This window comes from Antechinus flavipes, chromosome 3 (assembly GCF_016432865.1).
Source record: "Antechinus flavipes isolate AdamAnt ecotype Samford, QLD, Australia chromosome 3, AdamAnt_v2, whole genome shotgun sequence".
In the NCBI taxonomy this organism is placed as follows: Eukaryota; Metazoa; Chordata; class Mammalia; order Dasyuromorphia; family Dasyuridae; genus Antechinus; species Antechinus flavipes.
The window spans coordinates 517,502,690-517,574,778 of record NC_067400.1 but is presented as its reverse complement, the minus strand read 5'-3'; the positions used below and the strand labels follow the sequence as shown (position 1 = coordinate 517,574,778).

The 72,089-nt window shown below is 36.3% G+C and overlaps 1 protein-coding gene across 1 annotated transcript; it reads right to left on the bottom strand.

Annotated features, from left to right (window-relative positions):
* Nucleotides 1-18,975: 18,975 nt before the first annotated feature.
* Nucleotides 18,976-38,968, bottom strand: THAP12 (THAP domain containing 12). Its single transcript, XM_051987074.1, has 5 exons — nucleotides 38,573-38,968; nucleotides 25,278-25,398; nucleotides 23,133-23,240; nucleotides 22,460-22,496; nucleotides 18,976-21,856 (listed from the first exon to the last, which is right to left on the bottom strand). Exons 1-5 carry the CDS (start codon nucleotides 38,659-38,661, stop codon nucleotides 19,908-19,910), a joined length of 2,304 nt encoding a protein of 767 aa, XP_051843034.1. The 5' UTR covers nucleotides 38,662-38,968; the 3' UTR covers nucleotides 18,976-19,907.
* Between the last annotated feature and the right edge of the window lie 33,121 nt (nucleotides 38,969-72,089).

The following is a 72,089-nucleotide window of genomic DNA, read 5'->3' as shown; positions in this document are numbered from 1 at the left end:
TTGCATCTATCTTCTATGTTCTAAAGTCCTTTCCAGATGGCTACTTTCAATGTTCTCAAGTCCTTTTTAACTCTAATATTCTATTTTACGTCAATCTTATATTCTATGTTCTAAGTGCTCTTGCAGATCTGACATTCTGTATTCTAAGGTCCTTTCCAGATTGACTGTGCTACATTCAATATTCTCAAGTCTCTTTCAGCTCTAACATTCTGTGTTATAATCATTTTAGGTTCTTTGTTCTAAGTGCTCTTGCAGATCTGACATTCAGTGTTCCAAGGTCCCTTCCGGACTGATCTGCTGCATTCCATTTTCTAGGTTCCTTTTAGCCCTAATATTCTACATTATGACATTTTATGCTCTGGGGTCTCAGATCCCTCCCACCTCTGACATTCCATGGTACTGCGAATTTAGATTTGATGCAAAGACAATGCTGTCCAGGCCAGACGCTGACCACCAGTAATCCCCTGGACCGTTTTCCACGTTGTAGATTTTCACAAACCCAGCCAGCCTCTGGTCTGACACCCTCTCCCCACTTCTGGATTTCTTTCCAGCATCCCTGGCTCTGGCAGAGAAATCAGTCTGCCCGGCGCCTCCACAGCCTTCCATGCCATTCATCTTGCTGGGCCCTGAAAGGGCTGGGCCCTCGGTCAATTTTCCTCTGCTGCCCTTTCCAGAGGAAATAGCTTCCTGTCTTTTCCCTTCCCCCACCCTAGAACCAATCGCCACTGACTTTAAGGAGTGGGGGGTCAGCTCTCTAGTTAGGGAAGATGATTCCCAGCTTTGTCCTTGCACCCATCACAGTACTGAGCATGAAGGAATGATGTCCTTCATCACAACAGATACCTGTAATTATATCATATTGTAATGCTCAAGACCTTAACATAGTAGGTGATTTAAAAATATATTTATTCCTGAGTGGCAAAATAGTGCTGATGTGCTTTATAAAATACACTTCTTTATTTACAAGCGAATATTAAGCACCTACTATAAGCAGAGCATGTGCTGGACTCTGGGGGAGTTAGAATTTTGAAAAGAGAGATTCTGCCCTGAAGTAAGGTAGTCTAATACGAAATTAAACAACAGTATAGAGAATTATATGGTAAGTGTGATATCAAGGAGCAAAGTGCTATGGGATGTTGAATCCATGATTTCCAAGGCTCCTTCTGTCTCTAGCGTTCTGCGATCTAAGGTCCTTTCTGCTCTGGCCCTCCGTTTTCAAGCATTTTCCAGCTCTGACTTTCCATGTTCTAAGTTCTAATATTGGCTTGAGAATGGACTGATATACTGAGATTTATAGTTCAGAGGGATTGGGACTATGATGATCTTTTACCCATAAGGCAGTCTTCATTTCTTCTTTTTCTCAGTGTCTCTCACATGTATCCCCTTAAGAATTTCAGGCACAATTCAATCTGCCTTCATGTTCCAAGATCTAATAGTTCCAAATCACTCTCATGGGGGTGGGGTTGGTAGTTTTTATCTTTTATTCTCAGAGGACCAAAATGACATCATTCTGTTAGAGTCAAATTAGTGTGTTCAACTGTGGTTGATGGATGGGAGGGCAATGCTTGTCGCTCTGAACCCCAAATCCCATACTGCTGATTAGTTCTCAAGTCACTACTACCTTTGTATCATCTTCTTCATTTTTTATTCTAAGTTTGCTTTTCATTCTGAAATTCTGTGATTCTATGAATATTTTATGTCCCATCTAAACCCTCTCTAAATCTAATATTTAACATTCTATTTTCCAAATACAAAGGTGGAACTTCACCCTTATAAAATTACTTACTTTTGTTAAGTAGAAATACTTCTTGAGTGAACAACCAACCAGAACCAAATATGAATAGGACTCATATACCTCCCTGAATTAATCAGTCTATGAGTAATTTGATCATGCTATAAGGAATCTATATTTCAAGACCAGAGAGATGTTCTGAGGAGCTGGTTTTGGGTTTGTTATTGTTGTTAAGTTGTATCCGACTCTTCATAACCCAATTTGGGGTTTTCTTGACAAACCACTGGAGGATATTTCCTGTTCAGCTTATTTTACAGATGAGAAAACTGAGGCAAATAGGGTTAAGTGACTTGTCCAGAGTCACAGTGTTAATAAGTGTCTGATACTGGATTTGAATTCAGGACTTTCTGCCTCCGGGCCCAGGGATCTATCTGTTTCACCCCTACCTGCCCTTTCTGGATTGAGAGATTGTAATAAACATGGAATTATAAAATGCACTAAGGAGCAGAAGTAAAACTGAACAGTGACAAAGAATCTATCAATCAATATTTATTAAGTATCTACTATATATCAAGGAAGATGAGTAAAAGAGGCATATCGTCTATAGGCATCTAAGAAAAAAGTCTTTAAAAAAGGTTGGCTCGTTCCCCAACTTGCCTTCCCAGTGACTGTCTATCCACAGATATAATCTGCTATTTAGTTACCCAAACATTTCCAGTAAACTGAATTTTGTCCCAACCACAAAGAGGCCAAGGATAAACTAGAGATAGATATAAATGTAAAGTTAGGCAGAAAGCCCAACCTCTTCCTAAATGGTAGGAATTTTACTAACTGAGGGCTCAGAGCAATTGTGAGTGAACTCATCATTTTTTTGTCTAAAATCAACTCTCTAAAGCTGAAGGAAGCATGAACCACATGGACCTTCGGAGTATTATATTGCACCCTAGGCTTAAAGTGAGCAAATTATTATAATAGAGTATTTCATAAGGTTCCTTCCATCCCTTACAGTTTGCATTCTAAGGTCCATTCTATTTCTAATATTCTGTTTTTTGCTTTAATCGTGTATGCTGTAAGGAAGGGGTTCTCAATCTATGAACCATGTGGTTTTTACAGGAGGTCCATAAATTCATATTGACACCATGGATTGTTATCTGATTACAGTAGGAGTCACCTCACAGTTGGACAAACTGTTTTTCTCTTCTCTTTTCTTTGTTTCTTTTCTTTTTCCCCTCTGCCCACATAGGGTATTAAACCCTACCTGCTGGCATTCTGCCCAAAGGAATATGAAATTTTGATTCCTGAAACTTCCCAAGACATGTTGGGGTTTATGAACTAGATTTCTTTCTTAATGACTATGCTTTAAACCCAAATCATTCTGGCTCTCAGTGATTGACCAATAATAGATCCCAGACCAAACCTCACTTGGTCATTATTTGGGGCTGGATTGGCTCAGAGTGAATGAAAAAGCAAGAGGTTCCATTTTGGCCAGAAATCTTGAGGCTCTTCCCTTCTCAGGTGTGTGTGTGTGTGTGTGTGTGTGTGTGTGTGTGTGTGTGTGTGTGTGTGTATTTACTAGGTAAAAAAGGCCATTTTCTGCCTCATTTCTTAATTACCAATTAAGCCAAATTGAGGTCTGTTAAAGACTTTAGCTTAGAAAGAATAAGGTCTCTCACTGCCTATAGAGCCATCTCTAGTCATCCTGATCTATAGCTTGCTCTGAACCCAGAAGACTCTGGAAGAGAAAGTGAGGTTCATGACTTTACACCATCTTAAATCCAATTCACTTGTATGTCATAGCATCATCTCCCTGATGTTACAGTTTTCTTATAGAATGAAGGACAAATAAGTATAGTTGCAACAGATGATGCAACATGAAAATAGGTCTTTCACACACTTATGTCAGTCAATCATTGAATGAGCATATGATGTGATTAGTAAATCCTTACAGTGTATCTTACTAGGGATACTAGTACAAGGCATGAAACAATCCCTACTGGAAATGAGCTTGCCTTCTAATTGGGGAAGACAAGAAATACAGGTTACATAAAAATATAGATATACACACAGATATATTCATACATATACAGTGGCTTTGATTCATTCAAAAAGATATGTATACAGGTCCTGTTCACATAAAGTTAATAATACAAATGTCTTCAAAGTAGCTGAAAATGAAAGGAACCGGGAAAAGCTTCATAAGAACTGCATCTTAAAGGAGTGAGGAGAGAGGTCATTCCACTAAAGCATGGTTTATAGGTATGTTGATGCTAGCATGATGAATGAAATACAAAAAGGTATCAATTACAATTTTTAAATCACTGATCAATCATAGTAGCTTTTTAATTACTGAGTGTTTTCTCCATCAATGGATACAACTCCATCAATTTGTACAACTACTATCATGTTGGGGTAAGTGAATTTTTTAAGGTTTAATTGCTTATGGAACCATGCCCAAAGGCATTCTGTACACACCCTCTGATCCAGCAGTGTTTCTACTGGGCTTATATCCCAAAGAGATCTTAAAGAAGGGAAAGGGACCCATATATGCAAAAATGTTTGTAGTGTCCAAAAACTGGAAAATGAATGGATGCCCATCAATTGGAGAATAGTTGAATAAGTTATGGCATATGAATATTATAGAATATTATTGTTCTGTAAGAAATGATCAGCAGGATGAATACAGAGAGGCTTGGAAAGACTGGCATGAACTGATGCTAAGTGAAATGAGCAGAACCAGGAGATCATAATACACAGCAACAAAAAAATTATATGATGATCAATTCTGATGGACGTGGTTCTTTCCAACAGCAAGATGATTCAGGTCGGTTCCAATGATCTTGTGATGAAGAGAGCCATCTGCACTCACAGAAAGTCCCATAGGGATTGAGTATGGATCACAACATAGCATTTTTACTCTTTTGTTGTTATTTGCTAGCTTTTTGTTTTCTTTCTCATTTTTTATCATTTTTGATCTGATTTTTCTTGTGCAGCATGATAAATGTGAAAATATGTAAAGAATTGCACATATTTAACATATATTAGACTACTTGCTATCTAGGGAAGGAGAGGAGGGGAAGGGATAGAGAAAAAAATTAGAACACAAGGTTTTGCAAGGATGAATACTGAAAACTATGCATTTGTTTTGAAAATTAAAAGTTTTAATAAAAAAAGTTTAATTGCTGCTTTTTGCTTTTATGTGACAATTATTTCTAGTTATATTTCTTTTTCAGTTTCCTACTTCTTACAATGAATTTTCCCCTATAACAAAAAAATTAATTACATCTGATGGTTTTACTGCATTCCATATCCATAATTCCTGCAAAGAAGTTTTCAGTTGTGTGCACCTCTTTGGGACCCCATTTGGGGTTTTCTTGGCAAAGATACTGGAGCGGTTTGCCATTTCCTTCTCCAACTCATTTTCCAGATGAGAAAACTGAGGTAAATAAGATTAAGTGCCTTTCTCAGGGTCACAGAACTAATTAAGTAAATAAGGTCAAATTTGAACTCAGGGAAATGAGTCTTCCTGACTAAAATCTAGCACTTCATCCACTGAACAATCTAACTACCTCCCTTCAATGAAAGGAGGAGATATATTTCAATCCAAGTCAACAATTAAATGGTTCCTATGTGCCAGACATTGTGCTAAGTGCTGGGGATTCAAAGTAAGCAAAAAACCTCTACTCTCAAGAAGCTCACAATCTAATGGGAGAGACAACATATAAACAAATTATGGACAAGATAAATTTGGGGCGATCTCAAAGAGAAGGCACTAAGATTAGGAAGGCTTAGGAAAGGTTTTTTTTTTTTTTTTGGTGTGTGTGTGTGTAAAATGATATTTTATCTGAGACTTAAAAGTAGCCAGAGAAGCCAAGGGGGAGAGATAAGAAGAAAGAGAATTCCAGTCATGAGGAATGAGGAGCAGGCAATAAAAATTCACAGTCAGAAAATGAGTGTCTTTTAGGAAGAGCAGCAAGGAAATGCTAGACTGCAGAGTACAAGAAGGAGAGTGAGATGTGAGAGGACTGGAAAGATAAGCAAGGACCATGCTATGAAGGGCTTTGGATGCCCAACAGGATTCTCTATTTGATCCTGGAGAGGATAGGGAGCCACCCATGTTTGTCGAATGGGAGAAGCAACAAGATCAAACCTGCATTTTAGGAAGATGTGTTTCATAGCCAAAGAGGACAAATACCAACCAAAAATCTATTATGGTCGTCTAGGTATGAAGTGATGAGAGTCTGACAGGGTGGTTTCAGTGCCTCTATAATTCTCCCTCAGGGGCCAATATACATGTCATTATAATTTAGGTCAGTGAAATTTTAAGAGGTCCTTCTACTCAAACATAACAAGGAACTACTGTTCTAAGGTCTCTTGTAATTCTGTCTGACATTTTGTATTCAGTGAGGATGTTCCTCATTTTACAGGTAGAAAGGATCACCTTGAGAACTAAGGAAAATGGAAATAAATTGTAAGCACCTATCTGTGACCAAAGCCCCAATGTTCTTCTCTGAGGCAACACCATAATATATAGTCACCTATGAGAGATAATATTTGGCTTCATCAGCTCATTTAGAGCAGATTAAAGAGTGGAAAGGTAGAAAAATCTATATGATTATAAGAAAAGTAGAGGCAGCCTGGTAAGTGAAGAAGTTATTCATATCTTTTTTTGTCATAAACCCTTTGGAAGTTTGGTAAAGCCTAAGGACCTCTTCTCAAAATCATCTTTAAGCATAATTTAAATGCATATAAAAGAGGAGTGGAGAGAGAAATGAGAAGGAAGTGAGGGGAGGGGAGGGAAGCGGAGGGGAGAAAAGGAAAGGGGAGGGAACAACCATCACCTATCAATACATGAAGTTCAATGGCACCCAACAGATCACATACCAATGGTTCTAGTGCAGGAAAAAAAAAAAAAAAAAAGGCCATAATTCTAGTTCCAGTTCTGATACTTTTGTAGGACAAAATATTTCTATAGACTCCTGTTTACTCACCTCTAAAATAGCAATAATGCTACAGTTTTTATAAACTCTGAGGATCATCAAAACTCACATTCACCTGGATAAATCAGGTTCCTTAGAACAAGGACAATCTCAAAATTCCAGGACATTCCCTTGAGGAGCTAGACTGATTTTTCTTTAATCCCATTGGCTCAAGTTTCCATTGTAGTCTGTTCCCTCAATATTAATTGCCAGTTACAATTAGTTTCTCTCATATCATTCATATAAGTGATTCTATCCAATGATTAGGTGCTCCAGTTTCATTTAGCCAATTATAATCAATTAACTCACAAAAGGATTTTTCTGAAGATAGATCAAAAACAGAAGCTATTAAAAATTTCCCATCTATTACTTCAAACCCTAAGAATAGAACCATTGGGCTGGATCACGATGGTTCTTCAGGGTCTCTGCTTCCTCCTCACCTAGCTCAGCCTCCAATAAATCACAACATGGCCTCTAGCTCCTAGACTTTTGGTTCTTACTATTCTAATTTTGTGACTGTCACAAGGTCACAGCCTAATCAAATATTCTTTCACCCAGGAATCAGAAGGAACCAATGCAAAGGGGCAAGAAGCAGAGGCCCATATACATGGAGCTACTTGATGACCGTGGTGGAGGAAAAGGTAGATTGCAGAGGAGGCCATTAAGGATATCGTCATTTCCTCTCTCAGCATCTGCGAGACCATGTCTTTTAATGTTTTCAGGGAGGCTTTGAGAAAGGACAACTGTAGCTCATTTTCCTTACTCACTGCCAGAGAGGAGAAAAGGGGTCATAGCCTCAATTCCTGACTTTGTTTAACATTCCCAGCTCTGGCTTAAAACAAAAGGCTCCTCTACTTCTCACGGTCACCAGACTGGAAGCAAGTTGCCAAGTCCATGTGGGGATTGCATCAGAAGAGCATGCTGTCCACAATTATAAGGGCTGAACCTTGCCAATCCCCTTTACAATAATATCCGTTAAGAATATTTATATGGTGGTTCGAAGTTTAAAAATGAGAATAATAATACCTGCCTCCTTTCCGTGTCTGTTCACCAGATTTAAAACTGAAAGACATGTTACAGATCATTTGGTTTGATCCCCATTACAGAAGAAACAAGTTCTAAAAAAAGTTGAATGACTTTCGGAAAATCATCTGTCTGGTAAATGGCAGGGCTGATACCTGAGGCCAATAGTTCTCAAACCTTTTGATTTAAAAAAGATTCTCTACCATGATGACCAATATGTTAAATGCTTAAGCTGGCCTTTTACTTAAATAGTCCTTTTACTATTTGTTGGAATCATTGGGCACTGGCACTAACTTATCTGTTCCATAGAATATGGAAATGGGCAACCTATGAAAGGTGTCTAGCAAGGGGAGGTTCAGTGTATCTTTGATGATGATAGTGGTCTCTTCCTCTATAAAATGGGAATAATAATTCTACTCATAGAGTTTTTGTTAGTTTGGATAACCACTTGTAAGTCTTACTGTAAGGGAGATTACTAGGCAGGTACCTGTTGGACTTGCAGATTCTTTCCAACTCTAAACTATAAAAAGATCCTAAATCCCAGTAGGTCAGAGTGTGAAGGAAGCAACAATATGCCCTAAATGTCCCCAAGTCAAAGAATTCAAGTTTTGACTAAGAATCCAAAAGGATGGATTCCAGACTTACCAGCTATTTGTCTTATAAGTCACTCCTCAGTTGTAAATGCAAGAAAAAGCTCTCGGGATAGCATTCTTGACAACGCCCATTACAAAATGCCACTTACCTTCAAGAATAGGGTTGGTGATCACATGTACAAATTCATGTACCCTTAGGATTGATTTTAGGGGAAAAATTTGAGTTCAGATAATTTTCCTCACCCTCAAGTGCTAATTGGTGCTGCACCTATAGCCTTAAGAAAAAGAAAGGGGTTTGAAGAGACAAAAGGGAAGTAAAAATTTTAAAAAGTAATTACATTTTTATTTAATTACTAGTGCCTTACATTCACAAAACACTTTGTTTATAACAATCCTATGAATGCAAATGACATTTCCATTATAGGAAGAATAAAAGATATAAAGGGGGCTAATGATAGGGAGGGCAGATTAAGAGAGACATCAGTCAAAAGCAAAACAATCTTCTGAGAAGGAAGAGGATTAAAAAATAGAGGAAAAAAGAATAAACAGAAAAAACAGAATGGAGGGAAATACACAATTAGTAATCATAACTATGAATGTGAATGGGATGAGCTCACCCATAAAACAAAATTAGATAGCAAAATGAATTAGAAACCAGAATCCAAAAATACATTGTTTACTAGAGACATATTGGAAACAGAAACACACACATAGAATTTAAATAAAGGGTTGAAACAGAATTTATTATGCTTCAACTGCAGTTTAAAAAAAAAAAAGGTAGAGGTGGCAGTGACGATCTCAGACAAAGCAAATGCAAAAAAAAAAAAAAAAGGCTAATTAAAAGAAATAATTAGGGAAATTACATTTTGCTAAAATGTACCAGACAATGAAGCAATATTAAAAAATAATTTACAGGAAGTTTCACTGATAAAGACCTCATTTCTAAATATATAGGGAACTAAGTCAAATTTGTAAAAATAAATGCCATACCCCAGCTGATAAATGGTCAAAGGATGTGAATAGGCAATTTTCCAAAGAAACTAAAGCCATGTATATATAAATCAAAGTCATAAAAAAATTGCTCTAAATCATTATTGATTAGAGAAATGCAAATTAAAATAATTCCAAGGTACCATCTCACACCTATTAGAAACAACAAATGGTAGAAGGGATGTGGGAAAATAGGTACACTGATAAATTACTGGTGGAGTTGTGAACTGGTACAGCCATTCTGGAGAACAATTTGGAACTATGCCCAAAGGGACATACCCTACATAAGTATACATACCCTTTGACACAGCATTACCACCACTAGATGCTCAAAGAGTTATAAAAGTGCCAGGAGTTGACCTAGCAATGCTACTATTAAATCTATTTCCCAAGATGCTCAGGGAAAAAGGAAAAGATCCTACATGTTCTAAAATATTTATAGCAACTCTCTGTGGCAAAGAAGTGAAAATTGAGAGGATGTTCATCAACTGGGAAATGGCCAAACAAGTTGTGGTATATGAATGTAATGGAATACTACTGTGCTATAAGAAATGATGAGCTGGTTGATTTTAGAAAAATGTGGAAAGATTTGCATTAAAAAGAGAAAAGTGAAGTGAGCAGAAACAAGAGAACATTGTATGTAATAATATACAGCAACTGTAATATAATTCTATGAATAATTGTGAACAAGTTATTTTCAGTATACTCAAATCAACTGTCAAGGGCCTATGAAGGAATATACTATCCACTTCTAGAGAAAGAATTGAAAATAGAAGTATTCTTAGTATAACTTTTATATTTATATATATGTGTAAATGATGGTCTTCTCTAGTGCAGAATGGGAAGGGAGGGAACAGTTCAGAGCTTAAAATATAATAAAAATAAATAAATAAAATTAAAGAAAGATTTGCATTAAGCAGAAAAAAGTGAAGTGAGCAGAACCATTGTATGTAATAATATACAGCAATAGTAATATAACTGATATATGTAATATAAGAGATACAAAGAGAAATTCCATTTAAAATAACTGTCGATAGTATATAATACTTGGGACTCTATCTGCAAAGGCAAAGGAAGGAAAACACTTTCCACACAAATAAAGTCAGATCTGATCAAATGGGAAAATATCAAGTGCCTCATGGATAGGCTGAGCAAATATAATAAAAATGACAATAAATTAATCTACTTATTTAGTGTCATACCAATCAAACTCCCAAGAAACTATTTTACAGATCTAGAAAAAATAATAACAAAGTTCATCTGGAAGAACATAAGAACAAAAATTTCATGGGAATTAATGAAAAAAAAAAAAAGCCAGTGAATGTGGCCTAGCTGTACTTGATTTAAAACTCTATATTACAAAGCAAGGGTCATCAAAACCATTGGTACTGGCTAAAAAATAGAGCAGTTGATTAATGGAATAGGTTAGGTTCACATAACAAAATAGTCAATGACTATGGTAATCTAATGTTTGACAAATCCAAAGACCCCAGCTTTTGGGATAAGAACTCACTATTTGACAAAAACTACTGGGAAAATTGGAAACTAATATGACAGAAACTAGGCATTGATCCACATCTAACACCCATATACCAAGATAAGGTCAAAATGGGTTCATGACTTAGACATAAAGAGCTATATTATAAGCAAATTAGAAGAACATAGGATCGTTTACCTCTCAGATCTTTGGAGAAGGCAGGAATTTGTGACCAAAGAACTGGAGCTCATTACTGAACAAAAATAGATAATTTTGATTATATTAAGTTAAAAAGTTTTTGTACAAACAAAGCTAATGCAGACAAGATTAGAAGGGAATAAATTGGGAAAACATTTTTACATTCATGGGTTCTGATAAAGGCCTCATTTCTAAAATATATAGAAAATTGACTCAAATTTATAAGAATTCAAGCCATTCTCCAGTTGATAAATGGTCAAAGGATATGAACAGACAATTTTCAGATACAGAAATTGAAACCATCTCTATTCATATGAAAAGGCACTCTAAATCACTATTGATAAGGAAATACAAATTAAAACAACTCTGAGATACCACTCCATGTCTCTTAGATTGGCTAAGATGTCAGGAAAATATAATGATGAATGTTGGAGGAGATGTGGGAAAATTGGGACACTGATACATTGTTGGTAATGTATGAATCCATGGTCAATGGATTCAGCCATTCTGGAGAGCAAATTGGAACTATGCTCAAAAAGTTATCAAACTGTGCATACCTTTTGATCCAGCAGTGTTTCTACTGGGCTTATATCCTAAAGAGATCTTAAAGAAGGAAAAGGGGCCCCACACGTGCAAAAATGTTTGTGGCAGCCCTGTTTGTAGTTACTAGAAACTAGAAACTGAATGGATGCCCATCAATTGGAGAATGGCTGAATAAATAATAATATATGAATGTTATGGAATATTATTGTTCTGTAAGAAATGACCAGCAGGATGATTTCAGAGAGACCTGGAGAGACTTACATGAACTGATGCTAAGTGAAATGAGCTGAACCAGGAGATCACTATATACCGCAACAACAAAATTATACAATGATCAATTCTGATAGACGTGACTCTTTTCAACAATGAGATGATCCAAGTTCCAATGATCTTGTGATGGTGAGAGCTATCTACAACCAGAGAGAGGATTACGGAAACAGAGTATGTTTCACAACAGAGCATTTTCACTTCTTTTGTTGTTGTTTGCTTGAATTTTATTTTCTTTTTCATTTTTCTTTCTTTTTGATCAGTTTTTTCTTGTGAAGTAAGATAATTGTATAAACACATATGCCTTAAAAAAAAAAAGAGTTCAAGGGTAAGGAAATTAAAGAGGAAGTTCAGAAGCAAGCAAAAAATGCATGGGTCAGACCCCAGGAATAGAGTTGTATCTCAGTGTCAGCTTTTAGTTTATTCTGATGCCTTCAGAGGAATAACCAGGGCAGGAATCTGAAATATTTAAACATCATTAAAAGACTTCAAAAAATAAAAGAGAATGTAATATCCTATAGTAATAAGTGGCCTAAAAATAGAGGAGAAAAATATAAGAATCACTGGACTATCAGAAAGCCATGACCCCTTCCCTTGCCAAAAGAGCCTAGAAAACATATTTCAAGATATCATGAAAGAAAACTGCTAAGATCTCTTAGAACCAGGGGCAAAATGGAAATAAAAGAAATCCACCAGTCACCTCTTAAAAGAAATCCAAAAATGAGAATTCCTGGGAACAAAATCTAGAGTTTCTATGTCAAAGAAAAATTGCTGCAAGCAGCCAAATAGAAAGAATTCAAATGTCAAGGAGTCATAGTTAGGATCATATGTGATTTAATAAACACCAGTATTAAGGAGTAGAGAGTTTGGAGTACAATATTCCTGAATGCAGAGGATATGGGCTTACAGCCAAGAATAACTTACCCACAAAACTGAATATAATCCCACAGGGGAAACCGGATATTTAATGATATAGAGGACTTCTAAGCATTCTTGATGGTTAGAGACCAGAACTATATGGAAATAACCAAAGGGATTAGGAGAAATATAAAAATGAACAATCATAAGGGATTAAATATAGATAAACTAATTATGTTCTAATTTGGGGAAATGATACATGTGTTCTCTCTGACCCTTACCATCATCGGGTCATAGTAGAAACTTAATTAGACAGATAGCCTAAAAATAATTGTTATATCTTGAAAAATATTTTTTAAAAAAAGAATGGAAAAAGAAGAGAAGAAGAATGCATTGTCAGCTAAAGAGTAAGAAAGGTTAAAGAAAAATTATCTCATAATCAGGACATGTCAGTCAACTTCTTATACAAACAAGAGGAGGGAATGAATAATGGGGTGAACAGCTGACATTTACACTTTATTTCCACCTGAACTAGTTGAAGGAGGGAAACACACACACACGAGTGGAATAAGAAATTCACTTCACTCAATAGTTAAATAGGAGGGAAAGGGGAAAAGGGGCATTTAGAGTATTTGGAAATTAAGGAATGAATTAGTTCTAAGCAAAACAACTTAAGGATGTACAAAAATAGCTGCTGCTCTTTTTGAGGGAGTGCCCACCAATTGGAGAATAGTTGAAAAGGGGATGGTTTCAAAGAAATCTGGGAAAGCTTGTATGAACCAACGCTGAAGGATGTGAACATGACCAGGAGAATATTTTATATGACAACAACATTGCAAAGATAAACAACTCTAAAAGACTTAGGAACGCTGGTCCGCATAATGATCAACTGTGATTTGAGAGGAATTCTGATGAAACATGTTACCTAGCTTGAAAGGAAGGTAAAGGACTCAGAGTGAAACACACATATAATGTACATGTAGCGGGGTTAGCCTTGACCATGAGAAAAATCTCCTTTCTTAGAGAGAGAAAAAAAAATGTCAAGGAATTTGGGATGAAGAAAAAATAAGAAGGAATTCACATCAAATGATCTGAATTTTCTCAATAACTAGGCAAGATTCTCTACTGAAAAAGAAATAGCAGAGGATAGTGAAAGAGGCTTAAGGAAGGAAAAATATTTGGAATAGCTTTTTGGGGGAGGGAGATAAGAAATCAATTAGGAAGGAATAAAAACAACTGTCTCATTTCAGTGAGGGTCAGTTGAAGCTGTATAGCATGAATTTAAAATGTTCCAAGTCAACCCAATTATGAGAGGACTTCAATTCCATTCTGCTATAGCAGAAGAGGCAAGTGGAGAACATAATTCAGGTTGATGTTTGGCAAGAGATGAATAATGATAGGACATGAGGCAGGGCTTCTAGAGCAATAAATATCATTGAGGTGAAATGACTATCAATGGGATCAAGATTGAAAAGCAAGATTGAACATTGGGAATTTCATTAGTTAGACCAGACTTGAGACTGATACTATGGGATGGAGAGATTGGAGGTATTTACAAGAGGAAACAATAGGTGTAAGAGGATAAGATATAGAGAACTAGAATGACAGGAGGTTTTACTCAATGAAATGTCATAACTTCTAATTAAAGGAGTAGAACACTAGATTGTGAGAGCCTTAGAAGCTAGGATTTTCTTTGCATTCTCAGTGTTTATCACAACCCCTGCCACATAGGAGGCACTTAATAAATGTTTATTGGCTGAATAATTGTCAATAATGGTGAAATATATTGCACAACCATCATTATATGTGGTTAAGTTGGAGTGAAGGAGTAGATTATAGGATTGAAGGCGATTGAGGAATTGGAGAGTCAGAACCTTAGAGGAAGTATTAATTTCTCTAAAATAAATCACAAGATTATATTAATAGGTGCAAAAAGACTTTTGAGACTGAATTTTTAAAAAAAGACTAAAAAGCTCTGGTATCTCCAGCAATTTGTTCAGTTCTACACTTTCCCTTTTTACTTTCTGATAGATTAGTCCACATCTGAAAGGGAATTAAGGGCTCCTATTACTACTCTGATATATTATATATATATATATATATATATATATATATATATATATATACACACACATATATATATATATATTCATAATTCAATGGGCCTTTTCCTTTTTTTTTTAATCTCCGTGGGGCATTGACCAAATAAATGCTGGGTCAAAAAGGTATACACAGCCTTATACTCTTGGAACATGGTTCCAAATTGTTCTCCAGAACAGTTGAACCAGTTTAGAGCTGTATTAGTATACCTATTTCCCTTCATCTTCTTTAGCATGTTATTTTCCTTTTATGTCATCTTAGTCTAATGGGTATGAGATGGAATATCAGATTTGTTTTAATTTTCATTTCTCTAATTATTAGTGATTTAGAGCATTTTAATATGAGTATGGTAGTTCTGATTTTTTCCTCTGAAAATTTCCTATTCATAGTGGTGGGACTTAGAGGCAGCCACAACAGCAACAGAAGCAACTTTGGGAACTCTCAGTTCAGAGATGGTAAAAGAATTGAACAATTGGTTATAAAGAGATTATGAGGGATTCTGCTAGCATTGGATGCAGCTGATGATAATGATTGTCAACTCTATTGTCCATATATAGCTCTGAGTCATAGTTCCTGGGGAATGAGAAGCTATGATTGGTCACAAGAGAGCAGGGATGCTGGTCACAATTCCTAGGCAAGGAGGAGAACTAGTGTTTACCATTCAAGAGAGCAGGGGACCTGGTCATAGTTCCAAGGCCTCTAAGGATGCTATCACTTGTAGCTGCAGAGGAGTAGGGGCTCTTCCTGGATAAAGATCAGAGAGCAGACCAAGAGATCAGGACATTTCTCCCACTTTTGAGATACACCTTTTTGGTGTATCTCACCACTTTGGAAACATCAAAAGTTTGTAGAATTCCAAGATTAGACCTTAAAATAGCAGTATGAAAAAGCTTGAAGCTTAACACAGTCCTGCCACAACACCCACAAGAGCAGAACCCAACTTTAACACAGTTAAAAATTGAGAAATAGGTTGGAAAAAATGGCCAAACAATGATAAAAAAAGAATTTCAATAATGTGAAAATTAGCCAAAAAGCCTCAAAGAAAAATGCTAATTGGACCCAAGCTCAACAAGAACTTCTGGAAGAGTTAAAGAGACAAATGGTAGAAATTCAATAACAAAGATTTTTTTTCCTTATTCTACCACTTTGCTTCTTAATTTTTAGATGCATTAATTTTGCATATAAAAAAACCTTTTCAACTTCACATCAAAATTACCTATTATATCTTATGGAATTTCCTCTATTCCTTGTTTGATTAAGGATATATTTCCTTTCTCAGTTACAAGAAAGGAATGTGAGTTGTTAAAGATTATAAGATTTAGTATTCTGACGAAAAGTTGGGGAAAAATAAGAATGGTGCTAGCAATTTATGAAAAGAGAATTACAGCTTGGTTTTAAAAAGGCACAAGAAATACTGAAAGAAATTACACCTTAAAAACAGAATTGGCCAAATGGAAAAGGGGGTGCTTTTGCATTCACTAAATGACTTCTTTAAAAGCAAAATTGGCCAAATAGAAAAAGTACTAAAACTCAGAAAAAAAAATAATTTCTGAAAAATTTGAATTGAGTAAGTGAAAGCTAATGATTCCATGACATATCAAAAAAAAAAAAAAAAATATATATATATATATATATATAATATATATATATATATATATATATATATATAACAAAGGCAAAAGAGTGAAAAAATAGGAAGGAAACTGAAATAACTCATTAGAAAAAACAACTGACCTGGAAAATAGATTAAGGAAAGATAGTTTAACAATTATTAGACTATCTACGAGCCAGGATCAAAGAAAAAGCCTAGACATCACATTCCAAGAAGCTATGAAAGAAAACTACCCAGGTATCTTAGAACCAGAGGGTAAGGAATAAACTGAAAAAAAGTCACTGATTACTTATTGAAAGAGATCCTGAAATGAAAATTTCAAGCAACATTATAGTCAAATTCCAAGCTCCCAGGTCAAGGAAAAAATATATCAAGTAGCCAGGAAAAAAATTCAAATATCATGGAGCTATAATTAGAATTACACAAGACTTCCACAGTTTAAAAAAAAAAAAAAAAAAAGAGGGGAGGGAAGGGAAGGGAGGGAGGGAAGAAGGAGGGAAGGAGAGAAGAGGGAAGGAGCAAAGGAAGGGAAGAAGGAGGGAGGGAAGGAGGGAGGAAGTAAGAAGGGAGAGAGGGTTTCTCACTGAAGGTACTTTGCTTGACTTCAGAGCCCAAAGGAAGAAAACTTTTACTTTTCCCCATACTAAGCAGACACTTGAGAAGGCCTAATTGGCCCAAGAGAGAATTGACCTCTCTGTAAATTTTAGAGATGACTGGAACACAAGGCTGTCTATGTTACCTGCTGCTTGGGAGATGGGAATTCCTCTGACCATAAGGAGCCCAGAGCAGGGAATAGTGGAGGGGATATTCTATATTCTAGGGGTGCAGACTCAGTTCAAAGCCACTTCTTCTACAGATCCTAACTGCTAATGTCTTTCCTTTTCAGAAGGCCTTCATCTATCCTCTCTCTCACATCTATACCTTATTATTTACATGCTGCCATCTTCAAGTATTTTCAATTTAAATGCAAGGTTTAAATGTAAGGTTACGTTCAGATTTTTTTTTTTTTTTTGGCTCTTGCATTGTATCCCCAGAGCTTATACATGGTTAGTGCTTGATAAATACTTGCTGATTGAGAATGGAAAATTTCAGGTTTTTCAAGAGATACAACCTATCAGAGACTGAATTATCAATAAGAACAGCTGGAAAAAAGGATAGGCTAAAAGCGGTTATACTGAGAAAGCAAAATCCATGAAACAGCCTATGATGAGTCTAAGTAAATATGTATTTTATAAATTTAATTTACAAAAAATTCAATTATATAAAACTTCCCTTAGGGGCAAATCTATTGTACAGCAAGACCACAAAATCTAAGAGATGTTAAGGTCCTCATACATATATGAGATAAAGGACGATTCCTTCCTGAGTCTCCTCAGGAAGATATATTATCAGAGACTTACCCATTAGTAATCCAATCATATATGCTTCTGGAAAAGGTATTGATATTTTAAGCATACTTTTACTTGCATAGAATAAACTTTATCTCTATTGAAATAATTTCAAGGATCAGAGGACAAGTGAAAGGGTTTTTGTTGTTGTTGTTGTTGGGGTTTTTGGCCAGAGGAAGTGAGAAGTAAAGGTCAGGGACTCCCTTTGTACCACCAAAACAAGAGTAGATTGAGGTAGTGCAATATAAGGTGAAAAAATATTCCCCTCCTGTTAAGAATTCCTCTGGAAATTAGACCTTAAAAAGAGTCATTAATGTTGAAATCAGATTATTTGAAAATCTTTCACAGAAAGAGAACAGAAACTATTTTCAAAACAAAATTTTAAAATAGTTATTGTCATGTACATTCTGATTGTCAGGCAAGGAAAATCCCTCTTCAAGGCAGACTAGCTCTCTCTATGCAGCTCATTCTTATATAACTATGAGGTTCCACCTCATACCCAATAGATTGGCCAAGATCAATCAACTGATTGATCCACATTTATTAAGGACCTATTATGTATCAGGAACTAATAAAAAAAGAAAATGGCAAATGTTGGAGGAGCTACAAGAAGACAAGTTACATTAACACATTATTGGTTCTGGGAATTGGCTTAGCCATTTGGAACTATGGCCCAAAAGGGATTAAATTGTATACACCATTTGATCCAACAATGCTGCTATCAGGCAAAGGAAAAAGAAATGGATCCATACGTACAAAAATATTTACATAGTTCTTTTTGTAGTGGCAATTTGATCCTAATGAGGCATCCATCAAGTGAGGAAAGCATAATTTCTAAGAAAACTGGGAAGACTTGAATGATCAGAATGAGGAATAAATTTTTGGACATGGAAAATATGGGAATTTGTTCTGCCTCGTATTTATTAAAAAGGGTTCTATTTTACTTATTTTATTTTCATTGAGATGCTACTAAAGTTCAATTGGAGTAGAAAGAAACTAAGTACCTGTTAACTGAAAAATGAAATATTTTTATAACTTGGAGAGTTGCTTGGGCTTTGAGAACTTCAGTGATTTGCCCACGATAACACAGCCATGATATGCAAGACATGAGATCTGAACCCAGGTGATCCTCGCTCCAAAGCAAACTTTCTATTCACTATGCCATACTTCCTCTCATAGTGTCTCATTAGACTAAAAATAATGAAAATTACTTGATAATTAAAGAAAATTCACATTTTATTTAGAATGAATAAACTATACAAAAATTGTTTGTTTTTTTTTTTTCACCAAAAATAACAGTAATATTTTCCTCATTATTCCTAGATAAACCACAAAATCCTAATTTGCAAGTTCTCCAGGTTAGGTTTACAAGTCAAGATGAGGCATGGAAAAAAGGCAGAATAAACACAAACAAAATCAGTTTTTTATGTTTGTGAGACTGGCTTCAAGATCATAGAACAGAATGTTTGATGTATAACTGTGAAAAGTTCATGAAACAGTTAGTGTGGAGCCCCAACAGAGGAATGTAAACCACAACAATCACTCATTTATGAGGAACAACATTGGCTCTATCACTTAAATTTTAAGTGAACTCATTCATTTACATTCACTTGATGAAGTCAGAGTCAACATGGAAATGTCTATATGGTTTGGAATAGACTCTTCTCCAATATTTCTTTTCTTTTCTTTTTTTTTTTTTTTACTGTCAATGGTACAACATTAAAAAAAAAAAAAAAAACAACTAACAAACAAACATAGGAGTCAGTGGTCAGTAGTGAGCTTCATTTTAACTTATTTTTTTCTCCCACTTCTCCTCCCAATACTTATTTTTTCACAATAACTAAGAAACCCAAAACCTGATAGTTGGATTCCTGGCAATCACAAATTATATGTCCAGAATGAAGTTAACTAAAATATCTCCAGAGCATTAATTAGCTACCAGCAGAAATCACCAAGAAATGAAATCAATTTTCAAAGACTTTCAATTCATTGAATAGCAGTTTAACATACAGATTATCAGTGGCTAACATATCCAAATGGAGATCTAAAGGCAAACTTATCTTCAATGATTGATTATGTGACCTCTCAGGGCTTCTCTCCCAATTCCCAATGTGTAAATTCGGGGAAAAAACCTATTTTGGTCAATTTCCTTATGTATTTTCAGTTATTTCTGAATTAGTTGTGGGAAGAACTTCTTCTTGGAGGTCCAATTTACTCGTGTAGAGTTTAATGTAAGTGTCCACCATTAAATCTAAGTCATGTTTTATGTCAAAGTTTATGTTAAGTAAAGCCAAGTTACTTGACCTATGAGCTGTCAAAGTATCCCTCAAGTATGCCTTAAGACGTTTTCGACCATTTTCATATCTCTCATTCTCAACCTTCATCACTGGGAGTATGCAGAGGACTTTAAGCAATGCATAAACATTAGGAAAAAATTTGATATCTGGTAGATGCAGGGCTTCATAAATGGTTGCTGGGAGCTCAATATCTTTTCCTCTGTGTTTCCATTTGATTCTCCAACAGTGAAGTTCTGCAGAAAGAGTGTCTGGATTAGGAAGGTCACTTTTGTACATATCAGCATGGTGTTCTTCAGATGTATTAAATTTCAGCTGTCCCATAACAGAGGGCACTAAAGACAGACATTTCAGTGCTTTGAGGTGCTGTTCAGAGAAGATGTCCTTCAGCTCCTGGATGATGTGCTCCACAGTGGGGACACTAAGTACCTCTTTGTAGTAGCTTTCAGATGTCACCTCAGGTTCTAGGTTAGCTTGCTGAGACCTGCGAAATTTTCCAGGGAGCTTAATTTCTATATCTAGCTTAGTGGCCAAATTTGTGGCTTCCTCAAACCAAAATTCATGATAAACTTCAATATTTTCCATCACTTCATTTAAAGAATGTAACACTGCAGTCAAACTGCTGGCTGCAAAGAAGACATCAGAGGTCTGACCCTGAAGATTCTTCCCAAAAGCTCTTGTAAAAGAGAGTATGTTTTTCAGAACCACAACAGTGACAATGAAATCAAAATCTACTAATGCACTCCCAAGAATAAAGGCTTGGCCAGCAATAAAGTTATCCCATCTAACAGTTGTATCGCTGTTGATATTATCTAAACATAAAACAAGTGCTTGTAGAAGGTCCACTAAAATCTCAAAGGCATCATGTCTGCCTGTCCATTGAGAACGGCAGATCTCCTTTAACTCGTTACCCTTCTCTTCGCTATTCTGAAAGAGAACAGAGATAACACTATCAAGTTCCACCAGCAACTGTGGGGACCGATGGAAAAAAGAACAAATTTCTTCAATGATCCCCAAAGCAACAGATACTCCCACTACAGGAATGGATTTTGCCAGCCACGTGTTTAAGGCACAGGAGGAGCAGAGGGTGTAGACAGCTTGGGGATATTTCTCCAAAAGTCTCATGGCCACAACTTTCATCTTTGAAGAAAACCCACTGGAGACAATGTAGGCCTGGCCCCGACAGTACTCCATGTTCAGGCCCCACTTTTCAGTAATAGTAGTATGAAACTTAACAGCCAAAATTTCAGCATCAGCTTCATAAGGAAGAAAACCTATAAATTCTTCTCTCAAGTTATGAGAGTCATCCACAAATCTAACTAACACTGGTAAGTGCTCCTCTCCGGCTATGTCCACTACATCATCAGTTACAATGGAGAAGAAGTGAGAGTCCCGTACTTCCCTGAGTGTTTCTTCTCGGATGCAGCTCTCACAGATCTCCAGCATTTGTTTTTGCTGAGTTTTAGAACAGAACAACATGTTGACTGCTGTTGTCTCAAAACGTTTCCGCAAAACCTCATCACCAGCATTAATTCTACACTCAAGTAGAGCTTGGAAGTTATCTGGCATAAATATGCCTTCTGGAATTTCATCCGTTTCATGGCCATCTAAGGGTATATTTTGTTTACCCATAAGGATCAAAATTTCAAACAAAGATTTAAGGTAATCTTTGTTTTCCTTCTCTTCTAGTGTTAAAGGTAAAACTTCTTCATCCTGTTCTCCTCCCCCTTCTGCAACTGCATTTTGAGTACTATTACTGTTATTTGTTTCCTGATTGGTTTGTTCCTGTTCAGAGGTTTCATCAACTAGAAGACAAAACATAAAGATTAATTTTATAAAGAGATCCAAAACTTAAAAACACATATTTTCTACACTATCCTTACTGACTAAACTCGGAAGAGAAAAAGAAATCAGTACAGACAGCTAGCCCAAAGCATTAAATGTTAAGGACAGTGCTTTTGAGTTCATCCAGGAAAATTCCCTCACTTTACAGATAAGAGAACTGAAGTAGAGTTTATACACTTTGCCTGAGCTCACACAACATATGTTAAGATCTATGCTTTACACATAGAAAAGTCCTTAAGATGTATTTTTAATAAATGTTTTCCAAATTTGCAATTAGTAGCATTAGGATTGAACCCAAAGTTCTGAAATCTTGATGAGAGACCTTTCCATTATACTAAGGAGCAACAACTTTTTAGTCATCAACATTTTGATAAAAATTGACATGGGTGATTCAGGATGGGAGAACAGTGTAGAGGTATGTCATCTATACTCCTCCAAAAAAAAATGAATATAGCTGAACTTTAATCACATAAAATACATAAATATTTACATAAAATAATCACACTGTCAGGGTTAGACTATTCCATCTTATATTATTAACATAAAACATTTTAACTACTTACTTTTTCGTTCTTTCAGTGACTTGATTTCATCTTCACTCTAAAGACAAGGGAAAACCTTTTTTAGTAAATAATTCCAAGTATATTATCTCAGAGTAACCTATTTTTTGCTTACCTACTAATTCTCTCAAGATTATAAATACACACATGAAATATAAGCTCAAACAGTACAATAACTCAAATAAAATAAATCTAAATTAATTTGATAAAAATGAATTAATGAAATATTATTACAGGAATCCTAGAGGGGAGAGACAGTACCAGAAGATCACTTTATATTGCTCTGGTATAGCACAAGTCTTTCTGAAAGCCTGCCCATAGTTAATTAGGAATGAATATATTATATACATCTCTTTACAATTTTCTTATTGCTAGATAAACAAAACATATAACACATGGCATATCTCCTTCCTCCTTATGCCACAAAGCTGCAAGAATGGATTAATATTGTCCTTGATTAATAATACCAAAAAGGTTTAATTAAACCACTAAATTTAATTAAGGAAAAAACAATTGCCCCAGGGTAAAAATCTTAAAAAACAAAAAAGGAAAAACACCCCATGTGTAGGTCTCTACAATCCAAAATTTCAATTCCTTCCTTGTAACTCTGCCTTTGAAACTACAAGTACCCAACTGATACAATCTTGTAGTACAGATGAGCAGAATTTAAACATACCAACTCCTTTATTCGTTTTCTATGCCTACTATGTGGATTGTTCAGGTGACTTGTAAGATCAAATATTGTTGGTACAGCATTATCTCGGAGAACTGTTCTATAAGGGCTCTGAAAAAAAACAAAAAAGATATACGCCATGAGAATAAGACAATTAAATAAAATACAACCTTTTAAGCCATTCCTTAGCATTCTTTTGACTATTTAAAGGTTTTGGAATAATCTAATAGTGTCAATTTGGTCAACTACAATTCCTATCCCAATCTTCATTAAATTGTATTTGCTGTCTCAGAAATTTAAGAATTAAAAAGAAGCCCCCTAAGATACTGTCTGAATGTGTCAGACACAGGACCTGAATCCAGTTCCTCCTGATTCCACTTGAACTCAGGTCATCTTCCTGATTGTGAAGTTAGCTCTTTCTGCATAGCATAGTGAAGCCTCTCTATAAAGAATTTCTTCTAAAAGGCAATATGAGTCTTTGGAATCCTTAATATACATACTGATGACTCCTCTAACATCTTGACTACATAATTTTTCCACCTCTTCAACATCTAGGAATTCTTTCTCCTGCTTGTTTAAATCACCTATCATCTATCAAACCTCTGTCTCAAGGAACTACATTGCTTCCAAAGCCCCTCTAAGACCTACATTTTAAAATCCAATTCCATCTTTACACTTTCACACACATCAAATCTATAAATTTCTGGTCGCTAAACCCTAATTTGGGATCTCAGGGAAATTTTCTTCTTAACCCTACTACCTGCCACTTTGATGACTTGTCAACAATTATTTCCATTTCACTTGCACTTTTTTTGGTGGAGGATGGGTGTGGGTGGGAGAATTGAATAAGGAGAAGTTCCTACAGGGAAATTATTATTTCCAAATTAACATCTTCTCTGCAATTTATAGTATCAGAGAATTGCTTGAGGACAATGAGAAATTATTTTATTTTTATTTTTCTCTAGGAAAAGCGAAGTTGAGTCTTTACTTAAGACTGATTGCAAAGTCTACTCTAAATATTCATCTTTTTCTTTACTTCATCTTGCATTCTAATCATGTCACTAGTAATTAGGAATTTCAGAGGGATGCACAGAGAAAAGGAAAGCAGATTAATCCAAACAGATCAATTTGCTATTACTTAATAACTAAAAGGGATATAAGAATTTTACTGCTGGCTAAAGTACTTTTAGATTACTTATTTTAAGTTACTGATGTTATTTTCTAAGTTTCTATTATAGTATTAATATAACTCAACAGGGATCTGTGATCTCATCAACATGGATTTATCAACTGTATTCTTCAAATGATGCAAATTATAATAAATCTATATTCTCTCAGTATAAGTCTTATCCATTTCCTCCTAATCACCTTTACTGGGGATCTATCTCCTTGACTTTTTATGGATGCAATGACACTTGTAGGTTGTTTACTCATTATTTGTTGCTTTCACTAAATAACCATTAAATATGAGAGAAAAAAATTATAACCAAATCATACAAACACATTAAATTCCAAGATTTAGTTTATAATAGATAAATTAAAGCTAATAAACTTTCTTTTTTTTTTTTGATTAGTAAATCTAAGAAATAGTTTCAAAAAAAGCAAGATTTTTAAGGATAATATCTATGATAAAAATTTCACGTGGACCACTCCCACTAAAACCCTCTCCCCTATACACATCCATATTCTCTTATAATTAAAAAAAACTTAATTTCAAAAAAAGAAATATACATGATAACTTTATTATATATTTAAAAGGAATAGCAAATTGTATATAATTGTATATATGCAATTTCATGTGTAATCATCTTTTTCATCAAACTATGTTATGAAAATTAAAAATTAAATATCAATTAAAATTAATCAAAAATTAAAAATAAAATAAATGTGAAAAGAAAATGATTATATTTCAAGTTTTGCAACTTACACTTTTTTTTTACTTTTAGATGAATTTTATTTTATTATTCTTTTTTTATTTTTTTATTTTTTTATTTTTTTTTAATTTTTATTTTTTATTTAATGATTACTTTATATTGACAACATTATTCCTTGCACTCGTTTCTTTTCTGATTTTTTTTCCCCCTCCCTCCCTCCACCCCCTCCCCTAGATGGCAAGCAGTCCTTTATATGTTGGATATTGCAACTTACACTTTTACAAATCATAGATGTCTCAAAATGTTTGGCACAAAGCCGATAATGCTTATTAAGTTGATCAGGTGTTTTGTCTTCTAAGTCAGCTCTTCTACAATTCTCCACCCACTTTTGGCATCTAAAAATAAATTCAACAAATATTAACAAGGAGCTTATTGCACAGAAAGAGCTAAACTGATATTAGAGATAGCAAAGACAAAATAAGCAAGTCTCTGCCAAGAGGCATACATAAATTCAAATTATGCTCAGTTCCCAGATGAGGCCAGAACCCAGGACAGTGCTCTTCAACTTAAAAAAAAGTTTCAAAAATCTTTAAATAAATAAGCATTAAACCCTCAAAACAAGGGCCTATCACTGATGAAATGTTTTGTTTGTTGAAAAATATTGAAAACTAATTGTATTCAACCTGAGGGCTGGGTGTAAGAAGGGGTCAAAATGGTTAGAGATAAGATACAATTTGACTGAATAATTATATAATCTAAATTCTATAAAGGAGTATTAGTTTATCTGCTATTTTAAACACATGTAATTTTATTAGATATTAGGATTCTATGCTTAGCTATACAATCATAAGAGAAAGTAAAATATCCAAATATGCAAAGAAAAGACAGTATTTCTCCATGAAAATGACATAATGCCTTTCCCCCAAACAGAATGATTAATGAGCTAGAACCTCCAAGGACAGATTTTCACCATATCATTTACTCACCAGCTAATCACACACGTGTTATAAACAGTAAATGAAAGACACGACTGGTTTTCTGAGCACTAATAAAATACAAGTTTCAATTTTTCTTTCCCCCCTTCTTCTTTCATAAAGCATTAAAGTCAAGTTTTAATTTGCTCCTCTGTATGTTATCCTACTTTTAGAAGGGAAGAAAAAAAAAAAACTTTACAGAATTTCAATTTTATGAGATACGTTACAATGATAACAATTCCAGAAAGTTTAAAAAAAAACAAAAAAAAAACCCTTGTATCAAACCAAATGCCTCAACTTTTAAAATCAAAAGTACCTCAATCTTTGTTTAGCATTTAGCAATTATAAATGTGAAACAAAGAAAAAAAAAAGGCAAATGAATAATTAATACATTGCACTTATTACTAATATCTACATTAGGCAAATTTATAACCCATCTGTGGGATAATCATAAAAAAGTAAGCTCATACATAAGAATTCTTGCTCCCTCAGGACATAGGATGGAATAAGTAACTACTCTAAATCCTATGATTCAAGCAACTAAAAAAAAAAAAAAAAAAGGATAAACTCAATTTGGAGCTAGATTGCTAGGTCACACAAGTCAGAGCCACAAGGCAAGTCATTTTGTGGCTGAGGACTGTAACTCAATTCAATAAACATGAAGGCACTCCTCCATCAGGCACCTGTGAGATGCGAATTTTTTCCTTTCCTTAGGCTTTCTCTCTCCACAATGTAAGGATTCCTATCCCAATGCAGATCAGTACCCTCTCTGAGATCTAAAAAGTTATCTGCGAGGACTTGTCACAATCAGCATCCATCAGGGGATCAGAATCCAGATTTTTCTAAGTAAAGTCACTATCTATATATCCCTGACAAGTCTTCTCAGAATTTTAGAACTTAAACAGACAACGAGCAACCAAAAAAAAAGTTTCTGCCTTCAAGGGTTTTATATTCCACTAGTGGAATAACATGCACAGAGAAAAACAAATACAAGTAATATGGTAGGACAGTTTCAACAAACTCCACATCGGAAATGACACATGAGCTGTGTTCTGAAGGCAGCGAGGGATGCTAGCAGGTAGCAGTGAGGAAGAGTTCCAGACCTGGGAAACCACCAGGACAAGGCAGAAAGCTGGCAAGCAGAAACAGCCCATGTGATGAAAATGACTGTCTGAAGGGGATAACAAGAGGGGAAGGGGGCAGATTTTAAATGCTAAGTAACTATTTTCTAATTGATCCTATGAGGAAAGGGAAGCCAATGAAGATCTGTGCCTAAAGAAGTAGCATGATCATCTGGGTTTTACTAATATCAATTTGACAGCTGTGTGGAGATAGGATAGAGAAGAAAGGGGAGAGACTGGAAGTAGAGACCAATTATGAGGCTACTGGAATAAATCCCACCAAGAACTGGGTGCCTAAAGTAGGCAAGAAGGCCATATTGAGGGAGTAGAGAAAGAAGACAGATGTTATGGACACTGAGCAGGCAAAATTGACAGTTGGTTACTAAATGAATAAGGGAGTTAAGGGAGAGGAAAGGATCATGAATGACTCCAAGATTTTATAAACCTGAGTGACTGGAAGGAGGGTGATGCTCTCAACAAAAACAGGCAAGTTCTGAAGAGGTTTAGGATTGAGGTGGGAAAGGAGAAACTTAAGTTTGGTTGTGGGGACACCTGCGAACTATTCTCTCTTTACACTCTTATCAACATGATGCCAGCCAGCTCTCCCAAGATTTTGTTTGTTCTATGAATATGATTCCCAGATCACTATCTTCTAGATCATCCCCTGAGCTTCAGTCCTACACAACACCAAATGTCTATTAGACATTTTAAACTGGATGACCTCAAAAATTTCAAACTTAACATGACCAACACAAAACTTAATTCCCCTCAAAACCCACCCCTTTCTTATTTCTGTTAGGGTTTCTATCATCCTTCTAGTCACTCTGGTTTGCAACCTCAGAGAGTCATTTTTAACTCTGCATTCTCCTCACTCCATATAAAATCAGCAGCTAATTTTTAATGTTTCTAATTCCATAGCATTTCTTGTATTTTTTCAAATTCTCTCTAGTGACACAGCTAACACCCTAATTCCAGTCCTTACCATCTCTCTCATCGGGGCCTCCTAATTGGGCCTCTTAACTAGACTGTTATTTAGTTTCCCTGCCTCCAGTGTATCCCCTCTGAAAATATAAAACAAAAATTCCAATAAAAAGGAAAAAATAGGATTCATCAAAAGAGACTAATGTAGATGGACAGCAAACTCTTAGGTTAAGCAATCAGGATTAAAAAAAAAATACAGAAGATGAAAACAAATCTAGATAAAAGAAAAGGAACACATAACCATGGCAGAGTACTACAAAAATTAGAGACAAAAGTACAAAACCTCACAGGAGCTGAGGCTGACAAGGGAAACTAAGGACAATACAAAAAGATTTTTGTTCTTAAGTTGTGGTGAAAAAGGAAGATTTTTTAAAAAGATTCTTTGCATAGGGTGCATACGATCTTGAAAACTGATGATAGAGAAGGCACAGCTTCTCAATTTTTATTTTTCTTCTGTCTTCTCTGCTAAAGGGAATGGCTCTTTGTGCTAGAAGGGACAACAAAAAATGGCTGATGAATTGATACATAAAATAAAGAAATAGTATGAAAAAACATAGTGGTCTTTGATTCATTTCATTCCCTAAGCCCAATGAATGATATCCTTTGGGTGCTAAAACAAATATCAGCTGTCATTACTGGGCCACTCAGCACTATCTGAAAGATAGACCATAGGTACCACAAGATTGGAAAAGAGCAAATGTCATATTAATATTCAAGAAAGAGAAGATAACACAATTTGCAGATTGCAGAGTTGGGAGTTTAACTTGAATTCCTTGGAAATTCTCAGAATAAAGACAAAGTGAAAAAATACCTCAAAAGGGAAACATGATTTCATTAATAAGTTACACCACAATAAACTTATTTCCTTTTTTGACAGGATTATTAAACTGGGAGATGAGGAGGAATGCTATAAAATACAGTTTACCTATGCTTTTAAAAAACTTATGATCAAGCATTTCATGCCATTTTTTGATGATGGAACTATGTGTACTTGATACAATTAGATAGGTTCAGAACTAGTTGGATGACAGATTCAGATTCAAAGAGGTGTCCAATGAAGTGATTAGAGAAATGTAAATTAAAACAACTCACAGGTACCACCTCACACTTATCAGATTGGTTAAGATGACAGGCAAAGATAATAATTGATGTTGGAGGGGATGTGGGAAAACTGGGGCATTAATGCATTATTGGTGTAGTTGTGAATTCTGGAAAGCAATTTGGAACTATGCCCAAAGGGCTATAAAGCATATTCTTTAATTCAGTGGTGTCATTACTAGGTCTATATCCCAAAGAAATCATTAAAGAGGGGAAACGATTCCAAAAATATTTGTAGCAATTGTTTTTGAGTTGGCAAGGAACTGGAAATTGAATGCACGCCCATCAATTGGGGAATGGCAGGAACAAAGAGATAATGGTCCCACCATATTCTGCTCTCAGCAGACTTGAACTAGAATACTGCTTTTGATTCTGGGCACCATCTATATGAAGAAGAACACTGATAAAATGGAAAATATTCAGAACATGATAACCAAGGTGAAGGGCCTTAATTAGATATCATATGATGACTAGATGAAGACAGAGTGGATAGAGCCTCAAGTCAAGAACACTCTTCTTCCTAGTTCAAATCTTGCCTCAAATACTTAACTAGCTATGTGATCCTGGGTTTTCTTTACCAAGAAGACTCCAAATGGAGTTACAAAGAATCAAGTATGACTGAAAAACACTACAAATTTGTTTTAGGAGGTCTGAATCTGGACTAATATAAAAAAAAAAAAAAGGTAAATTTAGATTTGATGTCTGGAAAAAAGTTCCTATCAGAGAGATTTTTCAAAACTGTAATAGCCTGCTTTAAGAGATGGAAGTCTCTAAACAGAGACTTATATATAAATTGTATAACTATTTGAATATAGTTGGAATTCATTTCTCACATGGGCTGGACTAGATTGGGCCAGGCAATAACTGAAAGGTACAGAAGGCCAACTATAGTAAAGTGCCAGCAAGTAAAAAAGCAGTATTAAATAAGCTGAAAGCAGAGAAGTTAAATGATTTGCCCTAAATCTTTAGATTCTCAATCTCTAGCTGAAAGGGAGAAGGAGAAGAACAATTTACATAACATCATGAATCTGAATAGCTTTTAAAAAGCTGTGAGGTGCCTAAGGACAATCAAAGAGAAAGTGGTTCTACAATTAACCCCTGCGTGACAACCGGTACTTTAACTTTACCCCCCAAAAAAATTTCCAAGTAGATTTTTTCATATGTAAATAAGATGGATATACACAGAAAAGTAACAAAGTCACACAGGAAGAGTAAGTCTAGCTTCATTAGACAACATAAACCCTTTCTAATCATTCCAGCCAAGACTGGCTAAAAATCAACAGCAGAAATGACCAACAACTCACTTTCTGGACCAGTAAAATGAGGAAAATAAAAGAAAGTGGTAGTGGAATGTCACTCTTTCTGGTCTTTTATCCCATCTTTTCATGCACTGAGGATTCAATATACCCCATAAGCCTTAGAATTAGAGATGGAAGAGACCTTAGAAGCCATCAAGCCCAGCCTCCACTTTAAAAATAAGGAAACTGAAGCACATGGAGGATTAGTCAGTCCACTGACATTCATTAAAAGCCTGACATATGCTAGACATTGTACTAGGAAAAGAAACAGGGAAAAAATCCCTACTTTCAAATAGTGTACATTCAAAAGGGATAGACAAAATGTAAACAATGAAGTAAATTCACATAATATAACAAGTAGATTTAAGAAATTTAAAGAGCAAGGCATTGGCAGCTGGAGAGAACAGGAAAGGCCTCCTGCAGAAGGTAAGATTCAATGAGTTTGAAGAAAGTCAAACAAACTAAAAGGGGAAGACAAGAGAAAAGAACATTGTAGACACAGGGAGCGACCAGTAAAAAGGTGAAGAGAGATGGAGTGTCTCAAGGAGGAGATTGTATCTGGTTTGCAGTTATTTGGAGGAGAGGGAAATGTAAGAAGGCAAGAAAGGAGCCAGGCTATGAAAAGTTTTAAAGGACAAAGAGATAGACCTTATATTGATCCTCAAGAGGAGAGGCCAAAACATGGGTAGATTTGTACTTTTTAAAAATCATCTTGCCTTACCTTACTTTGAGAATGGATTAGAGTAGGGAAAAGTGTTAGGATAAGAAGACCAATCAAATCAGAAGTCTATTGCAATAGTGTAAGTGATAACACAGGGACTTAATAAGGATAGTAGGTGAGTAAGGAAAGAATGAGAAACGAGATTTGACAACAGATTGGATATGTGGAGTAAAAGGAACCAAGGACTACATTAAGGTTGTGAGTCTGAGTGACTGACAGGATGGTAGTGCACTTGAGGGTGACAGAAAACTTCAGGGGTGAAGAAAATTTGAGGGAAAGATAATAAATTTTGCTTTAGACACACTGATTTTGAGATATTCAAGAAACAAGTGGCAAAGGATGATTATAGTACAAAAGATAGACCAAGACCAAATAACATATCTGGGAAACACTAGCACAGAAATAATTGAAATCATGGAAGCAGATGAGATCACCAAGACAGTAATAATGGAAGAGGGGCCCAGAACAGAACCTTGGGGATCACCCAAAGTTATAGAGTGACATGAAGAAACCTGAAAGGAACATGAGAAGACATCAACAGAGAAGAGAACCTGTAGATAGCAGTATCATGAAAACCTAGGTTTAATGATTTTCCCAAAGTCAAAAAACTAATAAATGAATCAGGATTTGAGAGGCACTTACTAGCTGTGTGATCCAGCACAAGTCACTTACCCTGTTCCCTTCAGCTTCCTCATCTGTAAAACAAGCTGAATAAGGAAATGGCCAATCATTCCAGTATCTCTGCCAAGAAAACCAGTATCTTCTGCCATGAAGAGTTGTACATAACTGAAACGACTGAACAATGGTGCCCTGATTCCAAGGAGAGTACACTATTCACTACTTCGCACTAACTACATTCCATGTCTTCTCTCCTCGTCACCGGTAAATTCCTATTTATCTTTCATTTCAAGTCATAAGCTACTCTTACAAAAGAAGCTTTTCCTTTCCTCATAAACAACTTATTTCCTCATAGACCAAGCATGACACTTTGGTAATTTTTTCTTACCCCATTTGCCTCCTTATTATGTAGTCATTTGTTTTTTTTTTGTTGTTGTTGTTCTGAATTTAAGTCATATCTGACTCTTTATGATCCCATTTTCGACTGGTTTGCCATTTCCTTCTCCATCTCATTTATAGATGTGGAAATTGAGACAAACAGGGTTTAGTTATTTACCCAGGGTCATAAAGTCATTAAAATAGTGTTTGAACTCAGAGCTTTCTGACACCAGGCCTAGCACTCAATTCACAGTACCACCTAATAAATGTATTTACTAATCCACAAATCTTTTTATCAGCTTATGTGAGAAATTTTGAATTATACCAGGAATTTAGCTATATTTAATAGAATTATAGCTGTGAACAACAAAATGTTATCAGTACCCCATGCTACCTCTTCATTAAACTAAAGTTTTTTCACAAGGTTTTTATAGAGCAGATGCTAGAATCAGAGTTAAAGGGATGTTTGAGGTCCCAAGTCCTGAAATCTGGGGGCTTACCATTTCACAAAGTGGCCCATTCCATTTTTGGTTATTAATAGCCCTGAAAAAAGCAACCGTCCATTCAGCAAATATTTGAAGAAAAAGCTTCCAGGCATTAATCAATCACAGGTTTAGCAAAGAGAAGGAAGATGTCCAGTAAAGGGAAAACAGGATGTAAAGTGTCTGAAAAACATCTAAAATACTGTCTTGTTCTAAGAACAGAAGTAAAATCAAGTTCCAGGGAATAAGGAGATCCTTTCTAATGATCAGAGTTGCACTACAATGAAATGACTTCATCATCAGCTCCTTTCCTCCCTTTGAAGTAGTCAAGCAAAGGCCAGGCAAACATCTGTCCACAATACCCTAAAAAGACTGTCTTCCCAGTGCTCAGCATACTGCCTCACACATGCTAGGTGCTTAACCAAGGAACCTTCTTAAGGGATTTCAGAATTCTAATGTTATTCCTCTAAATGGAGTGAGACATAAGGTTTACATATATTATTTTTGCAGATGAGGAAAGGTTAAGTCTGGAAAAGGTTAAGTGATTTGCCCAAAAAGTAAATGTCTGAAATAGTATTCAACTTCAGTTCTTCTTGACTCTCCATCACTATGCTGCTAATTCCCTCCAAGATAATTTATTAGGGTATGTGATGATATTTGAATATCTATTTTTTAAACTAGAAAAAGAAAAATTCTTTCTTTCATTTCATGACTAATATGGAAATATATTTAAAATAATTGTGTGTATATATATATATATATAAATAAAACACCTATATTTGCTGTCTTGGGGATGAGGGAGAAAAGAAGGGAGAGGGAAAAATTTGAAACTCAAAATCATACAAAAATGAATACTGAAAACTATCTGTTCATGCAATTGGGAAAAAAATAAAATACTATTAAGTAAAAGAAAAAGAAAAAGTAAAATTAAGCTTTACTAATTAATAAGTAGACTGACACATTGGCACCTTCCCTCAGTTACATGTCAAAGGAGGAAGACCGAGGGAATAGAAGCTAGAGTTCCACAAAAGTGAGGGATTGACAGCAATGTTTTTCATCCATCATTCACTTCCAGCACACTGTGTTATATTGCAGTTTACATGTACTGGTTAAGTAGATTTATGAATTATGTAATCTCGTTTATACTTAAATGACCCTCAGAAAATGGACAAATGGCTTAAATAAGTTTCTGCAAAGAAACCAGATTGAAGACAACTCTAAAAACAATTCATTCAAGAATGAATAAGAAAATGGCAGAGTCAGCATTCTCCTTACAAGGTTCAAGCTCTTTAGCCATATTCCAATCTAAAAATTATTTATCATATAAATAATTTATTATAACTTATCAGATCTGACAACTTAGCCAAAACATTTATATCGCTCAAAATTATTTGAAATATGGATTATGTCTACTATGTTAAGGATAGACCTTGTCCTAAATGTACATTCTGTGTTATGACAATTTAGCTAGCAACAACTATGAAAACCACATAATTAGTAAGACATTCAAAATGCTTTTGCTGATAAAAATAAAGTTGAAATGTAATTTTTCTAACCTATTTAAAATATAAGCATTTCAATAGGTTTTTAATGTTTGCTAAAACAAAACAAAACCAAACATCTTCCAATAAATTTCCAAGAACAATTGATTTAATATCAGGGAAGATGGAAATATATTAGCCAGATTTCAATAAAAAAACAGCATGATTGCTGGATAGGATTGAAAAATGAGTATCAAGATTTTAGTAAGCGCATTTAACAACATACTTGTTTCATTTCAATCTATGGATTTTTGATAAAGTTTCAATTAAGATAGCCAATAAAATCAAGTTAAAATAAACTGACTTTAGAACTTTAAATCACATCAAAATATTGAGCCAAAAATTTCCACAAAAATTATTCAATCATATCCCTCATCCTAAAAATATTAAATATTTTAGTGCAAGTGAGTTTGTTTCATTAATAAAAATTGTTTTTAAGTGCTTTTTTATTTCATCTTTAATTTAACCTTTTTAGTTTCAATTTCAAGGTATTTTTTTAATGTATATATTTAAGACAGTATGTTTAAATAATTCATAAGTATAAACAAAGGTAAATACAGAAAACTAAAAGATTTGCAACCAGGACTCAAGCCATTTTGTATCACATCCTCAGTCATTGAGAGGTAGTGCTCAAGGAGAATCCATCAATAAAGGAGAATGGTGTGGATATGTATTTTGTCCCACTTTTGTAGGAGGTAGAAAGAGACCAGCAGGGAGATAAATATTTCAGTTTGATCAAATTCAACAAGTGTATTATATACAAATTGTTAAAAAAAAAAAAAAAAACAAAAAAAAAACAAGAAGGTACAAGGATGAAAATTACTCACTGCCCACAAGGACAAGGACAAAATCAGGGAAATTACCAGACAGAACAGCTTAGAGGGAGAAGAGGGACCCAGACAGGGAAGTCTTAGGGAAGACCCAGAGTTAGTGGGAATGGTATAGCACACATGAAGACCCAGCAGAGGAGACTGAGGAGTTTGGTAAGAGGATCAGGCAAGAGCAGTGTCTTGAAAAAAGAGAATAAAAGGGAAAAGAGAGTGACTGACCATGCCAAAGACATAGGGAGGTTAAAAAAGTAAAAGGATTAAGATCTGGCAATTAAAAGAACATTAGTAAATGGAGAGAGCAGCCTTCTGGGGAATGATGAGAGTAGAAGTGAGACTACAATTGGGAAGACAGTGAGAGAAAAGATGGCAGAAGCACTGATTAGAGCTGGGCTACTCACGTTTAGCCACAAACAGGAGGAGAGATATGGACATGAAAAGAGGTATGAGACAAGAGGAACCAGAGACAAGATCAAATGAGGCTGCTCCGAGGAGGGGAGAGGGGAGAGGGAGGAGGAGGAAAGGGGGAAGGGAGGGATCTTAGGTATCTTTACTGGCAGTAGAGGAGGAGAAGGGAGAGGTGGGAATGAAAAGAGCGACTGGAGAGATGGGATGGAACAGCCTCACCTTGGTAATGAGAAGGGATCACCTCCTCATTCAAGGCCAGTGAAGGAGATAATGGCAGAAGGCCTCTGAATGATGTGAGATAAGGGGGGAAGAAGAAAGCACCCTTTTTATCAGTGAATAATGAGGCAACATTCTCAGTTGAAAGAATGGAGAGAGGGAAGCCCTGAAGTCTGAGGAGGGATAAAAATGTTTGGGAAAGCCATTGTGATACTAAGCTCTGGGGATACAAAAGCCTTATACAGCCTCTGCTCCCAAGCAGCTCAGTCTTATGGAGAAGACAACTTGCAAACAACTACATACAAACAATAAAGAAACAAGATAAACTGGGGGAAATCCAGAGAGACCACAAGATTCCCAGAAAATGGGTCTATAGCTGAGATTTGAAAGGAGGTAGGGAAGTGGTTCATGCCCCTCTCCACTGCACTAGCACCAAGACAGTCAAGGCCTTCATTACCTCCTCCCTAGCCTATAGCAACAGCTTTCAATTCTTTCTGCCTCAAGTGTCTCCCCAGGCCAATCCATCCTCATTCTACTGTGGTTTTCCTAAAGCTCCTATCAGACAGTCCCTGCTCTACTCAAACTCCAATGGTTCCTACTACTTTTCAGACCCTTGCTAACCAGCAGTCTCCTGTCTTTTCAGTCTTCTTACATTTTACTCTAGCTACACACTGCAATTCAGGAACACTAGTCTACTTGCAGACTCTGGGCTCCAATTATTTTCTCTGGCTCATCTCTGCTTTCCTAGCTTCAAGTTCCAAGCTAAAATCCCAACTCTTTTAGGAAGTTATTCCCTAATTAATTCTAGGGCCTTTTCTCTAATTACTCCTTAGCTTATCTTATATGTAACTTGTCTGTACATATGTTTACAAACTGAAATAAAAAGTCCCATGTTAAATGTTCTCCCTTCTCCTTCTCAGTTTCCATAGCTTACTTCAGAACTTGGCTCAAAACCCAGTTTCTGTAGGTCTTTCCTGGTTGTCTCCCTTTCAATTACTCTGTATACATCTATTTACATTTTGTCCCATTGGAAACCAGTCTTTGCTTTTCTTTACATCACCATTCTTAAGCATACTACCCCTAGTAAGTATTAAAAAGGCTTCTTGAATGTTTGGAATCAGACTGCAGAGGACCATGAATACTAGGTCAAATACTAGATCTTTTATCCACAGGCAAAGAGTTGGAAAGTAAGAAAATGGGATAAATGTGGGGAAGTAGAAAGGAAACTAAATTATGAGGCAGAAAACTTGGGATTTAAACCTTGCTTGGTTGATCTTGGACAAATGACAAATGATCTGCCTTATCCCATGCCTCAGTTTCCTTCCCTATAAAGTGATGGGTAGAACAGATGATTTTTATTCTATTGGTCTCTAGTAGTCTTTTTTTTAATCCTTAATTCAGTAAATATATTATGTGTTTATCATTTGCAGAGTCCAGGTCCAGATATTGGGGAAGATACAAAATAAGGCTTGGCATAAGAGTTCAAAGAACAGTCTGATAGGTTAAAAAAAAAATCACAGGCAGAAATAATTAGAAATGTTGCAGTACTATAAAGATATTAGAAAGATTCATTGTAAAGAATTGCATGAGTTGGAAGATGCAAACGTTTCTCTAGAGGAGGAGAGAGAGAGAGACCAGAGGATTCCTGGAGGAGCTGGTCAATTTAATCACTGAATAACATCTAAGTGCCTATTACTACAACAGTATTAGGGATACAAGAAATTTTTAAATGACACCTGCTTTCAAGAAGCTTAAATAGGAAGAAAAGGGTGGACAGAATAAGAAAAAAGAAAGAAAAAGAAAGTATACTTACGGGTACTTTATATTCCATATGCTAGATATGTGGATATATACATACATATACATACATAAATAATAGGAAAGCAAAGGAGACAGCCAAAAGGTTTGATGTGTTGGGCAAGTTATTATCTCATTGAATCCTTACAATAACCCTTAGAGACACCTCTTCTTGTCCCCGATTTACAGAAGAGGCCCAGGCAATTGGAGGTGAGGCCACTTGCCGGGGCACCAAGTATAGAGGGGAGAATCTGAACTCAGGTCTTCCTGACTGCAGGCCCTGTGCTTTACGCCCTGCACCACCGAGCAGCTGGAGAAATCATCTCAGATTTAAAAGTACCGGAAAATGAGGCATAACCGGCTGGGGTTCTCCAGGGGTAAGGAGTGAGTCTAAGCGCAAGCCCCTCCTCGATAGAGCCCTCCTTGCGCCTCCAGACCTCCACGTCCTGCCCTTTCCACAGCAATTACTATGTAGTTCTCGGCCGGGCCCGTGTCACTTCCTAGCTCCCCACACTGGACACTCGGCAGCCGTCCGTCAGACCGGTTGTCACGCTGTTTAAGCGTCCCCAGAAGTCAAGGCTGACCGATGCGGTTTGCACGAGCTTTCCCCCACTAAGCAGTGAGCTCCCGGGGAGCAGGTGCTGGGTTTTCGGGGAGATTTGTTTTGTTTTTTGTAACTCCTCCATCGCTTAACAAGGACAGTAGCTGGGCACACAGGAGGTGCCTAATAAAGGCATGTTGCCCGGCGTCCGTGTTCTGCCTACAGAGTACTGAGCAGAAGCGCAATGAATAACCACTGAAAGAAGTCTCCCGACCTCGGGTCCGTGGTCAGCCTCGGGCACCCGAATCCTCCCCAAAGGCTTGACAAGTGGGGGCTCTTCCCCAGGGCGCACGTGCCCACCTCTGTTTCCTCCCGGGGTCGTTCCGACCGTCCAGGGTCGGCGCCTGCGCACTACCCCCCTGCCTCTCCCCCCTCCCCCCGCTCGGTCCCCGGGCGGGGGACAGCTCGCGCCGGGAGGGGGTCCGGCTGGAAGGAGCGTCCGCCTGCTGGCTCCGGAGCCCGGGGCGAGGGGTGTGGGGTGTGGGGCGGCCGCGCTGGGGACACTCACCGGGCAGGGTCCCTCGGGAACCTGAAGAAGGCCAGGTCCGACTGCGTGCTCTTCCGCGTGCAGTTCGGGGCCGCGCAGAAGTTCGGCATCGTCGCCCGTCCAGCTGGCCGGGCCTCCTCCCCCTGCCCCCCGCCGGCCGCCTCCCGGCCCCCGGGGAGGCCGGCCCGGCTGGGCTCGGGGGGAAGGAGGAGGAGGGGAGGGGAAGAGAGGAAGGGAGGGAGGGTGAGAGGAGGAGGAGGAGGGGCGCCGTGGGCCGAGGCCGGGCTGGGCACGCAGCTCCACAGTGCTGTGAGCGGCCGGGAGGATTTACCGCCGCCGCCGACGGCTCTAGCCCGCCCGTCCGCCCGGGACGCTGCCGCCTCCTTCCCACAATGCACCCTGCTTCCCTCCCCCTCGCAGCTGCCGGGGGCTCTCTTCCCCTCGGCTTCCTCTCCTCCCCGCCTTTTCTCCGGGACTTCTGTGCTGAGAGCACGCGCAGTGAGGGCCGGACTAGGCCGACAGCGAACGGGGCGGGGAAGGGCGGTGTCTGGGGGCGAGAAGCTCTCGCGGCGCGCAGGCGCAGGGAGCCTTGAAGCCTGGGAATGCGGGGGCGGGGAGTGGAAAGTGCAGAGCTCGGGCGCCAGATGCTCACCTACTTAGAGCAGAGTGCACCTTCTTTCGAAATCACTGCTCGCTCTCTGCTGCAGATCTCGTATATTTTATTCGGCGTCGGGGGTTTTTGGAGAATCCACTTCATTCGTAAGGAGCGCTTTTCCACTGCTTCGGCGCGGACCAAATAAACAGACTCTGGGAATGAAGCAATGCAAGAGACCCGTTAGTTTTTTGTTTTTTAAAAAGCCGGACAGACTGAAAGCAAGATCTGTCCATTTAACAAGCCCTGTGACCTTGAGCACGTCACTCGTGCAAGACCAAATCTTAATGATCTCGAAGGTCAAGTCTACATTTAGTCCCGTTGGTCGGAACTCATGTCCACACGTTTATGTTGACAATCTTACTGTCAAGGGCACTGACTGCCGCCTTAAAAATTTTTTCTACACTAAAATCCGCGAGGACTAAAATGTCAAGTCTGCTCAGCAGCGCTCTGGAGAAGATTCAGTGTACATAAAATGATGACACTGGTTTTCTTGCCGGGCTTGAGAAATCGCCGATTTTGCGAAAGGTTGCAGCTGGCTAAAGCCATCCTTCCCAATCTGGCCAGTCATTCGTGTCAGCAACTATAGTAAGAAGTGGTTCTTATTTCAGGAGTTCTCTTCAGAAAAGAGCAAATGACATTTAGAATAAAGTAATAGTTTCACATTTTGTGGAAGCTACGTCTTCAAAATGAAGCAGGTTAAAAGTTTGTGGGAATGAAGAATAGATTTTTAAGGGCCAGGTTTTTGACAGACACAAAAGGCTTGTGTGATCACCCATTAGGACCAAAAGAAATATTTAAAATATCATTCAAATTGATGCTTAACTGTGAGCATGATAAATGAAGTTACATTTAGATAAAAACATGGAAAAGTGACTAGATTGTACCTTGAATTTTGAATAATAAAAACTAGAAAAAATATTCTCATAATTAAAAGAAATCTGTACAACATGAATTTTTGAAGAAATTTTTTTTAAATGGTTGTTTCACCTGAAATCTCAAGGAAATGATTTTTCCTGCTCAACTTTCCCTTTTCTACTCTTTCCCCAACTACTCCCTGAGTAGTAACTCAGTCAGCCAAGTGTTTATAGTCATCACCAGTAATTCTCTGGGCCAGACATAATCTTTTCAGGATCAGCCTTTGTCTTGGTGAGATGAATAAAAGCTTTCCTAAATTTGTATAGCAAGTTTCCTCTTCCTTTGCTATTGGTGTTAAGAACTATATATTTTGTGCCTACTAATTCTCTTTTCTTTAGAGGCTGGTTTTTTTGCCTGTGCATTTTTTTTTTTTTTTTTTTGCATATGATTACATGTCTCACTCTGGTTCAGAAGTTGTTTGCATTGATTTCATACACACTGTTTACCTTAGTAGTCTGGGTTTTAAGTATTTTAGATGTCTATTGCTTATCTAGTTCCTGATTTATTACCAATCATTTCTAATGGCCCTGATGCCCAACTCAATGTTTCCTACCAACTAAAACAATAGTATTCTGAGACGAGACCTCAATCTTTGCACATGAAACATTTTTAAAAGTCGACATATCCAAAATATTCTAGAATAAATACCTTATTCTGAAGAAAAAAAATCTCTATAGGAATAAAACTCATCTTTCAAAACCAAACTTGCCTTACCATTGATTTAAAAGTACCATCTTTATTCTTCCCTTTCTAAAAATTTCAGGAGCTTCTAGGGGTGGCACAGTGAATAGAGCATTAGCCCTGTGTTATGGGCCAGAACTCTGAACTTGAAACAAAGGATACTTACAAGGTGCTAAGTCAGTGGAATTGACAGAGACAATGGTTATCTAGGATTGATTTAATTTTAGAACAAATATCCTAGTGATATAATGATTGATTTATACTCAGTGTAGAGCATATAAGCTAGGAACCTCAGTTAGGATTCATTCAAAGAGATTCAGAGGGCCGAGAAAACAAGCGGGAGATCCAGCTCTCGGAACCAAGAAGAGAAATAGGCCTCTAAGAAAGCTATCCAGGCCCCAGGAAAGGAGACAAGACTTTGAAAGAGATAATAAAAGATTTGGACTTTAACCTCTGGCTACTCATGTGATAATTACTGAACTGAAATGAAGGCTGCTCACAGAGAACCCAAGAAAACTGAACCAGAGAGCATTACAGGCCTGGAGCCAAGAGACCCTAAATCGAAATCTGGTTACAGACAAATGGCTGTATGACCCTGGATAAATCATTTAAGCCTGATCACCTCCAAACAAAAAAAAAATTTTTTTTTCTAAAACAAACAAAACTGGGAGTCCTTTACTGAATATTCCCTTTCAGACTTGCCATTAGAGAAAAGTTAGTTCAGCCTTGACCTATATCTTTGCTTTGGAATTGCATTTCCTGGGCCAGGGACTACATTTTAATATTCCCTCTAAGAGGAAAAAGGACTTGAAATAGTTTGGTAGTTGAGAGAAGCAGATGGACAGATGGATGAATAGATATGAGAACCATTGGAGAAATCGAATAAAAAAGACAATAATTGATTGTCAAGATCTAACTCTATAAACTAAACTCTAGCTCTGAGACTATGAATATATAATATATGCTGAGAAATAAAATATTATAAAAGCAAAAATATAGTAATACATCATTTAAAAATATCTTCAATCAGAAAAAGTTTGATCATTTTGATCTTAAGATTTTAATTTTTTAAGTAATATACTGTTTGGGAATAGATCACTAAATTAATTGTAGTTATTGATGGAGAAAATAAAACTACTGAATTCTTATTTCACTTCTGCTTTCTTTACCAGAGAGAAAGGGCTGTAGCCTTGGGAGTATTAAACAAACAAATAGTTGAAATCCATCATGTTAGAAAATAAAAAGGCATCAAACTTCCCTTGGTAGTTCAGGTCACTAGACCCATATGTCAGAGTACTAAAATAATATGGTTCTGTTTGAAAATGCATATTTGTTATAAGGATTTTCTTTTTCTTTTTTTCCCAGTTGGATGAGGAGGAAAGATGGAATTTTTGTTTGATTTTTGTTCATTGAAAAAATTAATTTAAAAAATCTTAAAGATTTTTTAGAAGATCTTCTTTTTCTAGAAGAAAAGATGGTAAAAAAGAATAAATATGTACAACTGTATAGCTATGTCAATTATATTTGAAAAACCATGGGAAACTTTGATTCAGCTGTGATACTACTGGGTCTATATCCCAAAAAGATCATAGAAGACAGAAAAGGACCTGCACGTACAAAAATGTTTGCAGCAGCCCTTTTTGTAGTAATAAGGAATTGGAAACTGAGTGGATGCTCACCAGTTGGGCTGATAATAAATTATTGTATATGAATGCTATAGAATATTATTGTTATATAAGAAATGATCTATAAGAGCTAATTTCAGAAACCTGATGCTATTGCTAAGTAAAGTGAACAATCAACAGAACATTCTAGACAAGATTATATGATGAACAACTGTGATGGATTTGGTTCCTCTCAATAGTTCAGCGATTGAAGACAATTCCAATAGACATGGGATAGAAAATGCCATTCTCATCTAGAGAAAAAATTATGGAGAATGAATGTAATTGAAGCAAAGTGTTTTCATCAAATTTTATCTTGTTTTTTTTTTTTTTTTCCCCTTTCATGTTCTTTTTCCCTTTTGGCCTGCTTTTTCTTTAACAACATGACAAATATTGAACTATGTTTAAAAGAATTGCACATATTTAACCTATAAAAGATTGCTCACCTTTTTGGGGAGGAGTAAGGTAAGGAAAGGAAGGAATAAAATTTGGAACACAAAGACTTACAAAAATGAATGTTGAAAACTATTTTTACATGTATTTGGAAAAATGAAATACTGCAAAAAAATTTTTAAAAGAAAAACCATGGAAAAAGGTGGGGGACAAAAATGGAGAAGGGAGAAGTCCCCACAAGAAATAGAGATGGTCAAGTGTGCTGAGGCAGCAACTATACTGGAAAATGTTGGATCTGATATCAAAAGAGATAAAGACTCAAATTCTTCTACTGACTAATTAGTTGTAAGACCACAAACCAATCCTTACACCTCCCTGAGTTTCACTTTTTTATCTATAAAATGTTATCTTTGCCTAAAAAATGAGAACAATAATTCCTGCATTACTTATTACCTGAAGTGGCTAGGTAATACAGTGGTAGATTTCTGGGCCTGGAGTTAAGAAGACCTGAGTTCAAATTTGACCTCAAACACTTACTAACTGTGTGACTCTGGGCAAGTCATTTAACCTCTGTACCTCAGTTTCCTTAATTATAAAATGGGATAATACCATACCTCTTTCTCAGGGTTATTGTATTGATCAAATGAAATAATATCTGTAAAGTCCCTGGTAGGTGCTATATAAATGCTTATTCTGTTTCCTTCCCCTCCCTCACTTGTCACTGGTATTTATATCATTTAAAAGAGTTTGACTTAATTTTTATCACGAGAAAAAAACCAGTGGATGGAAAATGCCCATTGTCCAGGCTATGATATACAATTAGCTAAATACACAGTGCACGAGTCAGTATATAAACCTTGGCTCATGAGTTAGTTCTTATCCTTGGTTCTCAAAGAGGATTAAAGTCAAGGTACAGTTTGTCTGACTGTGGCTGATCAGACCACTATGAGCTCAGCACAAATAATAAACTTTGGAGAGACACCTCAAATGGACAATTAATTGAATCTAGAATTACACAAGAAGAGCAGAATGGACAAGAGTATCAAAGGGGAAGAGCTCCTTTAATGACCTAAACTTACTGACATTAAGGTTCCTTTTTAGTGACAATATTTTACAGATGGTGTTATTTGATGCAGTTATGGAATATTACAGTCTCTATAGAATTAAAAATGCGTATCTCTGTCACTGGGAGGGCAGTGGAAAGGCAGATGGTAGGCAGGAACAGACTTCAGTGGATAACTAGGAGCTAAGGAGAAGGAATAAAAGTATCAAAGAAATATGATCAAAAGATCATGGATGGTTATGCAGCAAAATTAAGGAAAAATCAGTGGACAGCCCGCATGTCCTATACTGGTAACCTCACAATTCAAGAGAAATCAAGGATGTTGGATGTAGCCTCTATGAGTGAACTTACTGCGGAAATTCAGACAAAAATTTTATTGGATAGGAAGGTAGAGATGGATTACTATCTACATCATGATAAGTAAGAGTCACATCAATGGAATTACAGATGCATTTAAGTGTTTTGCTACTTATTCACATGGTTGTTATGAAGCTTAAATGTGTATTTAAGTTAAAAAATTTACAAATCTTAAAGCACTGTATAAATGTAAGTAGTCAATATATTAAAAAATGGAAGAGACCGGAGTCTTTAAAACTATAAACTACTGATTTTTTATTTCAATTCCAGACAAAAGCCTAAAATACATTAATAAGGGATGGTCTATGAGCATTTTGGGAAAAGTTGTGATGATTAGTAAGTATTTGGCTTAATCAGGATCAGATTATGTCAGACTAATCTAATTTCTTTATATAACTAAACCAAAGAAATAAACTGTTACATCAGGGAAATATCATAGTCAAAAACAAACCTAGATTCCAGCAAGGCATCTGAAAAAGCCTCTCTCTTTGTGATAAAAATTAAAAAAAAAAATGGGCTAAAAAATAATATAGTTTTTATGAATTTAGTGAATAGTTAGGTGCATTTGGATCTAGTAACTGGATCTAAAGAATAAGTGATAATGGACATTCAGAAAAATTGACAATAGAGTAGCACCCCTTCTCAACAACCTCCCCAGATTTTGTTCTTTAAAATCTGGATATTTTTAGTAGATTTGTTACTCCATATAAGCAAATAATATGGCATCATATTTATACTTAACAAATGTAAAATCTTTAACGTGAGCCAAGCAAAAATAGAAATAGAAGCTGTTAAGCTTAAAATTGTAGGTTAAGGTAGTCAATGGATAAAGGTAATATTGTACAAATAACATGATTTTCTCCCCTCAAGACACAAGGAGAAATCTGGGGCTGTGTAGTTTGAAGGACTGATTGACACCCTGAAGTCAAACCTTAACAACAGGGTATACTTTTAGAGAAATTGACACCTATATACTGCCTGCCCTTAATGTATACTTTTGGCTTGGTAAAATATAACAGATTAAGAAGGCATTCAAATAAAAACCATACAATGCTAAAGAAACATGGCCCTCATCACCCCAAGACAACTAAAGAAAGTTGAGTGCTTCCTTGTTAAGAACAAAGAGATTTAATAGATATCCCCAGGGCACACAATGAACCGATTAAAAATTTATAGAAATACCTTTGGAGGAAACAGATCTTACTTAACAAAGCAATAGTAAAGGCAACAACAGGTATTTATTATTGGGTTTGTTGAATATAACTAAAAGTGATTTAGCTCCAGATAGAGCCTATGAAATGGCTAAGATTTCAAAGTGGAATTAAAATCCTGCTTAGATGACATCTAATAATTCAATCCTCAATAACTCATTTTTACAGATTACAAAAATGTAGCAAGATACTCCAGACAGCTAGAATTATACACCAAAACTGCATTCTCCTCTAGGTAACAGATCTTCATACTACAAATATATATCCCAAAATAATCTTGAGAATTCAACAGATTGAACTGGAACAGGAGAATCATTATAAGTGAGATCTGACGGCTGCCCACAATCATCTGCTCAGCATTCATCTATAATAATTTTAGAACAATATTCTAAATAGATGTTGCTATACTGACTACCCATAACCTCCAACCAACCTACATAGAATGACAAGCTTTTAAAATAAAGCGACCTAGCAGAAGACATTAAAACAAAGTATATGATATTCCAGTCTTCTTACACCTAATTTCCTATCACATACTCTTCCATCCAGGGACACTGGCTATCTGGCTATTTCACAAACAAGACACTCCATCTTTTGGCTCCAAGCATTTTCTCTAGCTGTCCCCCAAGCTTGGAACTCTTTTCCTTCTCCACTCAGACTACAGACCTCCCTGGTTTCCTTCAAGTCCCAAATGAAATCCATCTTCTATAGAATACTTTCTCTGACCTCTCTTAATTCCAATGTTTTCCATTTTTAATTATTTCCTATTTAATTTGCATATAGCTTACTTTGTATGTTTATTTGCATGTTGTTTCCCTCACTAGACTCTAAACTCCTTGAGGGCAGGGACTATCTTTTGCCTCTTTTAGTATTTCCACACTTAGCTCAGTTCTTGACTTTTAAGTTAATCTGCTGAAGAAAAGGTTAGAGTCAATAATTTTATTCAATTACAAAGTAGTCATTTTATTCATCTGTACAAGTCTACAGACCATTAAACAAAAGAATAAAATAATGACTTGTGTCTGAATCATTTCTAGCCAAAGTTAATTTTTAAAAAAACATAAGAACAACAATAATCCCGTCAATGGCTAACCCACCACATGTACTATGAGGGGAAATTGCAAAGTATGAGAATACCAGATAGGATTTGCCTTGAAATGGAGAAAATAAGGAGGGAGGGAGAGAGAAGGACGTATATGTACCAAACTATTTATAGAGCTCTTTTTGTAGTGGCAAATAATTGGAAATTGAGGGAATATCCATCAATTGGGAAATGGCTAAACAAGTTATGGCATACAACTTGTATTCTATGTGATAGAATACTATTGAAATGAGCAGGGAATAGTTTCAGAAAAACATGACAAGACTTATATGAACTGATGGAACTTGAAATGAGAAGAACCTGGAAATCATTATATGTAGTAATAGCAATGTAGTAATGATAATCTACTGTGAAATACTTGGCTACTTTGATCAATACAGTGATCCAAGACAGTTCCAAAGTACTCATGATGAAAAAATGCTATCCACTTCCGGAGACAGAAACATATGATCTCTGAAAACAAATTAAAGTATAATTTTCTCACCTTATTTTGGAAATATGACTGACTAATAAGGAAAGATATTTTGCATGATTTCACATGAATAATTAATAAAATTTTGCTTGCCTTTTCATTGGTTTGGGGAGGAAGAAAGAATTTGGAACTCAAAATTTAAAAAGGAAAAAAAAACATTTTAAACAAATAAATAATAAATTATTTTAAAAGTTGAATAAGTCAAAGAGACACAGAACACATGGTTTCAAGCTGACCCTACTCAAAACTATTCTGATAATCAGTTTAATAGATGTAGAGTGATGCTTCTTCATATTCTGATACAACACAAAAGCAATATAAATAAGAATAAATAAGAAATTACCATACCCTACCTACTGAAAATGCTGTAGTAGAAATAGTGTTGATCATAAGATTAAGCAAGCCAAAAGTGCTCATACATAAAACAAGATGAAGATAAGAATGCCTTCATTTTGTACTAATCCTATATCTTAACAAAACTGAAAACATCAGTTATAGACAAAGGCTTCATACTGTTTTTGCTAACAAGACTCTCAGTTTTAAGTCATATGACACTACATTGCAGATCAATACAGGGCAATCATAAAAAATAATTTCCTTCCTTGGCCCAGATTAGATAACAGCTAAAACTGAAAAGCTCCTGAAATCTGAAGATGGAAAAATTAAAGAAACCGAGGTCGTTGAAAATCTTCACATAACACAAACAGCTGAGAAGGCCACAGGGGATGAAGGAAGTTCCAGGGTTAAGAGGGCAGCCGAGGCATATTGGTGAAGCTGGGAGAGGAAGGAAGAATGGCCAGTCTGGGCCCTTCCCCAAATTGAAAGTCCCTCGAAGAATTTACCAGTGATCTTGAGAAGGAGGTCAGTGGGGAAGAAGGATGTTCCAAGGTGAGAAGGCCACAGGCACTGACAGAAGTGCAACTGAGAAAATACTGATTATCTGAACTGATAATGGAATGTTCTTGTGCTGTTATTGTTGTTTGTCCATCCTTCTCTAAGGACCATGACACCAGGGAGGGGAAGCCATGACATGCAGGTGAATTGGATCGGAGTGAGGGAGGGTGGGCAAGGTCACCTGCCTCACCTTCCCCTCCAGAGCCATCTGGGTCCAGTGGCAAGAGATAAATCAGGACAACTGATAATCAGATCACATAATGGACATATAATCAGGTCAACTTGATCTATAACGAAATGTATGATAAAAACAATACCAATATCTCAAATGACTTTTGAAGAGGAGACAGACATACTTTAGACTAAATTTTTGAAGAGTTCTTTTTGAGTTTAGGAGCACAAATCCAACTGGCAGACCAATTATACAAAAGAAAAGGGTAATTTAAAAAACTGGCATTTGCTAGATGAAAAAACAACCCATAGGGGCCATTTATGAGAATCAAATAAAACAACACATGTAAATTGCTTTGCAAACCTTAAATGCTCTATAAATGCTATTAATTATTATAACCATCATAAATGCATGCATTCTCCCACAATATTTGATTAAATGTGTTAAAAAGAAAAATCTCTTTGAGGATTTGTGCAAAGTAATATAATGGGGCAACCTTTGCCAAAATTAGAATGACAGGAGAAAAGGTGGAGCTTTGTTAGGGATGGACATAAAATATCACCATGGCAGTGATGACCTAAAGCTATTTAAGAACTGCAAAAAATAATCAAACATTATATAAATTTGGGCTGAAGAGGCAGGAGGAAACATTTTTTGAATATAATGCCAGATTTGTTTTGCTTGACTATGCATATTTCTTTCAAGGGATTTTTTTTTTCTTTTTCAATTGGGGGAGAGGTAGAAAATAGAGAAAACAAATTTTTGTTAATTGAAAAAATAAGATTAAAAATATCACACAGTACCTACAAAGTTAGCATTTTAAGGAACCTTAAAGATTTGGTCCAAACCTCTTGTTACAAATGAGAGAACTGAAGCCTGAAGAACATAAGTGATTTGTCCAAATTCATATAACTAGTAAGTGGCAAAAATCAAGTCTTAAACCCAGATTGTCTCAATTAACATTCTTTCCACTAATTTTTTTCATCTTCAGATTTTAGTAGTTCCTCAGTTTCAGCTGTAATTTCATCTAATCAGGACTAAGGGATGAAATTATTGTGATTTTCTTGCATTGCTCTGCAACATATGGTTGTATGTACTCGAGGTGAAGTTACTATCAACAATAACTATAGTTTATTTTTTTCCTGATAGTACTTATATTTGTTTACCCATTCTGCTTCTTCTAAAACATTTTTATTATCACTTTGTGCTTTATTGTTTCAGAATTAACGATCTAAAGTGTCAATAGCCTAGTGTAGCAGCATCCCCATGAGGGCACTGGAGAGCTTAAATTCTTAAATCACTTTATAGTCAAGGTCTCAATTTCTTTAGTTCCACAATAGAGAGATAGGATTCACTGACCTTATGGTCTTTTCCAATTCTGAATATCTTGCATTTACATATTTTATGATATGTATTTATCTTAGCCTTTCAACTATCAAATTAATTTTCCTCTAATATGGGATGTTGCTTAAAATGTAAGTACTTGATATCCATTCTTTATTCTACTACCTATATATTTTATGTCAGTTTCTATCTATTTCCAGAGGTAAGACACTGAAAAGCAAAGAATGTGATTTTGCAGTGCCATGTATAATTAAGCTATCAATAAATGCTTATTGAGGAAGAATCAAGCTCTGCTTGATCATTCAAAATTGTGGAATTAAATTAAAACATCCTTTTTTTTTTTTTTAAAGATTACACATGGAAGAAAACTCTAATACCATATTGCCCAACTAAAAGTAATCATTAAGAAAAAATGCAGCAGAATCTGAAAACAAAAGTGTCTTAGAAATTCTAGATTCCCTTAATCATCAATTGAGAACAAGTTAAAAAATTAAGATAATTCAAAGTGTCACAGCAAAATAAGAAACTAAATAAACAATTCAAAGTTAATTTGTAAAAAAAAAAAAAACTTTCTATAGAGGGTTGAGAAGTAAAAAAATAAAAATTAGGAGAGAGAAGGGGATGAGAGGGAAAGAGGTGAAGAGAAAAGAGGGAAACAGAGAAAGAGATTGAAAACCCCCAATGGAGAATATAGAAAATTTCTGGTCTAAATGGTTGCAACGAGTTAAAAATAATGGGAAAAAAAATTAGTTGGATCAAAGCAAAACAGACTTTGTAACAATTATGTCATGAATAACAGAATGGTTATATTAAAAGATGTGGAAAATTCTAGTTTGTCTGCAAAACAGTCAAGTAGCAGGTCTGGATGAGATCCATTATTCCAAGCTTAAATTCTCCTACTGTTGCATGTTACTACCTAAGACACAAGAAAGCATCACATCTACCACCAAAAAATGAGAAACCTAATGACCCAAGCATGGGTCCAACGTTTATATGCTTTGTACAAATAATTCATTGCTATTTATATTAGTAGAACAGCATCAGAAAGAAAATAACATATTAATATAACCAAAAGAAAAAAAAAGCACGATATGTTTAGTGCTTTTTTTTATCCCAGGAGTATAAAGAGCCAATTGTTATTGATGCAGTGATTATTGAAAAAGTCATCTGAAAATGCTATAATATTTCTACTAGTTTTATTGATTAATGAAAAGCTTTTGACAGTTCCATTTTCATGACTTGTTCATATACTGCAAATATATAAAACAGACCCACATATAATAAAAATGTTAGAGTATATGATAGCCTCATAGAAAATTGTTTTCTATTTAAAATATGCCCACCAACACAATCATGTCAAGAATAATTGATGGAGACAGTATATGGACTGAGTATGGTTTTCAGTTTTAAAAATTAGTTTTATCAAGGCATCTTGTACATAAATGAATGGTTATATGGTCCAATGAAAAACACACTAAATAGCTTTTCTATCTCATGAAGTCCTTTAATCAAAATATCAAATAAAACAACTTATAAATACCTTTAATTGTTCACAGGACAAGTGGGACATAAAGCTATCAAGAAGAAATCAGGAAGACCTGAGTAAAAATCCAACCTCAGATTCTAGCTGGGTAACCCTGAGCAAATCACCTGAATTCTGCGTGCCTCAATTTTCTTCTCTGTAATATTAGAATAATACTAATAACATCTATCTCCCAGAATTGTTATGAGAATAAAATAAATATTTTAAGTGTTTTGCAAGCTTTAATGTGTCTCTTTAATGTGTCACATAACTGCAAGCTACATAATACCAGTGTTAAAATGGAATATGACAGATCAAGTATCTTAACAAAATCTGTACAACAAAATCTGTATTAATGAAATTCAGGGCTCATAACCCTAAGACAGCTATAAAAACTCTAAGACTTCCTCATCAAAAAAAAGAAAGAGAATTGATAGTATATTCAAAAGGCTGACAAGAGTTACAATACCATTGAATTTGTCACATGTAAGCAAAATTGTTTTATCTCTGAAAATCCATGAAAAAGATAGAATCCAAGAATGGGATCAAAAGGCTCTTTATGGGTGAACCCAATCAACAATATGTTGACAAAGAAGCATCTAATCTGCGTTGGTGGTATAGTGGTGAGCATAGCTGCCTTCCAAAGAAGCATCTAACAAATAGATGAGTCGTGCAGATTTGTTTATAGAAATGGAAGGATTTATGCCAACAGGTAAGGACCACCAGAAATTACAGATTCTATCTTTAAGGAACCTTGATTATTCAAAGAAATATTAGAAATTATATGATATCATTGCAGGCTGCAAAGATTTTAGAATCCACTGAATACCTAGCTAGATAAAAACCTGATGGTTAGAATTATGCATCAAAACTTTACTTTCTTTCAAAACTTAACAATAAATCCCTATGCTATAAACATAGACTTCAAAATATCTTTGAAAATTCAACAAATAGGCTATGCTGGAATGAACTATTTTCACAGACAAAATTATTACCCATAATTGCAATATAACATTGAACCATTAAAAAATGAAGAATAATATTTTATACATACTGGTATACTAAGTATTCATATACCTTCAAGATACACAAAACAAAAATATTTCTACATATAGACATCTAGCACAAAAAATCAAAATCATATACTGTTTGATACTCAAATTGTTTTAAAGATTTGAGCATACCAAAGGTGAGTTCACAATACTTTTTTTGGTTAATTACAAAAGCAGAAAAAAAAAAGTACTTACAAAAGACAATTTGCTTAATTGCAAAAGATCTTTTTCATGTATTTGTCTTTCTTTGTATCCCAATGCTTGGAACAGTGCCTGGCACCTAGCGAGGAATTAATAGGTGGTAGTTGACTGATGTATACAGAACATTAAATGCAAAAGAATAATAGCTGCATAGCTATCTGAACTGCTTTTTTTTATCTGAACTGCATTTTAAAAGTTGAGAATAGGGTTAATGAACAACAACAATAATAATGAATGAATTTGGATATAACCCTTTAAGACTTGCAAAATATTTTCCACACATGACTGAACCTGAGCCTCATAACCCTGTGATCTACAGATATTATCCCCATTTTAAGATTAATCTATTGAGACACATGTTAAATGACTTGCTTATGATCACATAAGTGTTGGAGATAATATCCAAACTGAATAAATTTCCACAGCAAAAATTCTTCCTATTAATGGAATTACAGGTCCAGACTGCTAAAATATTTTACCCAAGTCTTTTCTTCCCTAGCCTAAGTGCTCCCAGTTTCAAATGAGCTTGTTGTGAAAAACATGCTCCAAATTAATAATAATTCATTTAAGTCAAATTAAAATAATTCTTAGATTTTACTTCATGCCTGGGAAATTGGCAAAGTTGACAAAAGAAAGAAGTAGTATAAGAAAAGGTGTGGGAAACAGACACACATAATTCATTGTTTAATTCACAATTGTCTGCCCATTCTGTTTTGTTTAAGTTTTTCTTGTTTGTTTTACTCTTTTGAGATAATTGAGGTTAAGTGACTTACCCAGGGTCACACAGCTAGGAAGTATTAAGTGTTTGAGGCCACATTTGAACTCAGGTCCTCCTGACTTCAGGGCTGGTGCTCTATCCACTGTACCAACTAGCAGCTCCTACTCTGCCCATTCTGGGGGACAAAACATTTGGAATTATTCAAGAAAGTGACTAAAGCTTTTGTACCCTTTGACCCAGAGATTCAATTCCTAGTAGGCACCCCAGCGAGGTGCCACAGCAGGTAAGAGTGTTAAATTTGAAATCAGGAAAACCTGAGTTCAAAGACTACTTCAGACATTTACTTTCTGTGTGAACCTGGACAAGTCACTTTAACCTGGCTTAGTTTCCTAACTTGTAAAATAAGGATAATAATATCTATTTTATGGGGCTGTGAGGATAAATAATGTGCATAAAAAATTCACAGCAACTTGTATGGACTGATACAGAGGAAAATAAACAGAACCAGGGAAATAATATACACAATGATTATAGTAATATAAATGAACACTAAAATAAAGCTAAATGTTATATAATTGTAATAATCAATGTTGGCCTTTGGAGAAGAGATGAGAAAATAAAAAAATCATGGGGGGAAATAGGATAAGGCTCTAGTAGAAACTTCCTTCTGCAGTCTGACCCTCATTTTTTCATTAATCAATGATCTCTGAGTCAGTCAATAGGTTTCAGGTCCATGCAGTTGTTTTATTACTTGGTACATATCTATATATTTGCTATAAGAATATTTTGAAAGACTTAGAAACCTTGCTGAAATCTGGCTGCAACTGAAGAGGGTGCCTTGTCAGATGAAACCCTATTTTACTGAAATCACCTCTGGTTCGTGATCTTCTGGCTGTCTTCTAGCTCCCAATTTGTTCTTTTGTTTCCTCTTATCCTGTCTAACAGGTTGCCTAACAGGCTGGAGATATTTCTCCACATTTCACTTTAGAACCAGGTTTGTGTTTGATTTTCCCTCCTCTCTATTCCCTAAGTTTTAGGGTGTCCTGACTACCTCCAAAATTAACAAAATATCTATTGCTATTAGAGCACATATGCTATTCTGCAATAAATCTTAGACTTTTATGAAAGAGTTTTTTGTTTGTTTCCAGGAACCCCATATTTTTGTATTTAGGACTGACTGCAGGATTAACATTTCATGGAATTTTAAAACGAGGAATGTACATATCAGTGAAATCAAGTCTTCAGGGAACTTGTGGTTTGGGATGGTGTCAAATGGTATGTTACTCAGGGTCATAGTTCCTGAACTGGGAAAACCCTCTAATGCTAATATCATTGACAGTATACTTTTACTATAAAAATGAAAAATACACTTGTGCAATGAAATTTAAAATCAATCATCCAATATTAATTATGTACAAGACACTGAAGATACAAAAGCAGAAATGAAGCTATTCATAAGGAATTTACATTCACTTGTAGGAGAGGGCATAGTATATATAACACAATACATACACACACGTGTGTGCATGTATATGTTTGCCTACATGTGATATACACATATAAACACCATGTATAGGTATATAAAAATAAATAGTGGCTATCTGGGGGAAGAAGCCAAGAAGAGCTAGGAAAAGCTTTACATGGAAGGTGATATTTGTCCTGAATTCTGAAAGAAAAAAAGGATTGTAAGAGGTGGGGGTGAAGGTGTGGGGGACAGCCTATGCTGAGATGGGAGATGGAAGACATGCTACTTGTGAGGAACAACACGAAAGCTGCCTTGGCTGGACTGTAGCATGCCTGAAAGGCAAGGCTGAAAAGGAAGGTTGTAAGGAGTTTTAAAAGCCCAAGAGAAGAGTTTATAGTTGTTCCTACAGATGATAGGGAGCTACTGGAATTTATTAAGTAAATGACCAAACCCACGCTTGAGGGAATCACATGAGCAGTTATGTGGAGAATGGATTAGAGTGGGGAAAGACTTGAGAATGGGCAACTAATTAGAAGGCTATTGCAAAAGTTCACTTGAGAGGTTGCAAGGGCCTGAATTAGAGAGAAAAGGAGATATTGTGAAGATAGGAAACAAGCATTTATTAAGCATCCACTGTGTGCCAGCTGATGTGCTAAGCACTTCACAAATTTTATTCCATTTTTTCCTCAAAAAAATTTAGGTTAAGGAAATGAGGCAAAGAGAAGCAAGATGACAGTGAAAGTCATACAGCTGCATAGCTAAGTGTGTGACGCAGTATTTGAATTCAGGCCTATTCTGAATCCAAGCTAGTTGCTTCCGATTGATTAGAGGGAGAAGAAAGAGTTTTGGGGTCGACCCTGGGTATCTGGAAGGATAATATTGCTTTGGATAACACTAAGGAAATTTCTCAAGCAGCTGAAGAAGTTGGGTCACTTATTTATTCCACTTTTTCTATCTCTGTAACCTGGTTACATGACACCAAAGCAAGACCAACATATATTTCATCTTCTTCATTTATTTCTTAATTCTTCACTATGGAAATGCCCTTCCCCAACCTCCAGTTGGTAAAGTAGGTTCAACTACGAATCACTTGGGGAGTGGAGATCTCCACTTGTCTGCAGTTGCCAGACTTGGATCTCTGGATCTGATGTGTGATTGAGCCATCACACAATCAATCTATGTTATTTAAATATTTACTATATGTCGGGTACTGTGCTAACAGCCCTGCCCACAATCTAAAAGAGGAAAGCAAAATGAATGAGATTTGGTTACATGTGTATGAGAGAGTGGCAGGAGATAAGAAGCCCTGGCGGTTCCTGCATTAGAGGGACTAAGGGGGATGAGTTTCAGAAGAGAGAAGAGGAAATAGCCAAGGGATGGAGAAGCCTGGACTGTGTGCGTGAAAAGGCTGAGGGCTGATGCATGGGATGTGGTATGAAGACAGGCAGGAGACTGGTATGTTTTCTAGGTCCTTAGACGGTTAAGACCAATAGTAAGAAGCCGAGTTTTTAAAGGTCAGTCTGGTTGGCAAATTTCTGAGCTTTCTGTATTCTCTTTAGGAGAAGAGAGTGTACTGAACAGTACAAAGGGACTTAGGACACTAGACATGATCGATAGGATCGTGGATACAATTGAGATGTTCCTAACAAACTGAGATTTTTGTAACTTTGATTTATATGAAGATCTATCTGAATGGTCAAGAATACAGGAACATAGTGAAGGCAGACATCCATGTCTAAAGCAACTTACCAGGCAAAAGTGAGTTTTAAAGTAAATCATCCAAATAATAGCCCAACAAGGTAAGTGAAGACAGGAAAAGAAGAGAACATATTCATGCTCTAGAATGTCTGATGATTCCTAAAATATCTGCTTCCTCTCTTCTCCAGCACTGGCCTATGTTTAAGAAACCAAGAGAAATTCATATAATATAACTATGATGTTGATTTCATTGTAGATTAATTCTGTGATGTCTTAGCATTGCACAACTGGGCTTTTCTCAGGCAAACATTTGCCTAATTGCTTGTAATTGGAGGCAGTTAATTTACCCTGATAGATATAGAATATAGGAAATCAAAAATGTCAGCCTCATTTGCTGAATAAGCTTACACAGGTGTCAATGTCCCAGGGAAGGAAGGTTGAAAGTTAGAAACAGATTTTCTTTCTTTCCTCTCTCCCTCCTTCCCCTCTTCCTCCCTCTTTTCCTTCCTTCCTTTCTTCTTTCCCTCCTTTCTTTCTTCTTTCCTTCCTTTCTTTCCTCCTCCTTCTTCTTTTCTTCCTCTCTCTCTCCTCCCTTCTTTCCTTTCTTCCTTCTCCAGATTCATTCTACCCAAGGCAGAGAATAAAGGAACTATTACCTTCTGGAAGCTGTGTCTCTTTTAATGAAGCCTCAAATCACAGGTCTTCATTGTTGTTGTTTTAGTGTGGTTTTCTCATATATGGTTGATCATTGAGCTTGTCATTCTCTACAACACCCAGATCTTTTTCAGTAAAAAGTACTCTCTAACCACATCTCCATCTTTTATTTGTGAAGTTGATTTTTTTACTTGCTAGACTTTACATTTTTTCCCCATTCAATTTCATTAGGTTAAATTACTGTTGTTTTTTGGATCCTGTCATGCAGTGTATTAGTTCTTCCTTCTAGCTTTGTATCAAGCATACTTAATCCAAGTCCTCAATAAAAATGGTAAATAGCACAGGACCAAGAACAGATCCTAGATTATCCATCTTCTGGATGCTTTCTTTTAAGTGGACTTTGCTTCCTATCCCAGTGACTACTATTAGAATTCAGATATCTAATTAATTCTGAATCCATTCAATTATACTATTTTTTAGCTTCTCCATCTTTTCCACAAAAATAGTATCAGACATTTTATCAAATGTTTTGCTAAAATCTACTAAATGTTTTGTGAATATCTTTAGCATTTCTTGATCTACCTGTTTAGCCTTGTCTAAAAGGGATAAAAGAGCAGAATAAAATTAGTTTGATTTAACTTGTTCTTGATGAAGCCACACTGGTTCTTTTTGATTACTTCCTTTTTTAAATACTTGCTAACCACTTCTAATAATCCCTTCAACAATGTTACCAGACTTAATTTGTCATGGGATTACTAAAAAAATGATTCATCATAGGAAATCTTTAAGTTTCTGATACTTACAGCATTTAATTTATACAATTATAATTTCTATTCCACTTTTGTGGAAACATTTGGGAGGGTGGGGCAGGAGGAAAGCCTGTACTGTCACCTTTTTCTAATATCTCCTCTTTTATATTTCATATATATGTATATATACATAATTAAGTATACACATTCCCATGTTCTGTTGCTCATTTTCTCTTCTGTATTGTATTTCAGTATAGGTCAATTCATCAGAATACCTCTGGCAGATGCAGCATCTATTTTATGTAGGCTGAGATAGTTTATCTTTAAGGAAGGCAAGGTTATCTTCTGAATTTAATAAATCCAGGGTACTAGGTATTGGTGTGCTTTCCTATATCCTAAAACAAAGAAAGCCCAATCTGTGAGGAGTCTGGATTCCTTAGATTTGATGGAATCCTCACCGTTATGTGGATTGAATGATGTCACCACGGCAAATATAAAAGCATTCGTCTGAATCAATAATTATTCTTTTAACATTTTTATTGTTAAATAAAATTTTAAATTGAATTTTGTATAGCCCCAACGTTTCACTGAATTCTAATCCTAAACCTAAACCACTGGCCTGGCCTTAGGCAGCAGTGGCTTAGATTAACATCCTTGATCAATTGAATCTCTACCATCATTTTCTCCTTTTCATCCAAAGGTAAGAAAGACAACGAGGTTTTCCTGTCTTAAATTATTTGACAGAATTAAAGGGCAACTGCCATTGACTGATGAAGGGTTAGCAATAATCTTGGTGTCTCTTTAAAAAAATAAGTAATAGTCTTTAAGGAGTGAGTAAAGGAATTAACAGCTTTGAAAAGTGTTAGTTCTTGTAAGAAAGCCGACTTAGAGAATTCAGCCCATGAGAGGGCATTGTTCCTTTCCTCTCAGGAAGAGGAAATTTCTCTACCAACTAACTCCCACTGGCCAGTATCTTATAGTAGTGTTACTTGTAGGGTAAGAAACACAGTACTCAGAAAGGAATAGCCCCAGTCAGTCAAAGAATGAGATTGGAGAAAGTTTGTCATTTTAGCTTGAATTCTCAAGAATTGAGCTTGTATCCATGTAACAAGACAAAAGATAGAGAACTAGACATTTTCTCCAATCCCCACTCTTTGAAAAACAAAAATAAATTCAACAACAATAAAAACAAAACAAAACAAAACAAAACAAAACAAAAAAACTAAACCACCTGAAACCTCAAGGATTTTTTAAAATCGTACTCCAGAAGTACTCCAAGAGGAAACCTGTAGAGATGAATAGGTTTAGTAAGTGCAAATGAGCAATTTATCCAGCAGAGATGTTGGACCCAAAAAAAACAGCCTGAGAACATTAGGGCCCTCCAGTGCTGGAGGCATGAATTAACTCCATAAATGTGGTATGAATTGCCAGCAGGTACTCTATGTGTGTGCTCGTTTTTCTCACCAACACTTTGTATTTATGGGAAATTACAGTTCAGATTAAAGGGCTGGGGAAGAAGAGATGTTTTATAGCCACTGCTCTTGCAGTACTATCTTAGTAAATGCCTCGGATTTGAGCTCATTGTGTTCTCTGGCTGATTATTAAAGGTAAAAGGACTCATTGGGGTTCGTGAGCTTTTTTTAGGAGTGTAGAGACAGCGTATCTTGAACTTTCCTCTCCTCACCTAACCTATGTGAGTTGAGAGATAGCTCCCAAAGGGGATACTATATTATGTTTAATATTTTTAATCCTTGTGTTACATCTCTGTTTTGTTAATGTTGTAGGCCAGAGGTGCATAACCTTTTTTGTGTCATGGATTTCTTTGGCAGGCTGAGAAGCCAAAGGACTCTTCTTGGACTGTTTTTAAATGCATAAAATGAAGGGAAAAAAATTAAGATGAGAAAGGAAACCAATTATATTGAAATACAGACATAAAAATTAAAATAAAATATTTTAAAGTTCACGAACTCATGGTTAAGAACCGTTGTTCAGGGAGGCAAAGGAGTTCTAATAAAACTTAAAAAAAAAAAAACCCTTCTTATCTGCATTTTCTCATTTTTGGGTGTGCTCATAGCACAATCTGTAGTCATGAAAGTCATCCCATAATGAGAGCATTTCCCAAGGCATCAGCTCATTTCCAGATGTCCTGAAATTCATCTTTGTACTTCATTTATATGTGCCACTGGGCTATGCCTGTGTGAGTGACGTTTCCATAGTAACAATTGTATTTCAGACAGGAAAACAGAGGGAGACCCTGGGGAAAGGGGAGAATAGTTTTCAAATGCAAATAGCAATAAAATGAGGTTAAAAATAAAACATGTAACCTATGGGGTAAAGTATGACTCAATTGTCATTAAGTGATACAAATTTATTGATTAAAACCTACCTCTCTGGATATCATTATTCAATGCCTTCCTGTGCAATAGAGGTGACTATTCTGAGGTTATAACAATGAAATACAAGCTCTGGTAGTTTCTCTTTAAGATAAGAAGGCTTTGAATGAGGATTCTGTTATAACTGTCAATCATCTGAGGACCATTCTAGCTAGAGAAGGTCTTGCAGATTTATCACCAGAGGGTAGGCAACCAGCTGAGGAATTTTTTTCAGATCCTGCCTCTCACTAAAGCCAACTACTTAATTGTTAAAGGCTGTGAGCCATAAAAATGAAAGTGTATTAGAATAAAATCCCTACTGTTATAAAAAAAGAATGAATTCCATAGTAGGAAGAGCACAACCATCACAAAACCTGAGTTGAATGCAACTCTGCCACTGCAAGTTCTGTGTCAGAAATAAGGCAATAGTTTGTTTAGATCATATAGTCACTTTACAAATAAAGAAAGTGATACATGCAGAGTTTGATTTCATTTATTTATTCATTATTTCAACAAATATTAAGTGCTTGTGTGAATGATGCGCTTAGCAACTGGGAAAGACAAAAAGCTTAGTTAAAATGTCCTGCCTTTGTGGAATTAGCAGAGATAACTGCAAGACATATCAAAGAAATGTATTAGAAAGATCCAGAAAATTATTCCACAGGCAAGGAAACTGAGTTCCAGGGAAGTACAATGATTTGCCTAAATTCATACAAAAAATAAACAGTGAAGGTGGGATTTGACTTCACTGTGTTGGTGGGGAAGGAAATTCTATAAAGCTGGAAACATGAGGTTAGATAGTACCAGATTGTGGAAGGCCCTGAATGGCAAAGAAATTTGAATTTTACTTTGTGAAAGCAGATTCCTATGAATGCTAGATATTGGAATAGGGGCTGGCTTAAGAAATGAGAGAGAGAGAGAGAGAGAGAGAGAGAGAGAGAGAGAGAGAGAGAGAGAGAGAGAGAGAGAGAGAGAAAGAGAGAGAGAGAGAGAGAGAGAGAGGAGAGAGCCATTCAAGATTTCCTACCAAAGTAACCTACCCAGTTTTACAGAGGTAGAACAGGTAGATTGAGGGAGAAGAAAATATAGGTAAGAAGACCCATTCAATGGCTCTCACACGTCCATACTGTTTGTAAGGAGGGAAAGGTAGTGGCATTTTGAACAGAAAAAAGAGGAATAATGTGAGAAGCATTGACAAAACAAAATTATCAGGAACTGGATATGACACTACAAGAAGAGGCAAAGTTTTGAAAATTCAAGATGGTGACTGGATGTCAGAAGGAACAGGTTTAGGGGAAAAGTTGGATTTGGGATGTGTTGAATTTAAAGTACGTTTAAAAATATTCCTGATTTATCCTCTGAACTTAGGGATAAGATCATGAAATTCAGAGGAGTAGGCCTGGAAATACTGATTCAGAACCAATCTGCAGAGAAGTGGTAGTTGAAGCTATGAAGTAAGATTGTCAAGGCAAAGCGGCCTAGACTAAGGAACCTTTAAGAGGTTCATGATGTCCACGGGAAAGCAGATTTATGTGAATGTGTAGGTGACAGAATGGGCTGACTGCAAAAAATCAAATTGCAAAGGGTTAGGGAAATTGGAGAGAGAGCAAAGGACTGGAGTCATGGACTGTTGACAACTTTTTTCAAGAAAGAAAAAAGGGAAATGAGAAAATAGCTGGATAGGAAATGGATCCTTCTAACTAGCTTAGAAGGATCAAAGCCGGATTTTTCTTTTAGGATTGTTTGTAGGCAGAGGAGGAGTCAGTAACAGGAAGAAATGAATGTACCACAGAAGGAGTTTCACAAAATCAGATAATAAATAAATGGCTTAAAATCTCTGGACTTCCAGTTTACCTCAGTTTCTAATCTATTCCATCTCTCTAATACTCATAGGATCATAGATTTAGAACTGGAAGCAATCATAGAGACCATTTAATCCAACCCTCTCATTTTATAGATGAGGGAAATGAAGGTCTGGGAGGACTTTGTAAACATGAAGTGTTCTAGAAATCTTAAATGATAGATGCAGTATAGGTCAACATGGTTTGGATTTGTTTTCCTCATTAAACTATGCCTAGATCTAAACATGGTACTACCATAATTTAGCAAGTCTATAAAAGACTATTTCCTTAAGTGGACATTCTGTATGAGAAAAAAGTAATGGCTAATACTGTCAATAAATAACCAATTCAACAAACATTCATTAACTGGATATTTTGTGCATTGTACAAAGTGTGGGGGATACAATTTTTTTTTTTAAATAAAGTATCTACCTTCAGGGAACTTATTTTCTACTATAAGGATATGACAACTGCACAATTATTTATAATATAAGGCAGATACTGATGAGAACAAAAGAGAAAGTAAGACAAAAATATTCCACGAAAATTGGAGTAAGGAGGAATACTTGTAGTTGGTGGGTTGGGTTGAAGAGGCACATTTCCAAAGAAAGACAGTCAAATCAGCAAATAAATATTTATGAAGTACCTATTATGTATCAGGGACTGTACTAAGTGCTAAGATTGCAAAAAAGAAGCAAAAACCTGTCCTCAAGGAAATCAAAATCTAATGGGAGAGATTAAAAGCAAATAAATATGTATGCTCAAGCTATATACAAGATAAATAGGAAATAATTAAATGATGGAATCTTTAGAATTAAGAGGGTTGGGAAAGGCTTCCTGTAGAAGATGAGACTTTAGTTGGAACTCGAAGGAAGCCAGGAAGCAAAGGTGAGGTGGAGAGCATCCCAAGGGATAGCCCAAGAAAACGCTTGGCGCCTGGAGATGGAGAGGAGGCCAGTGCGGGAGGGAGTAAGCTGTCAGAAGCCTGGAAAGTGCTAGGCTATTAAGGGCTCTGAAGACCAAACAGGATTTTGCAGTTAATCCTACAGGTGAGAGGGAGCCACTGATGTTGACTAAATGGGGGGGTGGGGTGACATGGCTGGACTTCTCCTTTGGAAAAAATCACTTTAGTGGCTGAATGGAGGATAGACTGGAGAGGTCAGGAGCTTGATGCCGGCAGATTGCTGCCATAGTCCATAGGTGAGGTGGTGAGGGATTGTACTAGTGGTGGCAGGGTCAGGAGAGCCCAGGGGCCTATTTAAAAGATGTTGCAAAGCTGAAATCTGCAGTCTTTGTGCTGGATCCTTGCCCAGGTCAGGCCCACTAACTATGAGTATTCCACAGGGCTCTGTCTAGGGCTCTGTTCTTTTTCTCTATGTAAAATTGCCAAAGCTTGTTTGTTTAATCTTTCTTTGTATTTCCAGAGCTTAGAATAGTGCTTGGCACAAACGAGGGCTTATCAAAGGTTTGTTGACTGACCTGTGTCACCAGTCATTTTTTTGCTCTCCTTTAACATACAGAAAGTGGTCAAATGATTGTTCTATCAATTATTTAGATGCAATGGGCCACTGATGATTCAGGGGAATCTTTCAAACAGAATACCCCTATTGAGGCCGGGGTATTACAGGTATTACAGAGATAAGGCTGTGTGTGTGTGTGTGTGTGTGTGTGTGTGTGTGTGTGTGTGTGCGTGTGTGTGCGTGTGTGTGTGTGATGGGATAATAATAAATTCGGGGAATAAAGTCACAGTTAGCCCTGAATGGGGCTGAAGGTTAAATGAGAGATAAGTCGGCCATTATTTTCAGTCAAAGACCACTAGATTGGGAGTCAGGGGCAAAATCCCAATTTTGCCACCAAATCACTGCAGGTAAATCGTACTTTTCCCTCTTTGGGCTTTAGTTTTCTTATAGGCAAAATGAAGGGACTGAATTAGATTATCTCATAACTAAGCTCTTGTCCAATTCTGACATTCTATACCTTCCTCTCAGGGCTGGGTGAGGATAACTACTGAGCAATAAAGCTTTTTGGTTTTTAAAAGGCACTCCCCAACTCCTGGCCCCAATTGATGGCTGTCTTCTTCCAGAAGTCCCCCAGGGGCAGACATATACTACTTCACACAGTGTTGTCACTGCACAAGACATTCTTGGAACCTCTTGGGGGAGCCAAGTTTATGAACCACATTAAAAAATAAATCACAGAGTAATAGGATGTCAGTGCTGGAAGTAACCTTTGGAGATTATCTGGTCCAACCTTCTCATTTAACAAATGAAAACTCTGAAGACCAGAGCAACACAGCAACTGGCCAAGAGTCACACTCTGAATAAGTGGAAGGGCTGGAACTAGGATCAATTTCTCCTGGAAGTCTCATTATTGCATTCTCCCTTATTTCTGATCCAGATACTAATGCCTAGATCAGTCACCCACCTTATTATAACCAAACTTACCTTTGAATGGCTTTGGTTGTTTTGAGAAATAGAATTTGCTCTCCAAGGACAAACATTTCCCAGCACTGGGAGAGTCAAAACAACATTCTAGAGGCCTAAGCGGGAGGTACAGAAACATTTTGAGCAATGACAGCATCACGGGACTAATCATATGGCCTCCCGAAGGGAGTGCTTTGAAGGGGGCAGTGCTTACTTGGATATGATTTCTGGTTTTGTTGACTTGATAGTTCCACTTCACATAAAGGCCCATCTATTTCTTCTTGTCACTTCCCCAGTGACCCTGGATGGGGAGCAGTATGGGCTGAGCCTCTACACAGCCACGTTGCAGCATTACGATGAAGTCAATTTAGGGAGTGAAGTGTGTCTGACTGGCAGCAGAGAATCAGGACAGTAGAACCGGTACCAATTATCCAGGGGCCCATCCTGGGGATGCCAGTTGGGCAAATGACACTGTTTTCTTGTCTTGTGTCTTTGGCTCTGAGGCATGTGCAAATAGCAACTGGAAGGATGATAAGAACTCAGGACATCTCACAGCATCTCAGGACTTATAGCCACAGGAAGTGGTATGTAAAATGTCCCTACAAATTCCAGATAAAGTAGAGAGGAAAGGAAGGGACCAGGGAGCATGTCAAGAAATGAATCTTTGCAAGGCAGGGAACAGGAGAGAAATATCCCAGGAAATTGGGATAAAATCTTTGGCAAAATGGGGATTAGAAGTTGGAGGAAATAATTTTGTATTTAGTGCCTCTTCACAATTCCATTTTGACTCTTACTTTCCCTCCTCCTTTGTAACGTGCTCCTCCCTGATAACCTAAGAGACCTAAATTACTTTCATTACCCCATTGGGGTGCCTAACTCACACCTACCTCCTCCTGGCAGTGTCTTAGGTTCTGAATTAGGGGTCTTGAGGCAACAAATTAGATTTATTAGGAGAAGTTAAAGTTGGATTCCAAGGAAATTGCTGTTCATTTTCTTTCCTTATATCTCTGTGGTCAGTCAATCAGTCAGTCAATAAACATTTATTAAGTATAGCTCAAGCACTATGTTAAGAGTTGGTGAGATAAATATGAAAAAGAATTTGGTCCTTGCCACCATGAAGCTTATAATCAAAAGAGGGAAGACAACAGAGTCAGCCAATAAATATTTATTAAATGCTGCCTGTTTGTCAGGCACTCTGATGAGCACTGGGAATACAAATGGGAAAAAGAAAGATGGTCTCTGCCCTCCAGAAGTATGCAATCTAATGAGGGAAGACAATACACCAGAGAGAAGCTGAAAAGGGGGAGGAGAACTAGGGAGCAAAGTCATTTGGATGAGACTGCTGGCTTGGGACCTCTGGTTTCATAATAATTTTGGAGGAGCTCTTTGCTCCAACCTCCAATCAGGGGACCACCTAACAAGGTGTGAGCTCCAGGACAGAAGTGAGGAGAAGGGGGGGACTCCTACCAGGGAGCAGAGAGGTCCTCTTCTGGAGGGTCCTCTTCCCCTCTCTACATCAAGCATTTTATGAGTAACCTAACAGTAAAATGTCAAGTTCCCTGACCTTAGATTTAGAAGACCTAAGTTCAAATGTCAAAGAGGCTATTTACAAGAAGGAACAAGGTGGTATAGTGATTAGAGCACCAAGCCTGGGATCAGGAAAAACTCAGTTCAAATCCTGCCTCAGACACCTGCTAGTTGTGTTTTCCTAAAGCAATAGTGCTTTGCTTCTATAGGCCTCAGCTACAAAACTGGATCAATGATGATAGTGCCTGCCTCCTAATGCTGTTGTAAGGCTCAAAAGGGGATATATTTATTTGTAAAGTACTTTTTGAATCATAAAGTACTATATAAATGAGAGCAATTATTAGGAAACAGTGTGTCAAATGTCCTGCAACTTCTAGATGGGTAGAAGGACCCATCTGGACAAAGACCAGGACTGTAACAAGAGAGAAATTTTTGTAGGTGAGGAACAGGAACACAAAATTAGAAGTGAAAGGCTGATCCAAGGCAAATTGGGGTTGGGAAGGAAGCAAAATTTCCCTTTCATGCCTTTTTCTGACTCCTATTACTGTGGCTGTCCAAAGTAACACACCATGAAAATTAACTCTTCCTATCCTTAGAGGAGATCAAGCTTTTTCAGGTACCCAGCTGATGTACTTCATGACCACCCTCTCAGTCAGAGTCAAGAAAAGGAGAAGGGACTGCTCTTCTGGCTATGGAACCTCTTTTCATCTCCTCCATCCAAATCTTCTTATTATATGTGCCATTCTCTCAGAGCTCAACTAGGACACTGAAACTCAGCTGATAAAACTATTCACAACAAGGTTATCTGAAGGATGATCTACCAAAGCCAGGGAGCACAAGTTTGGGGTCACAGAACAAAATGGAAAGAATGTTGTAGAAATCCCTTCTGGGAGAATACATGGCGAATAATGAGAAGGATTGGAGGAAGAGACTGGGCTAGGATGAGGCAGGTGTCCTGAAAGAGTCTGTTGTGAGAAAGGGTTCTGGGCTATCTTGAGCAGGAATGTGGGACAAACAAAGGGACTTACTGATAAGAGATTGTATCACATAGAAAAATAATGGTTAGAAAAAAGGCTAAAAATTCAGTGGGACCAGCCCATGATCCACCTATTTGGACAAACATACAAAGAGCAAGTAAAGGGATCAATAATCCCATGAAGTGTGCTCTAATCAAGGTAAATTATTAGAGATTAAAATGTGAATGGTGGACATAGATATGTTCTTAATAACCAATAATGATAGGTTACTCCCAAATATATTATCATTTTAGCATCTTCAGTGTCATAAACCGAAAAAATGACTCAGAAAAGTCTTACTGTACTTCACCTAGAAGAGAGAAAATGCATTGGTATTAAACTGATTGATGAAACAGTACCAGTCATAGCCCATGTCTCTCCTATTTTGAAAAAATTCTCACTGGATCCTTCTACTTCTCTTCCTCTTTTGTCCTTTGCCATAACCAATTTGACAAAGGTGTTTCCATTCTCTCTCTACTCTCTTTTAATCTTTTCTCTTTTAAACTGGCTTCTGACTTTACTATTCTACTACAACTGCTCTCTCCAAGTTTCTATTGATCGCTTAGTTGTCAAATCCAATGACCTTTTCTGAATCTTCATTCTCCTTCTCTTTGCAGCCTTTGACACTATTGATCACTTTCTCTTTGATATTCTCTTCCCTCTAGGTTTTTTTTTTTTTTTTTTTTTTTTTTACTTTTTCCTGGTTTCCTTCCTACCCATCCGATTGTTCTTTATATTTTGCTGGATTCTTTAGTGGATCACATCCTCTAACTCTATGTTATCTGCAATATTCTGTCATGGACTCTCTTTTTTCTCCCTCTATTTTATTTAACTTAGTGATCTCACTAGAGTCCATGCATTTATGCTTATGATTCTCAAATCTACCTTTCCAGTCCCAATCTTTCTCCTGGCCTCCTGTCTCACATTTACAACTGTCTTTCAGATATCTCAAACTGGTTATGCAACAGACAGCTTAAACTCAACCTGTTTCAAACAAAACTTATTATTTTTCCCTCCAAATCATTTCCCTGTCCCAATTTCTCTGTTACTGTAGAGGACATCAACATCCTCCCAATTTCTCAGCCTCACAACTTAAGAATTATCCTGAATTCCTTACTGTATTTCACTCATCTTCCCTCATATCCAATTTAATTGCCAAGGCCAGTTGATTTCACCATTACAACATCTCTCAAATATACCCTCTTTCTTCTGATACTACTAGGATACAATCCAATTGCAATAATCTTCTGGTGGGTCTGCCTGCATCAAGTCTCTCCCTTCTCTAATTCATTCTCCATTCAGCTACTAAATTGATTTTCCTAAAACAAGATTCCAATCATGTCACTAACTACTCAGCAAACCCTGGGGCGTCTTATTAACTCCAGGAGCCAATACAAAACATTGTTTGGTATTTTAAAATGCCAGTCTAGTTATTCTTTAGTTATTCTCTAACATGCACTCTTCAATCTACTGACAATGATCTGGATGTTTCATATATAAGACATTCTGTTTCTTTGTTCTAGATACTTTATCTGGCTTTCAGGCCTAGAATGCTCTCCCTCCTCCACTCTCATTATAAGCTCTTTGGATTCCTTTAAGTACCAATAAAAGCCTACCTTCTACACAAAGATTTAGTCAACACTTATTAATTCCAGTGCTTTCACTCTTTTAATTATTTCCTATTTATCTTGCACATAGCTTGCTTTGTATATGTTTGTAGTGTCTCCCCCAGTAGATTAGAAGCCCCTAAAAGGCACCCACATGTGCAATAATGTTTGTGGCAGCCCTTTTTGTAGTGGCAAGAAACTGGAAACTGAGTGGATGCCCATTGGTTGAAGAATGGGTGAATAAATTATGTTATAGGAATGTTATGGAATATTTTTGTTCTATAAGAAATGATCATGAGGATGATTTCAGAAAGGCCTGGAGAAAGTTATGTGAACTGATTCTAAGTGAAATGAGCAGAACCAGGAGATCATTGTACAAAGCAACACCAATATTATACCATGATCAATTCTGATGGACGTAGCTCTTCTCAACAATGAGATGATTCTGATCAGTTTCAATGATCTTGTGCTGAAGAGAGCCATCTATACTCAGAGAGAGGACTATAGAAAATGAGTATGGTTCACAACATAGCATTCTCACTCTTTCTGTTGTTGTTTGCTTACATTTTATTTTCTTTCTCATTTTTTTCCGTTTTGATTTGATTTTTTTGTGCAGCAAGATGATTGTATAAATATGTATGCATATATTGGATTTAACATATATTTCTACCATGTTTAACATATACTGGACTACTTGCCATCTGGAGTAGGGTGGGAGGAAGGGAGGGGAATTGGAATACAAGGTTTTGTAAAGGTTAATGTTGAAGAATTATCCATGCATATGTTTTGAAAAATAAAAGGCTTTAATTAAAAAATATAAAAAAAAATATTAGAAGCCCATAAAGGACAGGAACTGTCTTCTGCCTCTTTTTTTAATTCTCAGAATTTGGCAAAGGACCTGAAACATAGTAAGCAACTGATAAATATTTACTGAATTGAAACAAAATATAAAGAAGCTCAGAGTACAGAGTCAAGACTGCACAAGTTAGCAAATCATGATTCTACTGCTGGGCAAATGTCTCAAGGGACTTAAAGACAAGAAATCCATTCAAATACACAATAGTCATTATAATACTCTTTTATGGTATTAAAAAAACTGGAAACAAAGTAGGTACTTTTAGAATGAGAAAAGGTTAAACAAATTATGATATAACAATATAATATCACTACCTTATTAGAAAACATTAACTATAAGGAATTTGGAGAACTATGGCAATACATGCATTAAGAAATGTATAGCAAAGAAATCCTGAGCATGTACTTTTAGCTTTGTAAACCTTCTTTATTCTCATTCAAAGATTACATCCATTTCTTCCTGCATCTGTTTTCTCAAACTCTTATGAAACAGAGAAATTTCACAAAGACAAAAGAATGTCTTTAATAAGCCTGAATTTCATTTTTCTCATTTGAAAAATGAGGGGTTTGGAAGAAACAATCTCTGAGATTTTTTCAGGCATTAGAGATATGATATAATAATATAAAGAGACTATATACCAACTTCAATAATTTAAATGAAAATAATACAAAAAACCAATTGAACTCAGATGAACTTATTTACTTTATCTCAGATTAATTCTTATAATGATCTTGATTCCAGAATATAAATCACACACTCCTCTCAGCACAGATGGGCAACCATGGGCATGGAGCTCTCAGATATGGCTATAGAATTACAAGCCCTCAGAGTGGGTCCTAAATGCAGTCCACTCCAGAGCAAACAGGACTTGCCCATGTAACATCAATGATTATTAGTGATTTGTCCTCTGCTTTAAAACTTCAGCACAGGGGAAGCCTCTACTTCATACCCCCCACATGCTCCTTGTCCTATGTCTGTTTACAAAAAAGTGGCTTCCACTTTTGGAAAGCTCCAGTTGTCACCAAGTTTCCCTCACACTGAACCTACAACTGTCTCAGTGTGCCTTCTATTCCAGGTCCCTGGCTCTGCATCCTCTCCAATCAGCTTTGATTGCCGAAATAATCTTTCAAAATAAGGTTGTCACTCTTTTCACTCAAGTCTTTGGCGGCTCCCTATTCCCTACCGAACAAAATAAACCGACTTATCTGGCATTTCAGTCTTCCAATATGACTCTTGCCTACCTTACCAGCTTTCTTCCATACTACTGCCTTTGAGGTGCTCCATGTTCTGGCCCTGCCTGTCTCTCTCTCTCATCTCCATTTAATGTCATAAGTCATTCTCCATGCCTGGAACGTACTGCCTCCTCACCTACACTTCTCAGAATCTTTTTCTTCCTTCGAGGCTTATACCAATTGTTGCTTCCTTGGTGTAGTCTTATAGGAGCCATTCCATTGTGATCATCCTCAGCCTTCCAGGATCCCAATATTTGTGCCCTACTTGGTCTTTCCTAAAAGTTTCAGTGGCTCCCAAGTAACTCTAGGATAGAGTTTAAAGTCTTGTTTGGCATTTAAAGTCTTCCACAATTAGGATCCAACCTATCTTCAAGAGTTGCTTCAATGGTCCGTTTCGCTCATCCGTCTGTCAGTTTCAAAGAAGGTTCTGATTGGCATTTGTTTAAGGGTGGGTTATTGGGTGCAGTACTCACATTGGGAAGTGACTATAATATAAAAACAAACAAAAAAAGTATTACAGAATTTTAAAAAATAATATAAACAAAAACTTTAAGAGAAATATATCATTAATTGTGTGGAACTTAATTACATATAATAGTTATAATTCAAGACAAAACACCTATAATTTATAGAAATATAAATACATTTGTAAAGATTGTAAAGATTTAAATTAGCCCAAGAAGTTTTTTTTTTTTTTTAGCACTTTAAGAAAATTTCCCAAGTCTTGCTTATAGTTAATAAGGAGGTCTATATTCTCCTAAATTTGTTATCTCTAGTTGGGAATGGATGAAATATCATTCTCTCCCACTTCTTCACTTATTGAGTTCCTAGCCAGTGATGAATTTAAAGCCAATTCAAACATCTCTTCCTTTATGATACATTGTATCAATGTTTCTCCTTATTTTGTAAATAAACTTTTTTTATTCTTTAAAATTTATTGTTTAAAATTCCAGCATTTTAAAAACAAATAAGGCACTCATAATCAAATTGGCAAATAAAAAGAAACTCAAATCTTCTTAACACCTTTATTTTTATATATGATAAAGTTCTCATTGTCTGGCATACAATCATTTAGACTGATAGGAAAGAGAGCCTGTACTAGGCTGGTAGCAGAGGGAATAGAAAAGAAGAGACATATTTAAGAGATGTGAAAGAAGTGGAATTAACAAAATTTGGTAAGTAATTTAAACATAATTCCAAGATTTCAACATGGGAGACTAGATGATTGGTAGTATCACTGATAAAAATAGTGACGTTAAAAGACCTAGGTTTAGGGCAAAAGATATATGACTTGTAGGCACTTTAGAAATTAATGCCTAGGGTTCAGAATGTCTAGTATCAAGACTGAAAGAATAAATTTGAAAGTTATTTCAAATGATTATTGAATCTACAGCATCTAACCACAGAGGGCAAATGAGATTGCCAAGGATAAGAATAACAAGAAGAAAAGAGGGCCAAGCATAAGACCTCAGAAAACATGATGCTTAAGGAATCAAAAGCAAATATAAGGAGTCTTGATAATGCATTTAAAAAGAAAAGCAAAGTGTAGTTTGCTACAAGACAGTAGCAGTTTCAAGTACAATTCTTTTTTTTCTATTCTATTGTGCATATACAAATCTTTTCTATTTGCTCAGTTAAGTGAAAAATATTTTTAAGCATAGATGTTATATTTAAAGTATCCT

What these genes read in the sequence shown, in the direction of transcription:
- THAP12 (XM_051987074.1), bottom strand. Translation starts at nt 38,661, where the DNA reads ATGCCGAACTTCTGCGCGGCCCCGAACTGCACGCGGAAGAGCACGCAG. An exon ending in GAAAACGAATAAAGGAGTTG is followed by an intron (nt 22,497 to 23,132) that starts GTATGTTTAAAT and finishes CCTTGTCTTTAG; the next exon opens with AGTGAAGATGAAATCAAGTC. An exon ending in GTCACTGAAAGAACGAAAAA is followed by an intron (nt 21,857 to 22,459) that starts GTAAGTAGTTAA and finishes TTTGTCTTCTAG; the next exon opens with TTGATGAAACCTCTGAACAG.